This window comes from Argopecten irradians, unplaced genomic scaffold (assembly GCF_041381155.1).
Source record: "Argopecten irradians isolate NY unplaced genomic scaffold, Ai_NY scaffold_0104, whole genome shotgun sequence".
In the NCBI taxonomy this organism is placed as follows: Eukaryota; Metazoa; Mollusca; class Bivalvia; order Pectinida; family Pectinidae; genus Argopecten; species Argopecten irradians.
This window is the reverse complement of record NW_027187571.1, coordinates 1-72,089: the sequence shown is the minus strand read 5'-3', so window position 1 is coordinate 72,089 and position 72,089 is coordinate 1. Positions and strand designations below refer to the sequence as shown.

Genomic DNA, 72,089 nt, shown 5'->3' with positions numbered 1-72,089 from the left:
TCCACACTACTGCTCCAAGAACTCTCCACAAAGTAACAGGACCCGTTGAAATCTTTTAAAAATAACAACCACATTTCTAAGTCTGCTCTAATTTCCTCGGATATTCTTACTTTATAAAAAGGTTTTTGTATGCCTGCCATTGCATCAAACACACGCCGTGTAAAGGCCCTAGCTATTGGTATAGCATTTGCACAAAAAGACATAATCCCAGCAAGAGACTGTAATTCCTGTAATTTTACTTTCTTACCCTTATCCAACACTTTCAAAATTTCTGACCTGAGTAATACAACTTTCTCCCGAGGTACCCTGACTACCATTTTAATAGTGTCAATTTCAAGACCCAAAAACACCAAAACTGTAGTTGGACCTTCGGATTTTTCCTCAGCTATGGGTATACCCATTTCATTGCAAGTTTCTCGAAAAACAGACATGAGCCTAGCACAAGTATCACATTTTTCCTTTCCAGCAAATATAAAAATCATCCAAATAATGATCTAGACTTTGCTCACCAGACTTCTCCTTGACTACCCATTCAATAAATGTTGAAAACTTTTCAAATAGACTACATGAAACTGAGCACCCCATAGGTAAACACTTATCAACAAAGTACATGTCTTGAAACTTAAATCCTAGTAATGGAAAATCCGCCGGATGGATTGGAAGGAGACGGAATGCAGATTTAATATCCATTTTACCCAACAAAGTCCCTTTTCCCAACTCTGCTATCATCTGAACTACTTTATCAAATGACGAATACTTGACAGAAACTGTATCGGGATCAATATTACTATTTATACTATTACCTGAAGGCCATGACAGGTGAGTAATTAACCGCCATTTTCCATCTTTTTTGGGAACTAAGCCTATAGGGGACCCCATCCACTGTGCCATTGGTTTTTTCTGCAAAAGGGCCTGCTACTCTACCTAATTCAACTTCCTGCATTATTTTCTGGTAAGTTTGTGTTGGATATAAGGAGGCTGATTTCAAATTTCTGGATTCTCTAGGGATCCTAGGGCCTAGATATTGAATTCCTAAAACCGTTTTTAAAACCCTCGAGAAGCTGTGTCCCTACTGCTGCCTGTGGGTACTTAGCCACCCAGTGACTAAGAGTGGTGATTTTTATTGGTGTCTTTCCCAATGTCCACACCTGTTTGCAATCCTTGCTTGTTTCCCTGTCTTTGGTGTTTTGTATTGTTTGTTTTTTCGAAAAGAGTATGGGTTGTTGGAATTCCCTTTGAAACAATTCATACTAGCATGCCCCCCACTACAATTGATACATTTATGAGAGTAGCTGCAGTTAGGGCGTGTACAATTTCCTTTATAATTGTAGTCAAAACATTTTAAGGTGTTCGAATTTTGAGTTTGTGTCTGAGATAGGGAGACCCGCTGTGGCTGCATATATAACAGGTATAATTCATTGTCAATTATGCCCCATGCCCCTTGGGGATTGAGAGCTTTCCTTAACCTGTATTGCTCGTCATATTTTATCCAGTCCATGCCACCACATCTCAGAGCCCCCAGGCGAACAACCTGCATACATTTTAACAAGCCATGCAACTGTTCTGGATGTACTGCTGTATAGATGCTGATATATATAATAAATGCATCTGTCCATTTACTGATGTCCGAAATCTTAGGGTATTGGTTTTTTGGTTTGATAAGAAGCTCCCCATCAACAAGAGATATTCTATGAGCCTGATGTGAATCTCCCATTGAGTTGGACAACAATTGTGAGAGTTCAACATACTCTCCATTAGTAATCTTTAGTTTCACTGAAGCGGATACATGCAAGCCTAAAATATTATTCACGCTTGCAATAGGGGTTGGCATTACACCAAAGGACATACCCTGGTCTTGTAATACAGGAGGTGGGGCTGCTACCGGTAGCTCAGGTGGCGTAGATCTAGATTGGTCGGTTCCACTCCCGGCTGCAGGTCCTGTATTTGTCCTATGGTTAGGCATCGCCGACTCAGCTTCTACAGGATTTGTCCTATGGTTAGGCATCGCCGACTCAGCTTCTACAGGCACTGTTGCTCCTCCTGCCCTCTTTCGTCTCTTCGCTCTAGTATACATGATAGCTATAGGAGTGGACGGCTTACTAAGTATGCATTCATGCATAAAGAAAAAAACGAAACGTGTGAGTAGAACACCTTTAAAATATTTTCCATAATTATAAGGTAATAATGTTGTACAAGTACTAAAATACTGTTTTGCTTCGTAATTGTGAAATCAAAAAAAAAATATCTCTCATATTACAAAATTACAAGTAATGTTAAATTTTACCGTAACGTTCCTGTACGTGTACAGAAAACGGTTCACATTGGGACGTCGACTTGACCGAAATATATAGGTCATGACCGCTTAGGTAAACTCGTCCCAACAGGGAATCTCGCCCCGAGTGAGTAAAGTGAATCAATACGATCGCAATCGTCTCCAAAGAGGTGCAAGATTAACGATTAAAATTATATGTTCAATGTCTAAAGTGAGCCGATCACATTATATACAAAATTAATGCTAGCCTATGTTTATATGCGATATCGACAAGAAAGTAGAACTCGACCCAAGTTCGGCCTCGTCAAAAATATTCCGAGTCGAATATCATAAGATAGATTCTATAATGAAACGAATTCAAAATAATGAAAGTATTTCGATGCATTCATTATGTATCACAAAAACAAAAAAAAACAAAAAAACAATTAATGCCTTTACTTTTAAATATACTTTAACTTGGCCAAACTATCGACAATGCCGGCGCCATGCCGGAATATGAAGTCAGTGACAGGGAAATAAATCCATTCCCATCTAACGGAATATGTTTGAGAAAATAATCCGAAATCAGATCAAAAACATACATAAGGTATCAAACAAAAGAAATGCATCGAAAACTTGAAGAAATTGAGTGTTCAAACCCAATTATTTTTTCACATAAACTTAGCCTCTTTCAAAGCTGTCCTTGTACCAAAATGTCTTCAATTAAAAAGGGGGGATAACTCTCCAGCAATTCTGACATAATTTGTGTTTAGGTAACACGCTACCAAATCAGCAGGTGCCCTCCGATAACCGCACTATATGGTTTATTGCCATAAGTGCTATTAAGGTACTAATATGTAAAACTCTGTTAGATTAAGGTACTAATATGTAAATCTCTGTTAGATTAAGGTAAAAATATGTAAAACTCTGTTAGATTAAGGTACTAATATGTAAATATCTGTTGGATTAAGGTACTAATATGTAAAACTCTGTTAGATTAAGGTACTAATATGTGTAAAACTCTGTTAGATTAAGGTACTAATATGTAAAACTCTGTTAGATTAAGGTACTAATATGTAAAACTCTGTTAGATTAAGGTACTAATATGTAAATCTCTGTTAGATTAAGGTAAAAATATGTAAAACTCTGTTAGATTAAGGTACTAATATGTAAATATCTGTTGGATTAAGGTAGTAATATGCAAAACTCTGTTAGATTAAGGTACTAATATGTAAATATCTGTTAGATTAAGGTAAAAATATGTAAAACTCTGTTAGATTAAGGTACTAATATGTAAATATCTGTTGGATTAAGGTACTAATATGTAAATCTCTGTTAGATTAAGGTACTAATATGTAAATCTCTGTTAGATTAAGGTACTAATATGTAAATCTCTGTTAGATTAAGGTACTTATATGTAAAACTCTGTTAGATTAAGGTACTAATATGTAAAACTCTGTTAGATTAAGGTACTAATATGTAAAACTCTGTTAGATTAAGGTACTAATATGTAAAACTCTGTTAGATTAAGGTACTAATATGTAAATATCTGTTGGATTAAGGTACTAATATGTAAAACTCTGTTAGATTAAGGTACTAATATGTAAATTTCTGTTAGATTAAGGTAAAAATATGTAAAACTCTGTTAGATTAAGGTACTAATATGTAAATATCTGTTGGATTAAGGTACTAATATGTAAATCTCTGTTAGATTAAGGTACTAATATGTAAATCTCTGTTAGATTAAGGTACTAATATGTAAATCTCTGTTAGATTAAGGTACTAATATGTAAAACTCTGTTAGATTAAGGTACTAATATGTAAAACTCTGTTAGATTAAGGTACTAATATGTAAATCTCTGTTAGATTAAGGTACTAATATGTAAATCTCTGTTAGATTAAGGTACTAATATGTAAATATCTCTGTTGTGATTAAGGTATAATATGTAAAACTCTGTTAGATTAAGGTACTATATGTAAACTCTGTTAGATTAAGGTACTAATATGTAAAACTCTGTTAGATTAAGGTACTAATATGTAAAACTCTGTTAGATAAGTAAAAATAAGGTATATTAATATCTGTATATAAAACTCTGTTAGATTAAGGTACTAATATGTAAAACTCTGTTAGATTAAGGTACTAATATGTAAAACTCTGTTAGATATTAAGGTACTAATATGTAAAACTCTGTTAGATTAAGGTACTAATATATGTAAATCTCTTTTGATATTCCATAGAAAATTGTACATATCATGCAACATGACTTTGATTCTTTCAATTCGTGCGTTGCAAATGATACAATCAATTTGACACATTTTTGCAAGAATTGTAACTGGTAAATAAAATTGTACAAACCTTTTCTTTTGTATGCAGGTAAAGACGTATAGGGTTCGTTTTTAGGTCGTCAATGAACGCTCCGAAAGAATGTTCACCTGACTTCATACCTTCTTCTACTCTTTTACCTGTGAACGTCGCAAGGAAGTATTCTAAATGATTTAGGGAAAGATTTGATGATGCATTATGTCCACCAGGAAAATATCTTCGTGCGGCCATATCGGTCACATCGGCTAAAGTAGCAGATCTGGTCACATCTATCTCAAGTTTCCCTCCTCCCCTATTTCCTTGCACTAATTTATATATTTTTTTGTGGAAATGTTTCCAGCCGAATTGTATACGTCTAGTATCTTTTTTGCCTCTTTTTGTCGACATCAGTCCCTAAAAAGAAATAAAATAACCCAAGAAGGTAACTATTTCTTTGAAGTGAATAAATTTGTAAGCAAGACCTTATAATTACTTTCGTTTTAAAATATAACGAAACAACAGTTAGTTTCAATCATATTACACATTGCATTTGTGTAATAATATACATTAAGGTAATAATATATATTAAATGATCTGTGTTATTACTCTAATCATTGGGTGGTATTTATATGCTCAAAAGACACCGTGGCATGAAATTATAGAAAAGGCTTCAGTTTTAATTTGATAAATTTCTTCATGAGTTTTGAAAATCTCAAACTTTTTCATAATTTTCTTTGGTATAGAAACTGGAATTTTGTGCTGAGATGTATTATAAATGTACAGTGTATTATATGCAAATCTCTGGCACCTAAGCCAGATATTATTACATATATTATTATATATATATAAACATTTCCTGAAGAACACCTATATATATATATATAAACATCTCCTGAAGCGGCAGCTGGGAAAACGGTAGAGATCGATGGTAGATTTGTTTAAGTTTTGTTTTTTCTATATATATATATATATATATATATATATATTATAGTAATTTAAGGAGGTTCTAATGGAAACATACAGACGATATTGTAAAGTGGTTTCTGAACGCACAACATTCAAAGGAATGAGCTAAAATTGAGCATTGAAAACGATGCAATTTACCAACCGTTTGTCTCTTTCCCCTCTTGCTTTGAAACTCCTTGAACCGTTTTACTATGGGAGAGTCTGTTTCTGAAATTTGATTCAACAAAATCTTATTGGAAGCAATTGTGGTATTTAACAAGTAAAACGAAATTAAGTTTTGAATTGATTCTGTTCGCATGCCATATACAGGTTTTCAACATAAAGCGTAACTAAAAATGCCATCATTCGGATAAATGTAGTAGTGTGTAATTTTACTATTTTTATTTTCTATATGTTATACTTTAGTACGCGTTCGCGTGTGGTCCGTATAGCGATATTCGCGGGTCGTAGATACGCAATGCGACAAGATCGTTGGCGCGCGCGCGGAAAAGGCACGTGTGAGTGAGAGCGATGAGTTATGTGAATGTGACGTAACTTGTATGCCAATCATATTTGTATCCTTATATGGTATTGGTCTATTGTCTACGTCGTGAGTGAATGTTTGGTAGTTTATTTGGGGTACTGGTCACTTGGGGTTTGGACGGCCAAGCGGCATCATGGATATTTAGATGAACTAATTGCAGACGCATAGGAAATTAACTAAATAAATAATTGGTATTTATATGAATAAATTGGTAGGTAGCCCGACAATAGCATTGGTGTCTTCCTTGTGGACAAAACCTATAGTTACTACATAAATTTTATCCAAATCTGTAAATATCTTAATTTTGATCTGTATATGACACCTTTGTATCAAGAGTGATTGAAAATATATTCAATATATAAATTCTGAAAATCAGCAGTCCGTTCCGTGGTGCCTTGATTTTATTGTCATGGCAAATTGAAAACTAGAAATATGTCTGTTAGACATTCAGTGCTCGCTAAATACTTCCTAACCTTAATTTCCGCTATGAAATCATCCTCTGCAACAGGTGTACGTATACGTAGCACTTTATCCTTGGGATTATTGCAAGGAGATGGTTTACGCCCTTTGTGCATTGTAATAAATTCTGTCCTTTACTTCATCAGAACTTTAAATGTGAAATTACTTTGAAGTTCTTTGTTACATAAAAGTGTGTTTATTATAATTTTGATATTGATACGATAAACTTGTTTCGCTGTTCAAAATAGTCGTCCGCTAGAACACCGTCCAGTCTCTGTGCACGTGGTGACTTTCTGGTGTACATAAGATCTAGAGCTCAGACATTCAGACTGATATTTCATAATGTGTTTTTTATTCTGTTTCTCTAACGCAAAGCTGTGTAATTTTATAAATATTAATAAGAAGCAAGTGCGGTCTATTGCCACAGGGCTTATTAAGCGATAGTGCAACGTACACCTAGGACCTAGGATAATGTGAAATAAATTAAATATGTGGCCGGTACTATAAATTATCCGTTTCAACTTGAATTGCATTGTAATGTTCCGGAAGTTTCCAAAGTCGATCAGATGCTTAGAATATCGTGACCGATGCAAGAGTTTGTATGATACGCCGCTTGAAGTTTACACAGAATAAATGCGTTTAGCACTGAGTATAGTCATTAGATTATCGCTGACAAGTATATCTTAATATATGTTTTTGAACTAAATCATGGCGAAATCTATTAAACGCTATTAGACACTGACTTCCGGTATCGCGTGCGCAGTTGGAATCTGCGCATAGCGGATGTACACAGACTCTACACACGACAAGGAAAATAATAGTACGAGTACACTCGCACTAAAAACAATAGCCTACATCAGCACCAACATTTAAACCTGTACAGTAACAGCTGAAACAAACAGCGATTGATAATTTGCCTTTTCATTATTTATACAAACCTTTTGATAAAGTGTCTCGACACCTTTCCCTGAGACGCACTCTATCCCCAATGCTTGTGAGACCAAGGGCGACGAAATCTTCGTCCGTCATTTTTAAAATTTCAGACGGAGTTATCTGTGAATGTCAAATACTTGATTTTAATGAATGACTAAACGATCAATATAAGAAAAATCATCAGTTTCTCTGGCTATTACAATGTCATGTTTTATTCGTGATATTATTTTTGCAATATAAGAACTGTTGGGTTCACTTGTGATCCAAACTGGCGAGGAAATAGCATGAATTAAGGTGAATCTGTATTTAATATCTTATCTATGTCTTAGACAATCTATCTTACAGATCCGATATAACTGGCGAAACACGTGTATACCCCAAATGAGGCCTCGCTATTTAAAGCATGCGCCTTATTTTCATGACTTGTACTACAAATCTACTTTGAGTCACCTAAACTAGGTCATCGTCTGCAGCTACACACCGACCGGTTTTTAAAAACACTCAAATACAGTGTAATACAGGAAAATGCATCACAAAAATCCCATTTCTACTTGAGAACTGCAAAAATATCAAGTAATGATTGTAATAATATGAACAGGTTGGTGACATGTTTATCGTTTGGTGATCTGACTTTCTATCAATAGCGGAAGCACGCATCGGTGATGGGTCCAACACCCACCTACAAAAAAATGTATCTTAATACCCCTGCTCGATTCGTTCTGAAGAGCGGCTAACGACGTACGCCGGTCACACGCGACCAGGCGACATAACCGGCGTATTCCATCATGGCGGACATTTTTTCGCAGCTTTATGCTTAGGTCACAATGATCGGCCGGTTTGTCACACATCATTAACATAAAAAGGAGGTCGTGCGGTAATAGTACGGCGTCTGTTTCGAAAGAGAGTTGTTTTGGGACCGACGAGGCAATGAATATCGACCGAACACATAATGCTAATCGGGCGATTATCATATGGTGTCCGGACGATAACCGGCCTTTTCAAATGAACATCCTACAAATATCGCTCAAATATCCTACAGACTTGTACAGCAAACGATGTCTGCGATGTGATTATTGCTCGATTCCCGGCCGGATAGCGGTCGATGTGTGAACTTTATGTGGCCGATTATGAAAATCTATGGAACATCGGGGTAATTTTAACTTTTGGGTTAAAACTCTTCGGGCACCTCCCCGATGCTACCAAAGATCCCCGGCCACCGGCCGATCATGTCTGGTGTCCGGCCGGGAACCAGACCAAAATGACAAAAAACCATGCCGGAAGTACACCTTAAGCCTAATCGGAAGGAGAATGACTAAACACCATGCCGGGAATACATTCTAATCCTAATCGGAAGGGCGGGCTGTGACCAAAGCATTAGCCTCAGGCGACATGAGTGTACGTATTGCCTTAGACCAGCTAGTATTACACGTGTAGGTATGATCTATATTCTGAAGTTACAGTCTGAATAACACGTGTTTGACGAAAAGTCACCCGCAAAAACGATTCATTAGAACTTTTAAAGTGATGTTTTCGAAAGAGTAAAACTTCAGAATAAACCTTCGCGGCACCGGTGCTCTTTTTCTTCGAATCGAGTGACTTAGCCGCCTCGCCGGGTAGCGGCGAGCGTCCGCTCTTGACGAATCGAGCACATGGATCTGGGAATTAGTTACAAGTTATATAATCGTGGACTCACCAGTCCATCATTATATAATCTGTAACTCATTCTCAGATTCCTGTGGTAATCAAACAGGGGTAATAAAACCACTACTTGGCTCAGCCATTAGGAAGAAAAAAACAATACTTACAGTGTTTTCTCTGCATACTTCAGAGAGGTGGGATAAACCCAAATCATCTAAAATGTCGTCCATCCTGTGTTAATATATCACAAAATATATTTACAAAAAACTCATTCATTCAACATAGAATACTGTTTATTTCTGGTAGTAAAACAAGCTAAAGGTTATAACTTTACAGACCACACACCACATTTGAATACAAAACTTCCGGAAAGGGAAGGGGTATTCATTTTATTTATTTTTATATGGTATATTACTCATTTAATGTAGAATATGAATTTAATGACATTTGATTTAGACCTTATACCTAATATTGGTCTGTGGACACTCTGGTGAGTCTAAAATGTAAAAGATATAAGCTAAATCAGACTTCTGTGTTCACACCAGCAAAAGAAGAATTTTAAAGATTTAAAAATTTAGATTTCCTTACTGCTGTCTGTCTGGTTATCCAAATGGATCTGCGAATTAGTCACAGTTTATATCATAATGGACCCACCAGGGTGCAACAAGACCATTTTAGACGTTTTAGGGTTCTAGATCAAAATACATGTAGCAGAGTCCATAAATTCTACGTTACTAGTCCCTGTGTATACGGGAGTCTATATTTCGCTTTCTGTCAATAATATATAGTATAAATATATATAAAAAATAATCCTTTATACTATAATTTTATATAGTATATAGGGATATTTTTTATATACTTATATTATATATATATTGACAGAACGTCAAACACCTGTGATAACTTGTACATGCCACGTGCATGTACGTAGCTGCACAAGTAATACCTGTACGTACACAGCTTAAAAAACATATCTTAACTACCTAAGTTAAGTAAGACTACTTAAGTGAAGTAAAACTACTTAAGTTAAGTATAAACATTTTTCTATTGGATTGTATTCTTATTATTAACAATATCATAATGACAATCTAACTATATACATTTTGTATATACTAGCTTCCGACAATTTGAGTTGCGAGTTGCATTTTTAGCCATTTCTGTCTTGATTTAGTTTTAAACTTCCTCTTCGTTAAATTATGACTATAATAATTGTAAAAAGGTGTGTTTTTGATTGATTTTAAAGTGACCTTAGCGAATACGTTAAAATCAAGTCTAATCACAGTCTGTTGAATCAAAGATGTATAGAATGTTTGTTTAAATAAAGTTCCCGATGTATTTGATTATAATGCACAAATGTGGCTTAATCACAGGCGTTTGACTCTATATATGAACGCTTACACACACACATATATAGACATGTATACGTGTAATGCTACTGTTCAGAGGTGTCCTGTGATTCTGTGTCTCCTTTCCTATTTCTTTGACTTGTGTATTTTTCCCCTCAATGATGAAAATGGTTAGCATAATGATAACTTCTGGGAAAATGTTAAACATGATTGTAGTGTTCATATATTTATTAATATCAGATCACAGGCGTTTGGTTCTATCGACATTTTTCTCTCTTCATATACATGTTTGTAATACTGTGTCATGTCTTCCACCTGTGAGCAGATACGTTTACGTCTTTCAAGATTATGCCCTTTTTCTCAATTTTTAAAAGCCGTTACATTACGTTTTAAATATCATTTTCCGTATCAAATATATGGTCACACATGAATATCTTAGCAATATACCGCAGTCGTTTGTCTCGTTTCGTGTACTGTTCGCATGTAAAATCAAGTTACATTATATATTTTTGGATTATCGGATCTTCGGACTATTGGGACTTAACGATATAAGTCTTAGGATATGCCAGAACACTCAACAATATACATGTATTATAAAATCATCTCGACCTTTCAGTAAAATACATTTTAGCTAAATACCTGTTACATGCTTAACTTTGAGCATTTCTTAAATCTTAAATTGAAAACGGTCGTCAGCTATATATAGCGGATAAGCATAACGTCTGCATTGCCTGCGTTATGGGGCCTGTCAACGTGAGTAAATGGCATCCGCATCCGCTGAAAACGTTGCAAAAGTGTTGATTTATGACACTGATATTGTTCCATTTCTGTTCAATATTTTACAATTATAAGGATATAAACCAGTTATTGTAATTCACAATTTACAAACATAAACTTTGACAACTCATTGTGAAGATAGATACTATGCGTAGCTATTAGAATACATACGTAAACACTTACTTATTTTGTTCATCAATCCAATATGGCGTTTATTCTACATGGTTTGCGCATGTGTAACAGGAAGGCAACAACACGACAACTCGACAACACGACAAGGCGACAAGTCGACAACACGACAACTCGACAACACGACAAGTCGACAACACGACAACACGACAACTCGACAACACGACAAGTCGACAACGCGACAAGTCGACATTTTACCGCGACAACACGAGATTCTGTACGCGCTAATTAGCGTGTACAAAATGTCGTGTTGTCGTGTTGTCGACTTGTCGCCTTGTCGTGTTGTCGACTTGTCGCGGTTCGGAAACGCGACAAGTCGACATTTTAACTGTTAAATCTCGTGTTGTCGCAGTTTGAGACCGCGACAACTCGACAAGGCGACAACACGACAAGGCGACAACACAACAACACGAGATGGCCGTAATCAGCCACCATAGAACGTCGATTCCGAAGAACCTGTGAACAGATCGTACAACTGAATTACAAGCTAGACGAGTTGCAGTCCCGTTACCTCGGTGCCATATGGTGGCTGATTACGGCCATCTCGTGTTGTCGTGTTGTCGCCTTGTCGTGTTGTCGCCTTGTCGAGTTGTCGCGGTCTCAAACTGCGACAACCCGAGATTTAACAGTTAAAATGTCGACTTGTCGCGTTTTCGAACCGCGACAAGTCGACAACACGACAAGACGACAAGTCGACAACACGACAAGTCGACATTTCAAACACGCTAATTAGCGCGTACAGAATCTCGTGTTGTCGCGGTAAAATGTCGACTTGTCGTGTTGTCGAGTTGTCGACTTGTCGTGTTGTCGACTTGTCGTGTTGTCGAGTTGTCGACTTGTCGCCTTCCTGTTACACATGCGCAAACAATGGATAACACTCGCCATATTGGATTGCTTATGAAAATAATTGTGTGCATGTGGCTGTAGCTAGATGAAGATATTTGTTAACAATTTCTTTACCAAGAGTTGTCAAAGTATTTTTTTCTCTGAACTATGAATTTCAATAATTTGTTTATTATATGATAATCGTGTAATAATGGTCTGATTAGTAAGCAGTAATCGTCATCTGTTAATTTTAAGGTCACTTGAACCGCTAAGGCCTAATAGTTCGAAGGCCCGTTAATCCGAAAATTAGAAAATATTGCAATTATGTAGTTGTTTTACTTCATGTAAATTTATAGTTTGACATGTTTTCAATAAATTGTGATAAATACATTTTTCGGGAATTCTTTAAAATTATTTAACTGCAAACTTCTATGGACGGCAAGTTGTGATTTCTTCAATGAGCATTGCATGATAACAAATAAATCATAATTATAAGTCAAAAAAATCATAAAGAGATAGAAAATATCTTACATTTTATAAGATGTCACATAAATATACATTTTATGAATTATCTTACAAACATACGCCCAATGTAAAGCTTATGTGTACTGCAATTTGATTGCATTAGGGATAACATGGCTGCATGAATGGATGATATATATCACCAATTCTAACCTGCCTACATGTTTGAAATATGTATTTCACGACTTATTTTTGTGTTTCCTGCTTCCTTTTACTTGTTTATTCTCTCCTTTTTCAATGATGAAAATGGTTCGCATAATGGTAATTATGGAAACTAATAACCAGGATTGCAGTGTAAATATACACTCTTTCATATCGGATACGTTTAACGTACATGTATTGCAAGATTATGTTTTTTTCACAATTTCATTTCGTTTTTTTGTCGGTGACCCTACGTTACATTTGTGATAATTGTAGCGTAGTGCAGTGCAATCATCCGTGGGTCACATAGAGATGATGTCAATCTAGAGTTACACATATCTTAGCAAGTTTACTACTGAGTCTTGTAATTAAGTCTGTACATTTATATCGGTTATCGGACTATCAGACTTTCCGACTTATGGGCCTTAGGACTAACGGTCGTTCGGACTAACGGACGTTCAGATTAACAGGCCTTCGAACTATTAAGGATAAGGTGGTCACCCAGGCAGGTGACCTATCGACATCACTTTTATTTGTCGTCTATCACCATTAAATATAACAATTCGATCACCTTCTCAACTGGTCCGAATTCAACTAAGCCTGTTAGGGAACATGTTTTAGGATAAGTTGAAGTGTAAAAATCAAGCGGCTGATCTCAACAGGGTAACAGATCTACATATTTGAAAAATCTTATAATGTTGCCACGCCTAGGAATCAAAGTTCAATATACGCTATTCGGATATTATATATACATATACCTATATCATAGATGATGTATGACGGCTGGGAACATTTTGTTTTATTAATTACCCGATTTTATGTGTTGATTAATTAAGTTATATGTGTCGTAACTAGGCATGCATTTTTTTCTTCAAGAAACTATTGAAAACCATCAGGTTCTTTTAAGGTGTGATAATCATTCAAATGGTCAGAAAACCATGTACGATGCCTTGTAAACATTATTTACAAGTCAGAATTTATGTCTTATGTATGTTAAGATAAATGCATACCTGCAGTAATCACTTTATAATTTCTTTTATAAAAATGTTAAATGAAATTGTAGACCACATCTTGGCTTTATAGCCTGACCGCATATGTACTGTCAAAATCATTTTCAGTTCTTATTCATACTTGTAAATGTAATTTTCGAAAGGTTGATGGTGAATAAAATATCCAAAAGCTCTTGATTCGTGAGTATGAAAATTACGGCACATATATACAGCTTTTAAGACCAACTACCTCTCCGAAACGAAGAATTCAATTAGCGTTTGCTTCTTAATTGTTTTTATTTTCGTGATATGAATTAACAAAATAGTAGCACATCTAAAATTAAAAACAAAATCAATTTTTTTTCTTCTTATATTGGTGATCCAATATAGACACAGGATTAATTGTCTACATGTAGATGGCGACCCAATGATTTGGACCCCACCAGAGTGTCATGCATAGACTATTTTGGACGTTTTATGAGTTTAAATACAAAAATCGGTAAAATCGTAATCTACATGGTGATATATATATTGAGAAGGATGGATAGATCCCGAGACAAACAAAACGTAGTCCACCTATATGAAGTTTTAGCGGTTAAAATCATATTTATAGTAAATCTTCACAAAAACGGTTACTACCGTTGGTAAGAGCAATAATTTCCTTTTCAAAATCCTACACAACTATTCAAAGTGCTGTCACTAAGACGAAATCAGCCGAAAAATTATGCAAATATTATAAGCCGGATTTGATCTTCATTATATAAATGTTTGCACATTATATAAAGAAGGCTGCACATCATATAAAGAAGTGTGTACAGAATTTAAAGAAATTTGTACCGAATATAAAGTTTAATTTTAGCTACATAATATAAAGGAAAAGGCATCGAATATCTCGATATAACGACGGAGCATAATGGTAAATGTATCAAATATAACACAGGAATTACCGAATATATAGACAAAAAAGCACTGCAGATATACATGCATAAGGATGTATATATGTTGTTGTCCCGCCCTGGTAGAATAAATAATAACCCAGACCGTAGCCCGAGGTCATTATTTTAAATTATACCAGGGCGGTATAACACCATATGAACCGAAACTGAGGTCCTTATTTTTTATACTAGATATTATTTTCTTTGGCAAGTATCAAAGCATTCTCTAATGTGCATGTTACTTACAAGAAAAAACATCGACCATAGGACACCACCCTGAAGAACTCAATGTTTGCGTAATGTAACTTGAGTTGCTTTTATTGACTTTGCACTCGGACCATATTAACACAGGTCAATTATACTTGGATGTATCATAATAAGCCAAGCCTCTCTTAACCACAAATTGATCGCTTTGAGAAAGATTATTATATATAATTATGATATTCATTTCGTAAAATGAACACATGTTTTATGTATTAGGAATTTCTAGACCCAGAAAAACTAATTGTGTACTTTTCTTTTGCAAGAGTTCCATTATATTAAATGTCTACTGGAAGTATCTATGCTACAGCATTTGATTACTATTGTATGAATTACTGTAGTCAAAATGCACAATCAAACTTTCGAGGGTTAAATCTTGCTGTATTATAATAAACAAATTTTTAAAATAAGAATATTAACATTATATACGTTGTGATGCATGCAGATGATCAAAATAGATGAACTAATTACTAGAAAGATGGGGCACAACACCTTATCTGTTCTATAACGCTTTGGACTAAATGAAAGTTTTAATGATTTTTTCTTATCGTTTTAAATCAAATTCTTTATTAGATCTTAAATTAAGGTTATTGTTTGATGTACTGCACACATAACATATTACAGTAATTAGTAATAATAGATAATATTTCGTCTTATCATCCGTGTTCTCTTCAATTCTTCACATTGAATAATAAGTTTTAACCGAGTAATAACACAATATTTTGTAAAGGAGATTTTACAATATTAAGTTAATATACATGTACATTTGTCCTCTCTGTTACTGTTCATTGTACAAACATTTTTGTTCTGTGTTCTGACAATATCCTTTGTTTTGTTAATATTCAATTAATTTAATATTATGATTTCCGTTAAGTATAATACATTTCAAAAGAGTTAACAATGGGGAAAAATATAATTTTTTAACAATTTTGAACATCGAATATCTTACAAACACACCAAATATTCACAAGCACTGACTTCAGCTTTCTATATTCAAAGATAGTGGTTATTTCATATGATTTGCGCATGTGTAACAGGAAGGCGACAAGTCGACAACTCGACAACACGACAAGTCGACAACACGACAAGGCGACAACACGACAAGTCGACAACTCGACAACACGACAAGTCGACATTTTACCGCGACAACACGAGATTCTGTACGCGCTAATTAGCGTGTTTGAAATGTCGACTTGTCGTGTTGTCGACTTGTCGTCTTGTCGTGTTGTCGACTTGTCGCGGTTCGAAAACGCGACAAGTCGACATTTTAACTGTTAAATCTCGGGTTGTCGCAGTTTGAGACCGCGACAACTCGACAAGGCGACAACACGACAAGGCGACAACACAACAACACGAGATGGCCGTAATCAGCCACCATAGTGCCAAGAGAGACGGACTGAGAACCTTTCGCTACAGCTACAGACTTAGAATGTCGGTTGTAGAAGGCCTGCGTAACATGTACTACGACTATGCCCACCAAAAAGCTGAAGACATATCCGGATTACGAAGAGACCTGTATGGCGAAATTGTAGACGTTGTTTCCGGATCCGAAGACGATGATGAAGAGTGACCAAGAATCGAAGCAGTCTTGAATCCTATAGCAACGGCTCTTTTCAGAGCCAAACACTTTTCTCGAAAAGTGCCCATTAACCTCGAAAATACGCAAAATAGTTGTGTTTTGTTGTTATTTATTTCTATCTATCGAAAACAAATAGTTGTATATATCTAAATATAAGCCGGGGTAGCTCGGTGATTTAGTCGCTAAGTAATAAGTACATGTATCTTATACGAGAATATGAGTTCGAATATTGCTAAAATGTTTTTCTCTTCAATTTATCAACGTCTTAAGATAATTTCAATAGTACAAAATAATACATATCAATTAAATTTCTGATTATTTCCTTAATCATAGCTACAAATGCGTGTAGACCCATGTTTATTCCTTGTGATCAAATGTATATTGGTAAATGTATAATGAACATGATAACACGAGTTACGTCCCTTGAATCAAGCTGGTATACATGTATAATTACTCGACAACAAAATCACTCGTATAATATGCTTAAATATACCACATACAGAGGTATAACTAAAGACGCGTCTTCACCTTTTTGTGCGTAAATACTCCTTTGTTTATGACAATGAAATAGCTTTTTGTGCGTAAATACTCCTTTGTTTATGACAATGAAATAGCCCCCCCCCCCCCCCCCAACCCACCCCCGTTGTCACGATTCCGTTGATATAAATTAGATTTGATACATACACGTATAAGAGGCGCCCGACCAGTATGAAATACTGCTTTTCGATACATGCGACGGTATGTTGTAAATCGAACCGTCTCGCCCGGCGTACATTTTCATAATTAGCCGCGTGTAATTAACGGAAGTTCACTGCCTATAGTGTTCGGTTACAACCGTTAACTTCCGAAGACTGCCGACGAGATGTTGCGATTGTATCCCATTGTTCTATGACGTCATCAATAACGTTACCATGGAGCGTCACAATATCTTTCTCGGCAATTCTAAGTTATGTGGCTTATATATATATATCACTAGTATACCATGCAGTTATTTCTACTGTCCAGTGTCTGGTCAAGCCTGCAGTCGAGCGCACAGACCGTGACCGCGTAACGGTAAATGGTGTGCCTTTCACTCAATATACTAAATGCGCTGACACGCGTCAGAATGTGTACTGACAATGTGTACACGAGTTTCTCGTTATGGCCTATGACACTTGAAGTCAGGGGTATAAATACCCGACGACAATCTACTGTCATCACTTAATCTTGAGACAATCATGAAGACGAAAGCAAGAAACTCCCGACTCGATCAACGATTCACTCTGCTGAATAGCGAACGTCGATTCCGAAGAGCCTGTGAACAGATCGTACAACTGAATTACAAGCTAGACGAGTTGCAGTCCCGTTACCTCGGTGCCAAGAGAGACGGACTGAGAACCTTTCGCTACAGCTACAGACTTAGAATGTCGGTTGTAGAAGGCCTGCGTAACATGTACTACGACTATGCCCACCAAAAAGCTGAAGACATATCCGGATTACGAAGAGACCTGTATGGCGAAATTGTAGACGTTGTTTCCGGATCCGAAGACGATGATGAAGAGTGACCAAGAATCGAAGCAGTCTTGAATCCTATAGCAACGGCTCTTTTCAGAGCCAAACACTTTTCTCGAAAAGTGCCCATTAACCTCGAAAATACGCAAAATAGTTGTGATCTTTGTTGTTATTTATTTCTATCTATCGAAAACAAATAGTTGTATATATCTAAATATAAGCCGGGGTAGCTCGGTGATTTAGTCGCTAAGTAATAAGTACATGTATCTTATACGAGAATATGAGTTCGAATATTGCTAAAATGTTTTTCTCTTCAATTTATCAACGTCTTAAGATAATTTCAATAGTACAAAATAATACATATCAATTAAATTTCTGATTATTTCCTTAATCATAGCTACAAATGCGTGTAGACCCATGTTTATTCCTTGTGATCAAATGTATATTGGTAAATGTATAATGAACATGATAACACGAGTTACGTCCCTTGAATCAAGCTGGTATACATGTATAATTACTCGACAACAAAATCACTCGTATAATATGCTTAAATATACCACATACAGAGGTATAACTAAAAGATCGCGTCTTCACCTTTTTGTGCGTAAATACTCCTTTGTTTATGACAATGAAATAGCTTTTTGTGCGTAAATACTCCTTTGTTTATGACAATGAAATAGCCCCCCCCCCCCCCCCCCCAACCCACCCCCGTTGTCACGATTCCGTTGATATAAATTAGATTTGATACATACACGTATAAGAGGCGCCCGACCAGTATGAAATACTGCTTTTCGATACATGCGACGGTATGTTGTAAATCGAACCGTCTCGCCCGGCGTACATTTTCATAATTAGCCGCGTGTAATTAACGGAAGTTCACTGCCTATAGTGTTCGGTTACAACCGTTAACTTCCGAAGACTGCCGACGAGATGTTGCGATTGTATCCCATTGTTCTATGACGTCATCAATAACGTTACCATAGAGCGTCACAATATCTTTCTCGGCAATTCTAAGTTATGTGGCTTATATATATATTCACTAGTATACCATGCAGTTATTTCTACTGTCCAGTGTCTGGTCAAGCCTGCAGTCGAGCGCACAGACCGTGACCGCGTAACGGTAAATGGTGTGCCTTTCACTCAATATACTAAATGCGCTGACACGCGTCAGAATGTGTACTGACAATGTGTACACGAGTTTCTCGTTATGGCCTATGACACTTGAAGTCAGGGGTATAAATACCCGACGACAATCTACTGTCATCACTTAATCTTGAGACAATCATGAAGACGAAAGCAAGAGACTCCCGACTCGATCAACGATTCACTCTGCTGAATAGCGAACGTCGATTCCGAAGAGCCTGTGAACAGATCGTACAACTGAATTACAAGCTAGACGAGTTGCAGTCCCGTTACCTCGGTGCCAAGAGAGACGGACTGAGAACCTTTCGCTACAGCTACAGACTTAGAATGTCGGTTGTAGAAGGCCTGCGTAACATGTACTACGACTATGCCCACCAAAAAGCTGAAGACATATCCGGATTACGAAGAGACCTGTATGGCGAAATTGTAGACGTTGTTTCCGGATCCGAAGACGATGATGAAGAGTGACCAAGAATCGAAGCAGTCTTGAATCCTATAGCAACGGCTCTTTTCAGAGCCAAACACTTTTCTCGAAAAGTGCCCATTAACCTCGAAAATACGCAAAATAGTTGTGTTTTGTTGTTATTTATTTCTATCTATCGAAAACAAATAGTTGTATATATCTAAATATAAGCCGGGGTAGCTCGGTGATTTAGTCGCTAAGTAATAAGTACATGTATCTTATACGAGAATATGAGTTCGAATATTGCTAAAATGTTTTTCTCTTCAATTTATCAACGTCTTAAGATAATTTCAATAGTACAAAATAATACATATCAATTAAATTTCTGATTATTTCCTTAATCATAGCTACAAATGCGTGTAGACCCATGTTTATTCCTTGTGATCAAATGTATATTGGTAAATGTATAATGAACATGATAACACGAGTTACGTCCCTTGAATCAAGCTGGTATACATGTATAATTACTCGACAACAAAATCACTCGTATAATATGCTTAAATATACCACATACAGAGGTATAACTAAAGACGCGTCTTCACCTTTTTGTGCGTAAATACTCCTTTGTTTATGACAATGAAATAGCTTTTTGTGCGTAAATACTCCTTTGTTTATGACAATGAAATAGCCCCCCCCCCCCCCACCCCCCCCGTTGTCACGATTCCGTTGATATAAATTAGATTTGATACATACACGTATAAGAGGCGCCCGACCAGTATGAAATACTGCTTTTCGATACATGCGACGGTATGTTGTAAATCGAACCGTCTCGCCCGGCGTACATTTTCATAATTAGCCGCGTGTAATTAACGGAAGTTCACTGCCTATAGTGTTCGGTTACAACCGTTAACTTCCGAAGACTGCCGACGAGATGTTGCGATTGTATCCCATTGTTCTATGACGTCATCAATAACGTTACCATGGAGCGTCACAATATCTTTCTCGGCAATTCTAGTTATGTGGCTTATATATATATCACTAGTATACCATGCAGTTATTTCTACTGTCCAGTGTCTGGTCAAGCCTGCAGTCGAGCGCACAGACCGTGACCGCGTAACGGTAAATGGTGTGCCTTTCACTCAATATACTAAATGCGCTGACACGCGTCAGAATGTGTACTGACAATGTGTACACGAGTTTCTCGTTATGGCCTATGACACTTGAAGTCAGGGGTATAAATACCCGACGACAATCTACTGTCATCACTTAATCTTGAGACAATCATGAAGACGAAAGCAAGAAACTCCCGACTCGATCAACGATTCACTCTGCTGAATAGCGAACGTCGATTCCGAAGAGCCTGTGAACAGATCGTACAACTGAATTACAAGCTAGACGAGTTGCAGTCCCGTTACCTCGGTGCCAAGAGAGACGGACTGAGAACCTTTCGCTACAGCTACAGACTTAGAATGTCGGTTGTAGAAGGCCTGCGTAACATGTACTACGACTATGCCCACCAAAAAGCTGAAGACATATCCGGATTACGAAGAGACCTGTATGGCGAAATTGTAGACGTTGTTTCCGGATCCGAAGACGATGATGAAGAGTGACCAAGAATCGAAGCAGTCTTGAATCCTATAGCAACGGCTCTTTTCAGAGCCAAACACTTTTCTCGAAAAGTGCCCATTAACCTCGAAAATACGCAAAATATGTAGTTGTGTTTTGTTGTTATTTATTTCTATCTATCGAAAACAAATAGTTGTATATATCTAAATATAAGCCGGGGTAGCTCGGTGATTTAGTCGCTAAGTAATAAGTACATGTATCTTATACGAGAATATGAGTTCGAATATTGCTAAAATGTTTTTTCTCTTCAATTTATCAACGTCTTAAGATAATTTCAATAGTACAAAATAATACATATCAATTAAATTTCTGATTATTTCCTTAATCATAGCTACAAATGCGTGTAGACCCATGTTTATTCCTTGTGATCAAATGTATATTGGTAAATGTATAATGAACATGATAACACGAGTTACGTCCCTTGAATCAAGCTGGTATACATGTATAATTACTCGACAACAAAATCACTCGTATAATATGCTTAAATATACCACATACAGAGGTATAACTAAAGACGCGTCTTCACCTTTTTGTGCGTAAATACTCCTTTGTTTATGACAATGAAATAGCTTTTTGTGCGTAAATACTCCTTTGTTTATGACAATGAAATAGCCCCCCCCCCCCCCCACCCACCCCCGTTGTCACGATTCCGTTGATATAAATTAGATTTGATACATACACGTATAAGAGGCGCCCGACCAGTATGAAATACTGCTTTTCGATACATGCGACGGTATGTTGTAAATCGAACCGTCTCGCCCGGCGTACATTTTCATAATTATGCCGCGTGTAATTAACGGAAGTTCACTGCCTATAGTGTTCGGTTACAACCGTTAACTTCCGAAGACTGCCGACGAGATGTTGCGATTGTATCCCATTGTTCTATGACGTCATCAATAACGTTACCATGGAGCGTCACAATATCTTTCTCGGCAATTCTAAGTTATGTGGCTTATATATATATATCACTAGTATACCATGCAGTTATTTCTACTGTCCAGTGTCTGGTCAAGCCTGCAGTCGAGCGCACAGACCGTGACCGCGTAACGGTAAATGGTGTGCCTTTCACTCAATATACTAAATGCGCTGACACGCGTCAGAATGTGTACTGACAATGTGTACACGAGTTTCTCGTTATGGCCTATGACACTTGAAGTCAGGGGTATAAATACCCGACGACAATCTACTGTCATCACTTAATCTTGAGACAATCATGAAGACGAAAGCAAGAAACTCCCGACTCGATCAACGATTCACTCTGCTGAATAGCGAACGTCGATTCCGAAGAGCCTGTGAACAGATCGTACAACTGAATTACAAGCTAGACGAGTTGCAGTCCCGTTACCTCGGTGCCAAGAGAGACCGACTGAGAACCTTTCGCTACAGCTACAGACTTAGAATGTCGGTTGTAGAAGGCCTGCGTAACATGTACTACGACTATGCCCACCAAAAAGCTGAAGACATATCCGGATTACGAAGAGACCTGTATGGCGAAATTGTAGACGTTGTTTCCGGATCCGAAGACGATGATGAAGAGTGACCAAGAATCGAAGCAGTCTTGAATCCTATAGCAACGGCTCTTTTCAGAGCCAAACACTTTTCTCGAAAAGTGCCCATTAACCTCGAAAATACGCAAAATAGTTGTGTTTTGTTGTTATTTATTTCTATCTATCGAAAACAAATAGTTGTATATATCTAAATATAAGCCGGGGTAGCTCGGTGATTTAGTCGCTAAGTAATAAGTACATGTATCTTATACGAGAATATGAGTTCGAATATTGCTAAAATGTTTTTCTCTTCAATTTATCAACGTCTTAAGATAATTTCAATAGTACAAAATAATACATATCAATTAAATTTCTGATTATTTCCTTAATCATAGCTACAAATGCGTGTAGACCCATGTTTATTCCTTGTGATCAAATGTATATTGGTAAATGTATAATGAACATGATAACACGAGTTACGTCCCTTGAATCAAGCTGGTATACATGTATAATTACTCGACAACAAAATCACTCGTATAATATGCTTAAATATACCACATACAGAGGTATAACTAAAGACGCGTCTTCACCTTTTTGTGCGTAAATACTCCTTTGTTTATGACAATGAAATAGCTTTTTGTGCGTAAATACTCCTTTGTTTATGACAATGAAATAGCCCCCCCCCCCCCCACCCCCGTTGTCACGATTCCGTTGATATAAATTAGATTTGATACATACACGTATAAGAGGCGCCCGACCAGTATGAAATACTGCTTTTCGATACATGCGACGGTATGTTGTAAATCGAACCGTCTCGCCCGGCGTACATTTTCATAATTAGCCGCGTGTAATTAACGGAAGTTCACTGCCTATAGTGTTCGGTTACAACCGTTAACTTCCGAAGACTGCCGACGAGATGTTGCGATTGTATCCCATTGTTCTATGACGTCATCAATAACGTTACCATGGAGCGTCACAATATCTTTCTCGGCAATTCTAAGTTATGTGGCTTATATATATATCACTAGTATACCATGCAGTTATTTCTACTGTCCAGTGTCTGGTCAAGCCTGCAGTCGAGCGCACAGACCGTGACCGCGTAACGGTAAATGGTGTGCCTTTCACTCAATATACTAAATGCGCTGACACGCGTCAGAATGTGTACTGACAATGTGTACACGAGTTTCTCGTTATGGCCTATGACACTTGAAGTCAGGGGTATAAATACCCGACGACAATCTACTGTCATCACTTAATCTTGAGACAATCATGAAGACGAAAGCAAGAAACTCCCGACTCGATCAACGATTCACTCTGCTGAATAGCGAACGTCGATTCCGAAGAGCCTGTGAACAGATCGTACAACTGAATTACAAGCTAGACGAGTTGCAGTCCCGTTACCTCGGTGCCAAGAGAGACGGACTGAGAACCTTTCGCTACAGCTACAGACTTAGAATGTCGGTTGTAGAAGGCCTGCGTAACATGTACTACGACTATGCCCACCAAAAAGCTGAAGACATATCCGGATTACGAAGAGACCTGTATGGCGAAATTGTAGACGTTGTTTCCGGATCCGAAGACGATGATGAAGAGTGACCAAGAATCGAAGCAGTCTTGAATCCTATAGCAACGGCTCTTTTCAGAGCCAAACACTTTTCTCGAAAAGTGCCCATTAACCTCGAAAATACGCAAAATAGTTGTGTTTTGTTGTTATTTATTTCTATCTATCGAAAACAAATAGTTGTATATATCTAAATATAAGCCGGGGTAGCTCGGTGATTTAGTCGCTAAGTAATAAGTACATGTATCTTATACGAGAATATGAGTTCGAATATTGCTAAAATGTTTTTCTCTTCAATTTATCAACGTCTTAAGATAATTTCAATAGTACAAAATAATACATATCAATTAAATTTCTGATTATTTCCTTAATCATAGCTACAAATGCGTGTAGACCCATGTTTATTCCTTGTGATCAAATGTATATTGGTAAATGTATAATGAACATGATAACACGAGTTACGTCCCTTGAATCAAGCTGGTATACATGTATAATTACTCGACAACAAAATCACTCGTATAATATGCTTAAATATACCACATACAGAGGTATAACTAAAGACGCGTCTTCACCTTTTTGTGCGTAAATACTCCTTTGTTTATGACAATGAAATAGCTTTTTGTGCGTAAATACTCCTTTGTTTATGACAATGAAATAGCCCCCCCCCCCAACCCACCCCCGTTGTCACGATTCCGTTGATATAAATTAGATTTGATACATACACGTATAAGAGGCGCCCGACCAGTATGAAATACTGCTTTTCGATACATGCGACGGTATGTTGTAAATCGAACCGTCTCGCCCGGCGTACATTTTCATAATTAGCCGCGTGTAATTAACGGAAGTTCACTGCCTATAGTGTTCGGTTACAACCGTTAACTTCCGAAGACTGCCGACGAGATGTTGCGATTGTATCCCATTGTTCTATGACGTCATCAATAACGTTACCATGGAGCGTCACAATATCTTTCTCGGCAATTCTAAGTTATGTGGCTTATATATATATCACTAGTATACCATGCAGTTATTTCTACTGTCCAGTGTCTGGTCAAGCCTGCAGTCGAGCGCACAGACCGTGACCGCGTAACGGTAAATGGTGTGCCTTTCACTCAATATACTAAATGCGCTGACACGCGTCAGAATGTGTACTGACAATGTGTACACGAGTTTCTCGTTATGGCCTATGACACTTGAAGTCAGGGGTATAAATACCCGACGACAATCTACTGTCATCACTTAATCTTGAGACAATCATGAAGACGAAAGCAAGAAACTCCCGACTCGATCAACGATTCACTCTGCTGAATAGCGAACGTCGATTCCGAAGAGCCTGTGAACAGATCGTACAACTGAATTACAAGCTAGACGAGTTGCAGTCCCGTTACCTCGGTGCCAAGAGAGACGGACTGAGAACCTTTCGCTACAGCTACAGACTTAGAATGTCGGTTGTAGAAGGCCTGCGTAACATGTACTACGACTATGCCCACCAAAAAGCTGAAGACATATCCGGATTACGAAGAGACCTGTATGGCGAAATTGTAGACGTTGTTTCCGGATCCGAAGACGATGATGAAGAGTGACCAAGAATCGAAGCAGTCTTGAATCCTATAGCAACGGCTCTTTTCAGAGCCAAACACTTTTCTCGAAAAGTGCCCATTAACCTCGAAAATACGCAAAATAGTTGTGTTTTGTTGTTATTTATTTCTATCTATCGAAAACAAATAGTTGTATATATCTAAATATAAGCCGGGGTAGCTCGGTGATTTAGTCGCTAAGTAATAAGTACATGTATCTTATACGAGAATATGAGTTCGAATATTGCTAAAATGTTTTTCTCTTCAATTTATCAACGTCTTAAGATAATTTCAATAGTACAAAATAATACATATCAATTAAATTTCTGATTATTTCCTTAATCATAGCTACAAATGCGTGTAGACCCATGTTTATTCCTTGTGATCAAATGTATATTGGTAAATGTATAATGAACATGATAACACGAGTTACGTCCCTTGAATCAAGCTGGTATACATGTATAATTACTCGACAACAAAATCACTCGTATAATATGCTTAAATATACCACATACAGAGGTATAACTAAAGACGCGTCTTCACCTTTTTGTGCGTAAATACTCCTTTGTTTATGACAATGAAATAGCTTTTTGTGCGTAAATACTCCTTTGTTTATGACAATGAAATAGCCCCCCCCCCCCAACCCACCCCCCCCGTTGTCACGATTCCGTTGATATAAATTAGATTTGATACATACACGTATAAGAGGCGCCCGACCAGTATGAAATACTGCTTTTCGATACATGCGACGGTATGTTGTAAATCGAACCGTCTCGCCCGGCGTACATTTTCATAATTAGCCGCGTGTAATTAACGGAAGTTCACTGCCTATAGTGTTCGGTTACAACCGTTAACTTCCGAAGACTGCCGACGAGATGTTGCGATTGTATCCCATTGTTCTATGACGTCATCAATAACGTTACCATGGAGCGTCACAATATCTTTCTCGGCAATTCTAAGTTATGTGGCTTATATATATATCACTAGTATACCATGCAGTTATTTCTACTGTCCAGTGTCTGGTCAAGCCTGCAGTCGAGCGCACAGACCGTGACCGCGTAACGGTAAATGGTGTGCCTTTCACTCAATATACTAAATGCGCTGACACGCGTCAGAATGTGTACTGACAATGTGTACACGAGTTTCTCGTTATGGCCTATGACACTTGAAGTCAGGGGTATAAATACCCGACGACAATCTACTGTCATCACTTAATCTTGAGACAATCATGAAGACGAAAGCAAGAAACTCCCGACTCGATCAACGATTCACTCTGCTGAATAGCGAACGTCGATTCCGAAGAGCCTGTGAACAGATCGTACAACTGAATTACAAGCTAGACGAGTTGCAGTCCCGTTACCTCGGTGCCAAGAGAGACGGACTGAGAACCTTTCGCTACAGCTACAGACTTAGAATGTCGGTTGTAGAAGGCCTGCGTAACATGTACTACGACTATGCCCACCAAAAAGCTGAAGACATATCCGGATTACGAAGAGACCTGTATGGCGAAATTGTAGACGTTGTTTCCGGATCCGAAGACGATGATGAAGAGTGACCAAGAATCGAAGCAGTCTTGAATCCTATAGCAACGGCTCTTTTCAGAGCCAAACACTTTTCTCGAAAAGTGCCCATTAACCTCGAAAATACGCAAAATAGTTGTGTTTTGTTGTTATTTATTTCTATCTATCGAAAACAAATAGTTGTATATATCTAAATATAAGCCGGGGTAGCTCGGTGATTTAGTCGCTAAGTAATAAGTACATGTATCTTATACGAGAATATGAGTTCGAATATTGCTAAAATGTTTTTCTCTTCAATTTATCAACGTCTTAAGATAATTTCAATAGTACAAAATAATACATATCAATTAAATTTCTGATTATTTCCTTAATCATAGCTACAAATGCGTGTAGACCCATGTTTATTCCTTGTGATCAAATGTATATTGGTAAATGTATAATGAACATGATAACACGAGTTACGTCCCTTGAATCAAGCTGGTATACATGTATAATTACTCGACAACAAAATCACTCGTATAATATGCTTAAATATACCACATACAGAGGTATAACTAAAGACGCGTCTTCACCTTTTTGTGCGTAAATACTCCTTTGTTTATGACAATGAAATAGCTTTTTGTGCGTAAATACTCCTTTTTTTATGACAATGAAATAGCCCCCCCCCCCCCCAACCCACCCCCGTTGTCACGATTCCGTTGATATAAATTAGATTTGATACATACACGTATAAGAGGCGCCCGACCAGTATGAAATACTGCTTTTCGATACATGCGACGGTATGTTGTAAATCGAACCGTCTCGCCCGGCGTACATTTTCATAATTAGCCGCGTGTAATTAACGGAAGTTCACTGCCTATAGTGTTCGGTTACAACCGTTAACTTCCGAAGACTGCCGACGAGATGTTGCGATTGTATCCCATTGTTCTATGACGTCATCAATAACGTTACCATGGAGCGTCACAATATCTTTCTCGGCAATTCTAAGTTATGTGGCTTATATATATATCACTAGTATACCATGCAGTTATTTCTACTGTCCAGTGTCTGGTCAAGCCTGCAGTCGAGCGCACAGACCGTGACCGCGTAACGGTAAATGGTGTGCCTTTCACTCAATATACTAAATGCGCTGACACGCGTCAGAATGTGTACTGACAATGTGTACACGAGTTCTCGTTATGGCCTATGACACTTGAAGTCAGGGGTATAAATACCCCGACGACAATCTACTGTCATCACTTAATCTTGAGACAATCATGAAGACGAAAGCAAGAAACTCCCGACTCGATCAACGATTCACTCTGCTGAATAGCGAACGTCGATTCCGAAGAGCCTGTGAACAGATCGTACAACTGAATTACAAGCTAGACGAGTTGCAGTCCCGTTACCTCGGTGCCAAGAGAGACGGACTGAGAACCTTTCGCTACAGCTACAGACTTAGAATGTCGGTTGTAGAAGGCCTGCGTAACATGTACTACGACTATGCCCACCAAAAAGCTGAAGACATATCCGGATTACGAAGAGACCTGTATGGCGAAATTGTAGACGTTGTTTCCGGATCCGAAGACGATGATGAAGAGTGACCAAGAATCGAAGCAGTCTTGAATCCTATAGCAACGGCTCTTTTCAGAGCCAAACACTTTTCTCGAAAAGTGCCCATTAACCTCGAAAATACGCAAAATAGTTGTGTTATTCGTTCATGTAACAGTTGTTATTTATTTCTATCTATCGAAAACAAATAGTTGTATATATCTAAATATAAGCCGGGGTAGCTCGGTGATTTAGTCGCTAAGTAATAAGTACATGTATCTTATACGAGAATATGAGTTCGAATATTGCTAAAATGTTTTTCTCTTCAATTTATCAACGTCTTAAGATAATTTCAATAGTACAAAATAATACATATCAATTAAATTTCTGATTATTTCCTTAATCATAGCTACAAATGCGTGTAGACCCATGTTTATTCCTTGTGATCAAATGTATATTGGTAAATGTATAATGAACATGATAACACGAGTTACGTCCCTTGAATCAAGCTGGTATACATGTATAATTACTCGACAACAAAATCACTCGTATAATATGCTTAAATATACCACATACAGAGGTATAACTAAAGACGCGTCTTCACCTTTTTGTGCGTAAATACTCCTTTGTTTATGACAATGAAATAGCTTTTTGTGCGTAAATACTCCTTTGTTTATGACAATGAAATAGCCCCCCCCCCCCCCCCCAACCCCCCCCCGTTGTCACGATTCCGTTGATATAAATTAGATTTGATACATACACGTATAAGAGGCGCCCGACCAGTATGAAATACTGCTTTTCGATACATGCGACGGTATGTTGTAAATCGAACCGTCTCGCCCGGCGTACATTTTCATAATTAGCCGCGTGTAATTAACGGAAGTTCACTGCCTATAGTGTTCGGTTACAACCGTTAACTTCCGAAGACTGCCGACGAGATGTTGCGATTGTATCCCATTGTTCTATGACGTCATCAATAACGTTACCATGGAGCGTCACAATATCTTTCTCGGCAATTCTAAGTTATGTGGCTTATATATATATCACTAAGTATAACCATGCAGTTATTTCTACTGTCCAGTGTCTGGTCAAGCCTGCAGTCGAGCGCACAGACCGTGACCGCGTAACGGTAAATGGTGTGCCTTTCACTCAATATACTAAATGCGCTGACACGCGTCAGAATGTGTACTGACAATGTGTACACGAGTTTCTCGTTATGGCCTATGACACTTGAAGTCAGGGGTATAAATACCCGACGACAATCTACTGTCATCACTTAATCTTGAGACAATCATGAAGACGAAAGCAAGAAACTCCCGACTCGATCAACGATTCACTCTGCTGAATAGCGAACGTCGATTCCGAAGAGCCTGTGAACAGATCGTACAACTGAATTACAAGCTAGACGAGTTGCAGTCCCGTTACCTCGGTGCCAAGAGAGACGGACTGAGAACCTTTCGCTACAGCTACAGACTTAGAATGTCGGTTGTAGAAGGCCTGCGTAACATGTACTACGACTATGCCCACCAAAAAGCTGAAGACATATCCGGATTACGAAGAGACCTGTATGGCGAAATTGTAGACGTTGTTTCCGGATCCGAAGACGATGATGAAGAGTGACCAAGAATCGAAGCAGTCTTGAATCCTATAGCAACGGCTCTTTTCAGAGCCAAACACTTTTCTCGAAAAGTGCCCATTAACCTCGAAAATACGCAAAATAGTTGTGTTTTGTTGTTATTTATTTCTATCTATCGAAAACAAATAGTTGTATATATCTAAATATAAGCCGGGGTAGCTCGGTGATTTAGTCGCTAAGTAATAAGTACATGTATCTTATACGAGAATATGAGTTCGAATATTGCTAAAATGTTTTTCTCTTCAATTTATCAACGTCTTAAGATAATTTCAATAGTACAAAATAATACATATCAATTAAATTTCTGATTATTTCCTTAATCATAGCTACAAATGCGTGTAGACCCATGTTTATTCCTTGTGATCAAATGTATATTGGTAAATGTATAATGAACATGATAACACGAGTTACGTCCCTTGAATCAAGCTGGTATACATGTATAATTACTCGACAACAAAATCACTCGTATAATATGCTTTAATATACCACATACAGAGGTATAACTAAAGACGCGTCTTCACCTTTTTGTGCGTAAATACTCCTTTGTTTATGACAATGAAATAGCTTTTTGTGCGTAAATACTCCTTTGTTTATGACAATGAAATAGCCCCCCCCCCCCCCCCCAACCCACCCCCGTTGTCACGATTCCGTTGATATAAATTAGATTTGATACATACACGTATAAGAGGCGCCCGACCAGTATGAAATACTGCTTTTCGATACATGCGACGGTATGTTGTAAATCGAACCGTCTCGCCCGGCGTACATTTTCATAATTAGCCGCGTGTAATTAACGGAAGTTCACTGCCTATAGTGTTCGGTTACAACCGTTAACTTCCGAAGACTGCCGACGAGATGTTGCGATTGTATCCCATTGTTCTATGACGTCATCAATAACGTTACCATGGAGCGTCACAATATCTTTCTCGGCAATTCTAAGTTATGTGGCTTATATATATATATAACTCAATATACCATGCAGTTATTTCTACTGTCCAGTGTCTGGTCAAGCCTGCAGTCGAGCGCACAGACCGTGACCGCGTAACGGTAAATGGTGTGCCTTTCACTCAATATACTAAATGCGCTGACACGCGTCAGAATGTGTACTGACAATGTGTACACGAGTTTCTCGTTATGGCCTATGACACTTGAAGTCAGGGGTATAAATACCCGACGACAATCTACTGTCATCACTTAATCTTGAGACAATCATGAAGACGAAAGCAAGAAACTCCCGACTCGATCAACGATTCACTCTGCTGAATAGCGAACGTCGATTCCGAAGAGCCTGTGAACAGATCGTACAACTGAATTACAAGCTAGACGAGTTGCAGTCCCGTTACCTCGGTGCCAAGAGAGACGGACTGAGAACCTTTCGCTACAGCTACAGACTTAGAATGTCGGTTGTAGAAGGCCTGCGTAACATGTACTACGACTATGCCCACCAAAAAGCTGAAGACATATCCGGATTACGAAGAGACCTGTATGGCGAAATTGTAGACGTTGTTTCCGGATCCGAAGACGATGATGAAGAGTGACCAAGAATCGAAGCAGTCTTGAATCCTATAGCAACGGCTCTTTTCAGAGCCAAACACTTTTCTCGAAAAGTGCCCATTAACCTCGAAAATACGCAAAATAGTTGTGTTTTGTTGTTATTTTTTTCTATCTATCGAAAACAAATAGTTGTATATATCTAAATATAAGCCGGGGTAGCTCGGTGATTTAGTCGCTAAGTAATAAGTACATGTATCTTATACGAGAATATGAGTTCGAATATTGCTAAAATGTTTTTCTCTTCAATTTATCAACGTCTTAAGATAATTTCAATAGTACAAAATAATACATATCAATTAAATTTCTGATTATTTCCTTAATCATAGCTACAAATGCGTGTAGACCCATGTTTATTCCTTGTGATCAAATGTATATTGGTAAATGTATAATGAACATGATAACACGAGTTACGTCCCTTGAATCAAGCTGGTATACATGTATAATTACTCGACAACAAAATCACTCGTATAATATGCTTAAATATACCACATACAGAGGTATAACTAAAGACGCGTCTTCACCTTTTTGTGCGTAAATACTCCTTTGTTTATGACAATGAAATAGCTTTTTGTGCGTAAATACTCCTTTGTTTATGACAATGACAATGAAATAGCCCCCCTCCCCCCCCCCCCCAACCCACCCCCGTTGTCACGATTCCGTTGATATAAATTAGATTTGATACATACACGTATAAGAGGCGCCCGACCAGTATGAAATACTGCTTTTCGATACATGCGACGGTATGTTGTAAATCGAACCGTCTCGCCCGGCGTACATTTTCATAATTAGCCGCGTGTGTAATTAACGGAAGTTCACTGCCTATAGTGTTCGGTTACAACCGTTAACTTCCGAAGACTGCCGACGAGATGTTGCGATTGTATCCCATTGTTCTATGACGTCATCAATAACGTTACCATGGAGCGTCACAATATCTTTCTCGGCAATTCTAAGTTATGTGGCTTATATATATATCACTAGTATACCATGCAGTTATTTCTACTGTCCAGTGTCTGGTCAAGCCTGCAGTCGAGCGCACAGACCGTGACCGCGTAACGGTAAATGGTGTGGCCTTTCACTCAATATACTAAATGCGCTGACACGCGTCAGAATGTGTACTGACAATGTGTACACGAGTTTCTCGTTATGGCCTATGACACTTGAAGTCAGGGGTATAAATACCCGACGACAATCTACTGTCATCACTTAATCTTGAGACAATCATGAAGACGAAAGCAAGAAACTCCCGACTCGATCAACGATTCACTCTGCTGAATAGCGAACGTCGATTCCGAAGAGCCTGTGAACAGATCGTACAACTGAATTACAAGCTAGACGAGTTGCAGTCCCGTTACCTCGGTGCCAAGAGAGACGGACTGAGAACCTTTCGCTACAGCTACAGACTTAGAATGTCGGTTGTAGAAGGCCTGCGTAACATGTACTACGACTATGCCCACCAAAAAGCTGAAGACATATCCGGATTACGAAGAGACCTGTATGGCGAAATTGTAGACGTTGTTTCCGGATCCGAAGACGATGATGAAGAGTGACCAAGAATCGAAGCAGTCTTGAATCCTATAGCAACGGCTCTTTTCAGAGCCAAACACTTTTCTCGAAAAGTGCCCATTAACCTCGAAAATACGCAAAATAGTTGTGTTTTGTTGTTATTTATTTCTATCTATCGAAAACAAATAGTTGTATATATCTAAATATAAGCCGGGGTAGCTCGGTGATTTAGTCGCTAAGTAATAAGTACATGTATCTTATACGAGAATATGAGTTCGAATATTGCTAAAATGTTTTTCTCTTCAATTTATCAACGTCTTAAGATAATTTCAATAGTACAAAATAATACATATCAATTAAATTTCTGATTATTTCCTTAATCATAGCTACAAATGCGTGTAGACCCATGTTTATTCCTTGTGATCAAATGTATATTGGTAAATGTATAATGAACATGATAACACGAGTTACGTCCCTTGAATCAAGCTGGTATACATGTATAATTACTCGACAACAAAATCACTCGTATAATATGCTTAAATATACCACATACAGAGGTATAACTAAAGACGTGTCTTCACCTTTTTGTGCGTAAATACTCCTTTGTTTATGACAATGAAATAGCTTTTTGTGCGTAAATACTCCTTTGTTTATGACAATGAAATAGCCCCCCCCCCCCCCCCCCAACCCACCCCCGTTGTCACGATTCCGTTGATATAAATTAGATTTGATACATACACGTATAAGAGGCGCCCGACCAGTATGAAATACTGCTTTTCGACACATGCGACGGTATGTTGTAAATCGAACCGTCTCGCCCGGCGTACATTTTCATAATTAGCCGCGTGTAATTAACGGAAGTTCACTGCCTATAGTGTTCGGTTACAACCGTTAACTTCCGAAGACTGCCGACGAGATGTTGCGATTGTATCCCATTGTTCTATGACGTCATCAATAACGTTACCATGGAGCGTCACAATATCTTTCTCGGCAATTCTAAGTTATGTGGCTTATATATATATCACTAGTATACCATGCAGTTATTTCTACTGTCCAGTGTCTGGTCAAGCCTGCAGTCGAGCGCACAGACCGTGACCGCGTAACGGTAAATGGTGTGCCTTTCACTCAATATACTAAATGCGCTGACACGCGTCAGAATGTGTACTGACAATGTGTACACGAGTTTCTCGTTATGGCCTATGACACTTGAAGTCAGGGGTATAAATACCCGACGACAATCTACTGTCATCACTTAATCTTGAGACAATCATGAAGACGAAAGCAAGAAACTCCCGACTCGATCAACGATTCACTCTGCTGAATAGCGAACGTCGATTCCGAAGAGCCTGTGAACAGATCGTACAACTGAATTACAAGCTAGACGAGTTGCAGTCCCGTTACCTCGGTGCCAAGAGAGACGGACTGAGAACCTTTCGCTACAGCTACAGACTTAGAATGTCGGTTGTAGAAGGCCTGCGTAACATGTACTACGACTATGCCCACCAAAAAGCTGAAGACATATCCGGATTACGAAGAGACCTGTATGGCGAAATTGTAGACGTTGTTTCCGGATCCGAAGACGATGATGAAGAGTGACCAAGAATCGAAGCAGTCTTGAATCCTATAGCAACGGCTCTTTTCAGAGCCAAACACTTTTCTCGAAAAGTGCCCATTAACCTCGAAAATACGCAAAATAGTTGTGTTTTGTTGTTATTTATTTCTATCTATCGAAAACAAATAGTTGTATATATCTAAATATAAGCCGGGGTAGCTCGGTGATTTAGTCGCTAAGTAATAAGTACATGTATCTTATACGAGAATATGAGTTCGAATATTGCTAAAATGTTTTTCTCTTCAATTTATCAACGTCTTAAGATAATTTCAATAGTACAAAATAATACATATCAATTAAATTTCTGATTATTTCCTTAATCATAGCTACAAATGCGTGTAGACCCATGTTTATTCCTTGTGATCAAATGTATATTGGTAAATGTATAATGAACATGATAACACGAGTTACGTCCCTTGAATCAAGCTGGTATACATGTATAATTACTCGACAACAAAAATCACTCGTATAATATGCTTAAATATACCACATACAGAGGTATAACTAAAGACGCGTCTTCACCTTTTTGTGCGTAAATACTCCTTTGTTTATGACAATGAAATAGCTTTTTGTGCGTAAATACTCCTTTGTTTATGACAATGAAATAGCCCCCCCCCCCCCCAACCCACCCCCGTTGTCACGATTCCGTTGATATAAATTAGATTTGATACATACACGTATAAGAGGCGCCCGACCAGTATGAAATACTGCTTTTCGATACATGCGACGGTATGTTGTAAATCGAACCGTCTCGCCCGGCGTACATTTTCATAATTAGCCGCGTGTAATTAACGGAAGTTCACTGCCTATAGTGTTCGGTTACAACCGTTAACTTCCGAAGACTGCCGACGAGATGTTGCGATTGTATCCCATTGTTCTATGACGTCATCAATAACGTTACCATGGAGCGTCACAATATCTTTCTCGGCAATTCTAAGTTATGTGGCTTATATATATATCACTAGTATACCATGCAGTTATTTCTACTGTCCAGTGTCTGGTCAAGCCTGCAGTCGAGCGCACAGACCGTGACCGCGTAACGGTAAATGGTGTGCCTTTCACTCAATATACTAAATGCGCTGACACGCGTCAGAATGTGTACTGACAATGTGTACACGAGTTTCTCGTTATGGCCTATGACACTTGAAGTCAGGGGTATAAATACCCGACGACAATCTACTGTCATCACTTAATCTTGAGACAATCATGAAGACGAAAGCAAGAAACTCCCGACTCGATCAACGATTCACTCTGCTGAATAGCGAACGTCGATTCCGAAGAGCCTGTGAACAGATCGTACAACTGAATTACAAGCTAGACGAGTTGCAGTCCCGTTACCTCGGTGCCAAGAGAGACGGACTGAGAACCTTTCGCTACAGCTACAGACTTAGAATGTCGGTTGTAGAAGGCCTGCGTAACATGTACTACGACTATGCCCACCAAAAAGCTGAAGACATATCCGGATTACGAAGAGACCTGTATGGCGAAATTGTAGACGTTGTTTCCGGATCCGAAGACGATGATGAAGAGTGACCAAGAATCGAAGCAGTCTTGAATCCTATAGCAACGGCTCTTTTCAGAGCCAAACACTTTTCTCGAAAAGTGCCCATTAACCTCGAAAATACGCAAAATAGTTGTGTTTTGTTGTTATTTATTTCTATCTATCGAATTTATCAACGTCTTAAGATAATTTCAATAGTACAAAATAATACATACATTGTACATGAATGCAAATTTACATAACGCTGGTCAAGCTGATCATGATGATTCCTGCCGGCATCCTAATTACTGCGCAGTAGTTGACTATACACAACACAGCAAAATTGTGAAATTAATCTTCATTATTCACATTATTGACCCCCCTTCCCCCACCAGTCTGTACAATAACTTTAGCAATTAAAACTGCAGTGCATACAAATGCTTCTGATAATGTTGATCATATCCATTGTCAAACTAACTGATACATTTTTTCCAGATTTGTCTGGCTTGTTTTCTTTAGTTGTAAAATATTCAGTTTACTGTTTAGTGCTATCCCTTGCCACTGTCACATTTTGTCACTTTTCCTTCTGATCTAATCATGGTTTAGGCCTAAACACCAATTATTAACCTCATGCTTGGTGCTATTTTCAGACAGCAGATCAGACGTAAACTGCTAAAGACCAAACAGGTGTCATCGTATCATGATAGCATCCATGTGCACAGGTTTCGGCACCAAGTAGTTTCGGTACTTCAAAATAAAGTCGGTACCTTCTGAAAGTCGTTTCGGCATTTGCACTTTAGGGTACCGAAACGACTTTAGCAAGTACCGAAACGACATGTAAGGTACATTGTACACAGTGCTGCAACGACCTGCATTAATTTATGGTTTAACTACTGGCAATTTAATCATAATTATCAAACAATACAGATATATTACGAGAAACATATATTCAAATGGCATCTGACTCAAAGGCAGCATAATTGTCAATTTATGTGCTGTTAAGTCATGATTTAGAACGCATGCATGGTTCTGTTGTGCAGGCACTCGCGATGATGATAATGAAAAGCCAGACTAGATTTTAAGTATGTTTTTTAGGCCTACACAAACAATAAAACAAATAACGGATAATATGAATATCCATCGATAATGATATTGGTGTCTATAACAAGTAATACGCATCTACTTACCTGATAATGCCGGTTATAACTTGAACACCAAGGCGGCTTCAACGTTTTTACTCAACCGGATACAAACAATACACATTCCTCATAGGGGGCGCACTAGTGAGCGGTATGATTTTGTGTGATCGAGACACTGCAGACAGGTCAATTTCACTGTTGCACATTTTGGACGCATTTTGTAACAAAACTGTGATGATCAGTGCATAAATTATTTACGCATTTTATGATTTTTAGTAAGTTCTACAGAAAATTTCATAAATATCACTCATTTTTAAATGGTACATTTGCCGGTCCAATCGTTCAGAATAGCTCCGAAGGAAGGCGTCTGGGACCCCGAAATATCTCGTCTGTTGTGGAAATTTACCGAGAACCTGCGAAATACCACCATTATTCAAGGCTGTATTGTGGTCGTTGTATGTAACATTTCCAAAAATCAGAAATACCGTTTTGTTCATAATTACAAGGACTGTTTATATGTAGAGTCTCAGATTGTTAAGTTTATCAATTATTTCACTAGGACGAATTAAACAGAAACCAGTGGTCAAAATGCCGATTTTTGCCTGTTTGACCTAAAAAATATCACCTTTAATGAATTTTCGTAGAGAAAAAATACAGTTTGTCAGCGGTGGAGCATCTTTAAATATTCATGAAAAATTAATGCAAAGGCTAATTTATTGACATCTATTATATAACTCTCAGAGGAAGATAACAAATTAATGAAAACAAAATGAAAAATATAGGCTAATGCTATTTAATTTTGGCTAAACTCTCACTTTTTATTGACGAGAGAAACTGAACAGAGACTGAATCACCAACAAGAGCTATGTACTGTTCAAGTACTAGTAATAATCTTTTTGACAACCTAGATTTTGACAAAAAGAAAAAGAAAAGAAAAAGCCTCAAATGCATTTTTATTGCAGCAATAGCTCTGAAGTCTATTGCCAAATTTAACTGATATCTAAATTTGAACCTTATTGGAATCCTTAGATTAATTGATACAGATAAAGGCATAATAACAATAAAACACAAAAATGTCCTATATGTTAATATGTATCAAACCATTTTTTAAGACTTTGCTAATCAGAGGTTACCACTCTCCTACCTTGCCAATTTACCGATATCCTTTCAAAATGCCTGACATTAATTTGGAGATTCAAATACCCCTACATTAAATTGTTATGAAAAATAGGATAATATAAGAATTCCAACAATCAAAAGCAACTATTACAACCAAAAATTTTAAAACACATGCATAGCTTGGAGAAATAAAATGACGCACATACAAATATTCGGCAAAACTGGACACTATCTGAACTTCTAGCAATCACAGATAGCAACATGTGTAGACAAAAGCTGACCCCATAATTAGTTAATATGAAAAGATGGACGTTGTGAATAGGGGCAATTAATCATTCAAGAATGAGTATGGAGTATTATTTAGTTGATATAGTTGTTTGCCTTAAATCAATCAGTAGAACTAATTTCATGTTTATGATTGGAAGGGAACATTAGCAGGCTCTCCTACTTCAAATTAGAATCAACTAGGAACCCCTTCATTCTCAAAATATTTTTAAAAAGAGGCCCAGGGGACTTAACGGTCACTTGTGTTCGGTTACAGAATATAAGAAATGTAACACTATATTGGCCCCTTGCATCCACCCGGCTCTTGAAGTTGTTTGACTTTTGTGAGCATTTTTTTCACATCTATGAAATAATGCAAAAGAATATTCTCAAAATTTCAGTCATTTTAACCCCGTCTGGCCCCATGGGCTCAGCCAGGACCAATTCGGGCATTACCGTTATAATAAAAAAAAAATCTCAGTATATAGTTTCCAAACAAGTTTGAATCATTTTCTATGGAAATTGAGCAAGTTATGCTAAAAAAATATGACCTACTCCCCAGAGGAAAATCTGAGACTGCAGAGCTAAGAAATTCACAATTTGTTAAAGGGCCTAATGACCCTCTATCTATAAAGCGTATTTGACTCACAGGAGCCCGGGGAAAATTGTACGATTTAGAATGCCAGAGATGAGTTTTACGATGAATTTTGATGATGTTGAGAGCGCCGAAGGCGCGAGATTTTGGTGTTTGGTGGGTTCTGGGTTCTCCCTCGGGAAAAAATCTACAATTTAGAATGGCTGAGATGAGTTTTACGATGTATTTTGCTGAATTTGCGAGCGCCGAAGGTGCGAGATTTTGCTGTTTGGGGGTCCGGGGGTCTCCCCCCCCCCCCCCGAGAAAAAATATAACGTTTTGGAATGACTGAGATGAGTTTTACAGTGTATTTTGTTTATTTTAAAGCGTTCTTAACACGGTAATTTTTCGATTTAAAGTTACCTGCATTAAGAAATGATAATTGTGAGTGTCGTCATACCATTATGCAACCCAGCTCGATCTGAACATACCGGATTCCCACCATCGGCACATTGTTGTGTAACTCAAAATAATATAAATATTGACTTTTCATTAATAAAGGTTTGAACATTACGTGCTTGAACGTTTTAGGAAACCCGCCGCGCAGTGGAAAATTTTCTAAAATGAAGAGTACAAAAATGGCAGGAGGAACCTTTTTTTCTCTCAAATGTGCATTTTTAGAAACATTTCACTCGGCGAAAAGGTGTGTGTGTGTGTGTGTGTGTGTGTGTGTGTGTGTGTGTGTGTGTGTGTGTGTGTGTGTGTGTGTGTGTGTGTGTGTGTGTGTGTGTGTGTGTGTGTGTGTGTGTGTGTGTGTGTGTGTGTGTGTGTGGCTTAATGTTCTAAGCCTAGTGGTACAGCTGCTGTAGATTCAAAGATTTGTTTTAATATGGATGAAAACGAAAATAATGAATCGCTTCTAGTTTTTGCCTTTTCATAGATGCATTATAATGTTAGACAGAAACTTTTTAAAACCATTGTTTTTCCCCCTTTTTACCATCAATATCACGGGCATATAACAATTATGGTATCGTGTCCATACTATTGCATAAAGGCGTCAAACTTCTTGAAACATTTAAATATTCATGAGATTTTTAAATAGTCTTCAATACATTAACTCCCGCTTCTACTTTCGATGTAACAAGCCCCTGTGGTCTCGGTCATATACTATATAGCTATGCACAGACTCGCGCACGCGCTCCAAACAGGTTAGTAACGCGTGCTCGTCGTGCGTTGTAATGTGTAATTTCTTCAGTAAAAATTCCAATCAAACAAAAGGAGCTACGCTGTATACATACGATAATAGATTGTTACATGTAGCTTCATTTGGTAAAAAAAGTGGTGGCTGGGATCAGATGTTCATGCACACAGGTATGTGGTTTTGGAGATATTATTCTTTACATATTTATGTACATTTAATTTGTTGGTAGAGTCAAACCGTTAGGCATATTGGTCACTGGTTCGATATCCATAAATGTACAATGTTACACATACTTCAGTCTGGGTTATATGGATATATATACAAATATGCTGTATAACACGTAGTTACGATAATGGTGGCTACATAATCAGTATTAAGGTTCATGCAATGGCTTTAACCAGTGATATTTTGCAAGCCTAAAACGCATTACTGTGCTGCAATTGAACAGAACTAATTTCATTAATTGTTGGTATATATCCTGGCTAACTGTCAGTCTTACTGTTGATAAGTAATTTGTGAAGCTGCTTGTAAATTTCAGTAAAATAAGAGAAAAATGTATATTTCTGGAGAAGACATAGAACTCGTGTGAATTGCATTGATGGCACCAAATAAACATGCTATCGTGTTCAGTAGTGACTATGCCAGGTACTCCAACAGTTTGTTCGGCAAAATCGGACCAGCGAATAGCGCAGGAGCCTAGTGTTGTAAATGCAAATGGCTGCTTTAAATGGCGGATCACAAATATAGCATATAAAAAGACATTTTAATTGATACAAGTGCTCTTATATACACTATAAGGTACTCTGAACATGACAAGAAGAATATTTACGAAAAAAATAGTTGAAATGTGGACTTTGAGGCTCTTTCCATAAATTTGCATTTTTCGCCCCAAACAGATTGTTTGAACTATTTTTTTCGTGAAGAGTCTTCTTGTTATGTTCAGAGTACCTTTTGGTGTCTATAAAAACATTTGTATCAATTGAGATGGCTTCTTATATGCGATATTTTCGATCCGCCATTTATAGCAGCCATTTGCATTTACTACACTAGGCTCCTGCGCTATTTGCTGGTCCGATTTTGCCAAACAAACTGTTGGAGTACCTGGCATATTCACAACTGAACACGATGGCATGATTATTTGGTTCCATCAATGCAATTCACACGAGTTCTATGTCTTCTCCAGAAATATACATTTTTCTCATATTTTACTGTATTTTACACGCAGCTCCACAAATTACATATCAACAGTAAGACTGACAGTTAGCCAGGGTATATACCAACAATTAATGAAATTAGTTCTGTTCAATTGCAGCATAGTAATGAGTTTTAGGCTTGCAAAATACCACTGTTTAAAGCCATCACATGAACCTTAATTCTAAAATGAGCATGAAAATGATGTGGATACGCGGGAGTACCAGAATCTATGGTGGCTACATATGTGGATGGACGGGAGTACCAGAGACTATGGTGGCTACATATGTGGATGGACGGGAGTACCAGAGTCTATGGTGGCTACATATGTGGATGGACGGGAGTACCAGAGTCTATGGTGGCTACATATGTATTGGACGGGAGTACCAGAGTCTATGGTGGCTACATATGTGGATGGACGGGAGTACCAGAGTCTATGGTGGCTACATATGTGGATGGACGGGAGTACCAGAGTCTATGGTGGCTACATATGTGGGATGGACGGGAGTACCAGAGTCTATGGTGGCTACATATGTGGATACACGGGAGTACCAGAGTCTATGGTGGCTACATATGTGGATGGACGGGAGTACCAGAGTCTATGGTGGCTACATATGTGGATGGACGGGAGTACCAGAGTCTATGGTGGCTACATATGTGGATGGACGGGAGTACCAGAGTCTATGGTGGCTACATATGTGGATACACGGAGTACCAGGGTCTATGGGGCCTATGTGGATACATATGTGTGACGGGAGTACCAGAGTCTATGGTGGCTACATATGTATTGGACGGGAGTACCAGAGTCTATGGTGGCTACATAGACGTTTATGTGGTACATATGTGGACAGAAGTACCAGAGTCTATGGTGGCTACATATGTGGATGGACGGGAGTACCAAGTCTATGGTGGCTACATATGTGGCGGAGTACCAAGTCTATGTGGCTACATATGTGGATACGGGAGTACCAGAGTCTATGGTGGCTACATATGTGGATACACGGGAGTACCAGAGTCTATGGTGGCTACATATGTGGATGGACGGGAGTACCAGATGTGGAAGTATGGTGGCTACATATGTGGATGGACGGGAGTACCAGAGTCTATGGTGGCTACATATGTGGATGGACGGAGTACCAAGTCTATGGTGGCTACATAGAGTGGATGGACGGGAGTACCAGGGTGGCTATATATGTGGATGGACGGGAGTACCAGAGTCTATGGTGGCTACATATGTGGATGGACGGGAGTACCAGAGTCTATGGTGGCTACATATGTGGATGGACGGGAGTACCAGAGTCTATGGTGGCTACATATGTGGATGGACGGGAGTACCAGAGTCTATGGTGGCTACATATGTGGATGGACGGGAGTACCAGAGTCTATGGTGGCTACATATGTGGATGGACGGGAGTACCAGAGTCTATGGTGGCTACATATGTGGATGGACGGGAGTACCAGAGTCTATGGTGGCTACATATGTGGATGGACGGGAGTACCAGAGTCTATGGTGGCTACATATGTGGATGGACGGGAGTACCAGAGTCTATGGTGGCTACATATGTGGATGGACGGGAGTACCAGAGTCTATGGTGGCTACATATGTGGATGGACGGGAGTACCAGAGTCTATGGTGGCTACATATGTGGATGGACGGGAGTACCAGAGTCTATGGTGGCTACATATGTGGATGGACGGGAGTACCAGAGTCTATGGTGGCTACATATGTGGATGGACGGGAGTACCAGAGTCTATGGTGGCTATATATGTGGATGGACGGGAGTACCAGAGTCTATGGTGGCTACATATGTGGATGGACGGGAGTACCAGAGTCTATGGTGGCTACATATGTGGATGGACGGGAGTACCAGAGTCTATGGTGGCTACATATGTGGATGGACGGGAGTACCAGAGTCTATGGTGGCTACATATGTGGATGGACGGGAGTACCAGAGTCTATGGTGGCTACATATGTGGATGGACGGGAGTACCAGAGTCTATGGTGGCTACATACATGTATGTGGATGGATGGGAGTACCAGAGTCTATGGTGGCTACATATGTGGATACACGGGAGTACCAGAGTCTATGGTGGCTACATACATGTATGTGGATGGACGGGAGTACCAGAGTCTAGTGTATGTGGATGGACGGGAGTACCAGAGTCTATGGTGGCTACATAATCAGTATTATACCTAAAGTCTATGAGCATGAAAATGATGTGGATACACGGGAGTACCAGAGTCTATGGTGGCTACATATGTGGATGGACGGGAGTACCAGAGTCTATGGTGGCTACATATGTGGATGGACGGGAGTACCAGAGTCTATGGTGGCTACATATGTGGATACACGGGAGTACCAGAGTCTATGGTGGCTACATATGTGGATGGACGGGAGTACCAGAGTCTATGGTGGCTACATATGTGGATGGACGGGAGTACCAGAGTCTATGGTGGCTACATATGTGGATGGACGGGAGTACCAGAGTCTATGGTGGCTACATATGTGGATGGACGGGAGTACCAGAGTCTTTGGTGGCTACATATGTGGATGGACGGGAGTACCAGAGTCTATGGTGGCTACATTTGTGGATGGACGGGAGTACCAGAGTCTTTGGTTGCTACATTTGTGGATGGACGGGAGTACCAGAGTCTTTGGTGGCTACATTTGTGGATGGACGGGAGTACCAGAGTCTATGGTGGCTACATTTGTGGATGGACGGGAGTACCAGAGTCTATGGTGGCTACATTTGTGGATGGACGGGAGTACCAGAGTCTATGATGGCTACATAATGTTGTATGGATTAAATTGCTCCTTACACATTAAACCTTACGTAGACACCAACGACGTATCTCACTTATAAATCCTTGGTAGACACAAATGTTTGAGTTTTTGTGTTTGCTGAATTTTTCAACTTAAATATTTACTAAAGCCGTCCTCGGTGTTTATATCTTGAAATGTTGACCAACCGTTTGCTGTCAGTTAGCGGCATGGTAACTCATATTGCAAGATTCGATCAGAAATTATATAAATCTTCCTATTGGATCAAGTGGAACTTTCCGTTGCAATCAGTATTCGATCATTTCTTTCAAAGAATTCCTCAAAGATGATTTTTACACAACAAAATTGATCGAAGTTCTGTTTAAAAGGTTGTACAATTCGTCTTCCTTAGATATATGTCTATATACAAATACAATTATTTAAACGACTTTATCCATTTTCATTTCACAGAATCATGCATTTTTGTAACAAAGTTATCCCTCAAATACAGGACTATCCCGCATATACGGGAGTGTCCCCAACCTGTCTAATACTCTGTGTTTCTCTATACCATGTACATTATAAAGAGATAGAATTAACTTTGATGTTTGGAGGCACGCGTACATTATAAAGAGGTAGAATTAACTTTGATGTTTGGAGGCACGCGTACATTATAAAGAGATAGAATTAACTTTGATGTTTGAAGGCACGCGTAAGAGAAAAATAAATTGAATTGAATCAAATCACTATAAATTACAAGATTCATGAAACTTTATTTAGTGTCGCATACACATGTATGTACAATCACAGGCGTTTGGCTCTATAGACATTTAACGCCTGTGGTACAATTGTACAATGCTAACTTTACCGCCGTATAGCACTATTTCTTGAATTCTGAATTACTTGTACATTTATTTTATCAATGGCTGTATATTTTTACGATGCGTGACACTAAAATAAAATATTGATTGATTTGACTATTTCCATGGCATACAGTTGTATGCATAATTTATTGAGTAAACCTAGCCCAAGTCATATTAATTAAAACACAAGCAAAAGCATAGAAATCAGAAAGTAACTTATGTGGACTCCACGAGCCCCATGTTTAATGATAATCTAAATAATCGTTTGTTTGAGTGATCGTTATCGACCGTTTAAATATATTTAGATATAGCCTAGTGCCCTCCATCCTCGATACTTCAGGGGTTACTAGCTTTTATTTTCGCGAATACATATTAAAATGACTGTGATTGTAACCCATGGAATATCGAGGATGTGTGTCCTTAAACAATTTAATTAGTTAGATTTGGATGCGTCCTACACGTAATATAAATCACAGGAATCTGAGAATTAGTTACAGATTATATAATCATGGACCCACCAGAGTGCCCTAAGACCATTTTTAGACGTTTTAGAGGTCTAGATCAAAAAACGATGAAAATTATACTGTACATGGTACTACCTCTAAAACGTCTAAAATGGTCTTAGGGCACTCTGGTGGGTCCATGATTATAAGATCTGTAACTAATTCTCAGATCCCTGTGATATAAATGTAAGTAGACTCATACGAGCGTAAAGTGGTGGGGTGATCACTGTTCAGTAGCCGATATGCGCCCCTTACACTATTATGCTGGTCACGTGACAGAAAGGAATATCATTGATTTCAATTCAAATCTCTGCCCATTTCTCAGAGATACTCTTGACCATACGCACGCATTTTGCATCGATCCGAGATATGGAGTCTTTCACCGCACTTTTCATCGCCATGGAATTGATTTTCCAGTGCATAAGCAAGGCTTTTGTTCGCGGAAAGGTATGTAGCCTAAGTTTTTATTGTCTGAACAAGAAAATCATGGGATTAGCCACAAGTTCTTACAACTGATAAAGTTTCCTCCAATAAACATGACAAAGTTATATTTTATAGTAAAGACGAGTGTCCTGAAACTATATTAAGACGTTCATTAGGGAGACGGGGCCATTGTATGGGTCTAAATCTATATCCATTCTAAGTTCAAAGTTGTCTTGTTGCTCTCTGATATTTAGTTTGCACTGACATGGACTCGATAACCATGCTTACTAGTATTATCATTATCAGCGCATAATGATAGAACAACACGTGCGGCGATTCTATCGTTACGGGAATAGTCGCTGGCGTAGCAACGGGTCATGATCATGACCCCACTTTTGGCGGGAACATATGAATGACTCGATTCCAATCATTTGTTCAATCGAATTCGTTTACGATGACGAGAGAGAAGAAATATGGGTATTTTATTAAGATATATGCAACTGTCGCGAGAATAAATAATATTTATTTGCGTGAAAAACTGTAATTATGAGGGTATAATGATAATGGAACCCGTGTAAATTTTGCGTAACATAATTTACACGTGCTCCATTATCATTGTACCCTCATAACATCAACAAAATAAAAATCTGTTCCTTAAATAAACACGCGGACAAAGATTGAAAAAAAATTTGGAGTTGATAAAAATATCTTTCTGGGGTTGGAAATCCCAGAATTTCAGGTTTCTCTAATGAGATGAATTGGTAGCATGTTTGGATGAAGGGTTACATCAAATTATCAAATGATTCGGAAGTCTCCAATGAAGGCTTATTGTAATAATTGCTTTTAATGCTTTAATGCATATGCATAATGACACTTTTAAGTGCATGTGTACTAAACATTGAGGACTTGTGTATTTTCTGATTTTTAGGTCACCTGAGACGAAGTCTCAAGTGACCTATTCTAATCGCCTTTTGTCCGTCGTCGTCCGTCGTCCGTCGTCCGTCGTGCGTCGTCCGTCGTCCGTCGTATGTCCGTAAACAATTTACATTTTTGACTTCTTCTCCAAAACTGCTGAAGCAATTTCAATGAAATTTTGCACAAACCTTCTTAGGCATAAGGCCAATAAAAATTGTGAATTATATGGTCCCCACCCCCCAGGGGGCTGTGGGAGGGGCCAAAAGGGGTAAAATTTCAAAAATCTTCTTCTCTACTCACAGATGTGGTAGAATCAAATACTCTTCATAGATAGAAAGGTCTTAAGGTCCTTTACGAAAATTGTGAATTATATGACCCTGGGGTCTCTAGTTTCCCCCTGGGGGAGGGGGTTAAGTTTACTATAGTTTATATTGGGAAAACACATTTTTGCTTATTATTTGGTCATTTGTAATAGGAAATGAGTCAAATGTTGTCAGAATTATCAGTATGAGATTGGCCATTTAATCCTATTAACAAATTTTCTATGACTGACCCCCAGGGGCTTTAGGGCGGGGTCAAAAGGGGTCAAATAGGCTAAAACTTCAAAAATCTTCTTCTGAAATTCTGGAAATGGTAGAATCAAATACTTTTCATAAATAGAAAGGTCTTAAGGTCCTTTACAAAAATTGTGAATTATATGACCCTGGGGTCTCACGTTTCTCCCTGGGGAGGGGTCAAGTTTACTATAGTTTATATAGGGAAAATACATTTATGAGAATGTTTTGCTCAATTTTCATTGGAAACGAGTCAAACTTGGTTAGAATTATTAGCCTGAGATAGCATTTTAATATCATTTCCACATTGGTCCTGGCCGACCCCCTGGGGGCAGAGGGGTGGGGCTAAAAAAGGGTCAAATAGGCTAAAACTTCAAAAATCTTCTTCTGAAATTCTGGAAATGGTAGAATCAAACACTTTTCATAAATAGAAAGGTCTTAAGGTCCTTTACAAAAATTGTGAATTATATGACCCTGGGGTCTCACGTTTCCCCCTGGGGAGGGGGTCAAGTTTACTAAAGTTTATATAGGGAAAACACATTTATGAGAATGTTTTGCTCAATTTTCATTGGAAACGAGTCAAACTTGGTTAGAATTATTAGCCTGAGATAGCATTTTAATATCATTTCCACATTGGTCCTGGCCGACCCCCTGGGGGCAGAGGGGTGGGGCTAAAAAAGGGTCAAATAGGCTAAAACTTCAAAAATCTTCTTCTGAAATTCTGGAAATGGTAGAATCAAATACACTTTATAGATGAAAAGGTCTTAAAATTTGTTTATAAAAATTGTAAATTATATGACCCTGGGGTCTCCTGTTTCCCCTTGGGGAGGGGGTCAAGTTTACTATAGTTTATATAGGAAAAACACATTAATGAACATTTTTTGCTCAATTTTCATTGGAAATGAGTCAAATTGCTTAGAATTATTAGCCTGAGATAGCATTTTAATATCATATCCACATTGGTCCTGGCCGACCCCCTGGGGGCAGAGGGCGGGGCAAAAAAAGGGTCAAATAGGCTAAAACTTCAAAAATCTTCTAAAATTCTGGATATAGTAGAATCAAATAATTATAGATGGAAAGGTCTTAAGGTGTTTTATAAAAATTGTGAATTATATGACCTTGGGGTCCCACGTTACCCCCTGGGGAGGGGTCAAGTTTACTTTAGTTTATATAGGAAAAATATATTTGTGAACATTATTTGCCCAATCTTTGTAGGAAATAAGTCAAACTTGATAAGAATATTTAGCCTAAGATATAGCATTTTAACATTCATATCTGTCCTCGATGACCCCTTGGGGGACCAGAGGGGCAGGACCAAAAAGGGTCAAAATGATTAAAATTTCAAAAAATACCTCTAAGTTCACAGGTTTGATGGAAGCAAATACTCTTCATAGTCTAAAGAGTCAAATTCATAAATCACTGACCAACTTCAAGGCCCAGCATATAGTGTTTATATGTCTTTAATTTGTTTCATTATTTGTTTCATTATATATTCTTACTCAGGTGACCGCTAAGGCCCATGGGCCTCTTGTTTAGGCTTTTTGTCGCCATAGTATCAATAGTTTCATCCCTTTAACCTAGCCCGCTAAACCTGCCTACATTGTGTATATCATTATAGGCTTTTAAAAAAGATTTGCCTAATATATAAATTAAGCAATTTAAAAAAAAGGCCTAATGATATACTGTAGGCAGGTTTAGCGGACTAACCTTGACCTTCATCGAAGGTCAAAACAGACGAATCATCTTTAAGTAATTTCCCTGTCATAATATAAGTACTGTTGGCTAGTACCTCTATAGACGCCACAATTCCCGAAAACGACGTGCGGTGAAAATGGTATCGGGTCGTTTCGATCACGTTCCGGTACATTACATACGGTCGTTTCGGGACACAATGAAAAGTCGTTTCGATACCTTTATGTAAAAATTAATACACACGGTTGATTTCCTTTAGATTTACAAACTGTTTTTCATTAAAGAGCTCCTCCTGAAATTACTACACGTTACTATGGGTAGTAAACGAATCCCATTCATAAAATGACACTTTTCTTAGATCTGACTACAATAAGGGGGATAACTCGCACAGGATTTTTGTCTCTTCCATATATGGTAATTCAGACGACCAGCTGATAATCTTTACACTATAAAAATAAGGACAACTTTTCAATTCCAAAATTATCGACCTTCTACTACAATAAAATCCACCTTTAATCAACTCAGATGATAATGTTAAATCACTACCGTTTTCTTCTTTTAAACGATATCTCTTTAGTGTAAATTTGACACTAGACTGTACTTGTGTTTTAATTGTAGCAACACAGCTGTAGCTAACCATTTCTTTCTTGAATGTCAGAATTATACTACTGTCCATGCTGATATGGTCCAAGTGTTTAATGACCTAAACATAGAAGTAAATTATATTTGTTACTTTATGGAAATGAAAACTTGACTTTGGAAATAAATTGTTATTTATTTGAATTTGTGCAGTCATTTACAAAGCCCAGTAGAATTGTTTAACCATAATAATTGTATATCTTGTAATTATGTAAATAATATGTTAAATTCAACTTATACAATGTATACATGTATGCCATCACTTGTATTTAATGTTGATTGAAGAAGGCTTAACATAAGTGCAAATAACTTGTGCCTAATCCATTTTTTTACTTATCTTAAGACAATAACCTACAGTGTATATGAATGTAAGCTAACCTTTACCCTTAGTGCACTAGTAGTGCACAACATTTAAAGTACAGGTAAACTAGTAGTGCACTAAACCTAGATAGGTGATTAACACACACAAAACATACAGGTATTGGTCAGCTACCTGTGATTCTCACCTTTGAGTTTCTGGTAGTTACATGTAGTCTAGAGTCTAGATTGTATTTGGTTAATTGCTCAGGACAAAACCAGCGAGTGTGTTGATAATTACTTCTGTTAAGAAGCTACCTACTGTTATCATATACTGCAGACTCTATCTGTAAAATGAATAATTATATCTAGGGAAAGTTAACAAAAAACAAATTTAATTCATTACATATATAAATGAATAATTAAGTCGTATTTTTCATATTTTTCATACTTTTCAATTTTGTTGATTATCAACAAAATGAAAACAAATTTAATTAAAATAAATAAATAAATAATTAAGTCGTATTTTCAAACTTTTCATTTTGTTTATATTTTGATAAAGTTTTATTATCAGTATTATTTCATAATTTAGCTTTAATACATTTATTTAGCAAATGTTTGGTACGTGCAACATGAACATCATTAAATACTTTCTAGGCCACATTGGTTTATCAGAAAGTAATAAAAACCTTAAGTAACAACTTGAGAGTGATCTCCCTTTGCCTATAAAAATCCACAATATAGATACTGGAGATATCTATTAATTTAAGATGGCTCCACCGCGAAAGAGCAGAAAAGAATATATATAAACAATACTTGTGTTTAATCTGATATAAATTGGCATAATTTTCACACAAAAATAAACATAAAATATTATTTCTCGATGGGCCAATCATTACTTCATTCTTGATATAGAGATATATGTCCACAGGAATTTTCTTCGGATGCAGATTTAATTATTTATCATATTTTTAACTTGAATGTAAAAAATTTAGAATGCTCAAACTTTTCAATGGTGGTAATGATGTAAAATAAGTAATTTTTGTAACTGAAGAAAAATACCCAATCGTCTGCTCCTGTTTTTTTATATTAAAAAAATACTATTTGTCAGCGGTGGAGCATCTTTAAATAAAGATATCTTTAATTGAATAAGAGATATAAATTTGTATTTGAATTACAGATATTTCTATTTAAAAATCATGATGTGTCTAATTAAACACAAAATAGAGATATCTTTTATTAAAAAAACAGATATCTCTAATTTCAATTAAAGATATCTCTAATTTTTGTAGCAATACAGATATTCTTATTTTACATACAGATATCTCTATTTGACACGAAATTAAAATATCTGTATTTAAACATCAAATTGGAAAAACTCCCTTGATTCTCCCTTTTGTGAACTTTATGTGATGGCACCCGTCACAATTAGATCTTGTTATTATTATTCTTTTAAATTCTTCTTCTTATTTTTCTGGTGGTTCTTCTTTTTTCGTCGCGACTTTGTCCGACCATTTTCTCGAAAACTATATGTCAGATCACTTACGAGGTTATTTCTAGTGACCTGCAGATGTGTCGACTGGTTTCATTTTTTCTGACCAGAATCCAAGATGGCCACCACAGCCTTTCATTTTTCAGATTTGAACTGCTTATATATATTTAACCACTTGTCCGATTTGCCTGGAATCTGTTTCAATATGTAGTTTAAATCAGATTCTAAATTTTTAATGTGAAAAATACCATAATTATTCAAAAAAAAATATTACTTCCTTGTTCTTGGAGTTCAGCTGGGAACCATTTTAGGTCCACTTTTATTTTTGTTGTATTTTTTCTGATATAAATGATATTGTTTTCCAACGATATAACACTATATCTATTTCTGCAAAATAACATGTATTTATCGGTAAAACAATTTCACTTCATCATTCAGGGGAGGTCACTCTTACTTGTCAAATTAGGCTCTGTGGAGATTGGAGGAACTACTTGTGACAGCACCCGTCACAATTAGATCTTGTTGCTTTGTGTTTCAATATTAATCTTCGCACAGAGCACGTGAAAATGAGTCATTATCAGAAATGTTCCAAATCCAACATAAAGAAAACTGAAAAAATCACCTCCATAAATGGATAATTTTAATTCAGAAACTTAGAGAAAGAGCATTGTAGATATCAAAAACAATATTGGTATATTGATAAGCTCCCAATTATGACAGAAACATATATTGTATTTAGATCACACGTCAAGGTCAAATGTCCATAGTGTTACCATACTTAAATACCATAATATCCTGTTTTAAAATCTATTAATGTAATTAATAACTGTTCATTTCATTTTTAACTAATTAGTCAAAATAATAGCTTATGATATATTATATTACTTTAATATGCATACTCCGTAATCAGTTGACAAATATATCTCACCAGTCAACATACTTGTACTTTTATAGCATACAGGTACTTATTATATAAAATGATTCTAAAACATAATTCTTTGAGACAAAGATTTTATTTTGGTCTTTCAATAATTTGAATTTTTTTTTTTTACAAATTCCAAGATGGCCACCACAGTCACCATCTTGAAAACACATTTTGAACTTCTCAAGTTCTACCAGTGCAATTTAGCTGAACTTGCATGAAAGTGATCCTGACATAGTCCAACCAAGTGTTCGTTATTTTTCGGGTCAATCCAAATCCAAATGCGGCACGAGCCACAGCCGCCAACTTGACAAACGAATTTTTAGAACTTTTTCAAGTTAAACCGGTGCAATTTGGCTGAAACTTGCCTGAAATTGATCCTGATATGAAACACTTGACAAAAGTGTTGTTACATCTCTGGTTGATCCCAAATTGAAGATGGCACCATGACTTTTGCCAATTTGAAGTCAATTGACCGTTAAGGCCCTTGGGCCTCTTGTGTTTGTTATCATCTTGAACTTATTATTTTGCAATATTTTTGTCCTTGTAACACTATGGACATTGATTAAATACTATGATTTCAAAGAGTTTGAAATATATCTAATGTTACAAAAGGAGTAAAATAGCAGTATTTCTTTGTCCTTGTCTGTGGTGTTACTATGTTTGTCCATACTGTTACCAAGACTAAATATGGTGGTACTGTTGCCGATTGTATTTGTGATTCATTATTTTGAAATGTATTTTATCTATGAAGATATATACATCAAATATTATAACAATTAAATGAAAATGTGTGTTAAATTTCTTCTGTGTGACTCTTTTATTTCTGTGGTATTACCAAAATTTGTCAGTGGTGTTACTATTTTATCACTATTTGGTATACGTAACACCAAGGACAGTATACAATATAAACACCACAGAAGTTTTCAATTTTTAAAGATTTTCATTTCTACTCTTCATCATAGTACAAACTGTAACATCTCAATTTGAACTAACTAGTAGTTCCTTTAAAATACAACATATTGTTGCATGTGTATCCGAGACAAGCTAATTGTTTGGAATGACGCACATGTATCAAGTTCCGTGCTTTATATAGGGGGTTGGTCAGTGAAGGTATCTAAGCAGAGCAAAAAGAAAAATGGCTGCCACTTCCTTGGATACGACACTGTCATAACTGGGGAATGTCTCAGGAGCAATTAAAAAAAAAAAAATTCATTGTTTTTCTTAAATTCCAAATGCATACTTTTTAACTTGCATTGCCAGGTTTAAGTATGAATTTGGGTAATTTCTCTGGTGATAAGCCCATTTCCTGTGATTGACCTACTTTGAATTGAAAAAAAAACTTCAACATAATTGTTATTTTCAAAACAAAGTGCATTAAAAGTTTCTTGGTAAAGTCAGTTTTAAGCCTCATACATAAATCTTTTCCTATTAAAATATTTCTAAAATGGCAATTATTGTCAATATATAGAAAAGACAGTAATTTGGAACTTTTCTGAGAATGACTCAAATACAGATGTCTTAAATTCAAATTGAGATACATTTTGTACCTGTATTTCAAATATTCTCTAACTCAATTGAAGATATCTATATTTTGATTTTTATTTAAAATTCTATTTTCAATTGGACAAGGATTTTGAAAGAGATAAATTTGAAATAGGGATATCTTTATTTAAATAGAGATTTCCTTAATTAAATAGAGATAAAATATTGATGCATATAATTGTATAACAAGGGTATCAGTCTATTTAAATCAATCAGCTTTGTATGTGACGGAAAGTGTACCATTATTTTTTATCACTTCGCCAGAGATTTTAATTATTGATCATTTCTTTAGCGGTCATAAATGTTTAACCACAAGCGTTTGGCTCTCTAAAGTATATAGTTTTAACATTTTATATACATATGTATACTGTCATGGCGCATACCATATATACACACCGTCCGTCAACATTTGGAGAAAAATCGAAAATAACATGTCAGTGTCTACTGTGATTGTTAATTCCAGTATATAAGCCACAACTACCATTTCATATATGGAAAGGGAACATATGACTCTTTAATCTGTGTAAAGCCTGAGATACTCTAGCCCTGACGACACCAGCCTAGAGTTTATGACATGGTTTGGTAACGGGCCATTATGCCACAAACATCCTTGGGGGAAGTGGAACAGAACTTGTATAAATTTTGGCTCTGATCTTTGAAATGAATAATTTATCTACTCAAATCCATCCATTTTATAACACATGCACATTCTTTTGTGTCAATACAGTTAAGTTTCTTTTCCGAAACTTTAAATTTCCCACGTTGTCGTTGCCATTTTCTCTAAGTATGTAAATCGCCTTTAATCTCGACGGATTACTGTATTTGGGTAGATAAATTATTCATTTGTTGAATAGACCAAGGTTAGTGGTGCTTCTCGGTGGTCAGTCTGAATCGGGGATGACCTGACCCGATACCAAACAGTGTCGGCTTATTCCACGTTTTGATATAGCATTGCGCTCTGGCCCTAAACCAGACATCTACCTGTTGGTATCTGTCATAATGTCTAAGTCTGGTGTCAGGGCCAGAGTATCTCGAGCTACTGTGTATATGAATGATAGTGATATTCTACCCTCTGGATCACAAAATATAATTCATGATAATGTAAACATTTAAAATATGACCCTAAGGTAGATTATCCCCAACTTCTCTATTCATTTAGTCTTCTTTTACTGATATCAATTAATCTAATCCACATGAACATACCTGATCAATTCATTCGACCAGATTCTTACTTAAATAATTGCAGAATATTGTGTGTTAATTGTTTATTTGTTTACTGAACTTCTGTTGCTCTTGTTCTTGTAGGCTGTGTCCTTCCGTGGCCTGAGCCTGGTGAGCCGAGCAGCAACGTCGCTTGCTGTTGCGGTTAGCCAACGTCTGTCTCTGTCGGAGGCCGTGGTAAGATGTTACATTTTAACGCTAAGTGTAGAATACGATATTCTCTACTGTGAAAAAAGTTCTCTGTTAACAGTAATATTTTAGCTCGTAAGACTTCTAGACAGATAATGGTGTCATCTTAAAGCATACATCATGTATCATGTGGTCAGGCTGGGTACACATACGTACATTAACATATATAGTTTTCTCTGTGCAATTAGAACTCCAATTTCAGACCAATACGATTAAAATACATATCCTTATTACATGTATCACTCCATTCGATAAGGATCTGACAACATCCCATTAGGGGTCACGTTCTGGTAACCATTCAAATTGTCCAGTCAAATTGCTGCTTCCAGAATCTGGGAAGTGAATTTTCTCTATTGCTATGTAACGGAGTGATTATAAGGATCTGTATTTTAATAAGATTTATTTGACACCAATCTGATATTATTGTAAAGTAGACAATCAGTTGGATTCATGTTTAAAACATAACAAAATTTTTCATGTTTGGAGAATTTATTTTGAGTCGTGGTTTTCTTAGAAAATGTCATAATATTTATGTACTGTAAAAATATCACCAATCGAGGTACAATAGAAATGATACCTTTTCATATACAGTGTACTGTAGGGATACATGAAGAATAGGGATATTCTAAACTGGGGATCACAAAATATCTGTATTGTTATACAATGGGATATGCAAATAAATAAAAATAATTTGTTTTGCCTTCCCTATCCTTCATGTCTACATATTCAAATAGTGATATCAGTAACCATGTGCACATAAACATATCTGATCATGCTTAGGCCAGATTCTCACTTGAATATCTACCAAATATTGTGTATTATGCACCTTTATTTGTTTACTGAAATGCAGCTTGTGTTCTTGCAGGTTGTGTACTTCACCGCTTCGTTTGACTGCAGAGGAGAGGATAGCCCTAGCCTTGCAGACGATGAGCCAGCTACACCACCCACTCCAGCCCCTGTGTCCGTCCGTAGGTCTGGCCGTGTGAGGAGGGCACCAGCCTGGCACAAGGATTACGTAATGTGATGTACTGTAATATCCTTGTTAAGTCCATGGACTGATGTTGCTTGAGGATGTGGTAACCCCTCAATAATCGTCCCAACCCTAATCCCTTGCCCAAAAATGTACACTCTTTGACACATGCAGTGATACAACTATGAGGTTGTTTGAGGTAAACATTATCTGTTAGGGTTTGGAGTGATTATCCAGAAACTTGAAACTTGACAGGCATACTCGTGGGAGTGTGCATAAAGGGTTTATGAGATAGGAATTCCAAGATGGCTGCCAGGGTCCACTTTCTGGTATAAATTGGTAAATGGGGATTAAAGGGATGCCGAACAGCATGACCATATTTTCGGATAGATCGGCCGCCAATGTGATATACGGAGGCCTCTGATTGGTTGTAATTTATACATGTACGTTGCTGAAAAAAAGACAAAAACATTGGTACTTAAGGTTTTGAGGGACAATGAACACATGCAGTAATACAACTGTGGTGTTATTTAAGGTACATACATTGTGTATGCAATGGTTCCCAGTACAACTTGTGTTCAATGCTAAAATTTTGACTCAACTGAAGTGTACAGAAAGTAGTCAATAGGTTTTTTTTTTTTTGTCCCTCTCCCTAACAATACTCACATTACCCTGCCCTAGCACAAACACAGCACATATTTATCTTCAACATTCTAACAACTACTTTGTGTACACTCACAGTTGACGTGTTCAAAAACAGTGTAAAGAATTGATTCGATTAGTTTTATGTCTTATTAACAGCCAGGGTCATTTATGTACATGCCAGGGTCAAAGGTGGAAAGAAATCGCTGACCAGAGAGGTCAGAACCTGGCAACTACCCCAAAATTGAAAGGAACCTAATTAATGGTCATCGGCCAATCTCGGCACCAGTAACATGGGAAAGATATAAATAAAAAGTTTTTCAAAATGGTGACTTTTGCGCCCATCCTTGAAATTCAAAATGTGTTTTTAAGAACACTTGGGTTGGGACCATGTCAGGATTATTTCAGGACATATTTTAGCTTAATTGTATTGATAGAACTTGAGAAGAAGTTCAAAGTTTGCTACTAAAATGGTGGTCATTTAAAATACAATGAATGTTTCATTTGCCCTTCCAACCCCCTGCCTCGCCCCGCCCCCTCCCCACCCCACTTAAGGTATTGTGATATCCTTAAATAATTATATGCCCACCCCGCCTCGCCCCCCCGCCCCCACCTGCCCCATTTAAGGAAATGTGATATCCTTAAATAATTATCCGCCCCCCCCCCGCCCCGCCCTGCCCCCCCCAGTTAAGGAAATGTGATATCCTTAGATTAATTACCGGCATTCCCCGCCCCCCCACCCTGCCCCGCCCCATTTAAGGAAATGTGATATCCTTAAATAATTATCCGCGCATTCCCCGCCCCGCCCCGCCCCCCCACCCAGTTAAGGAAATGTGATATCCTTAGATAATTAAGGGCATTCCCCGCCCCATCCTGCCCCGCCCCATTTAAGGAAATTTGATATCCTTAGATAATTACCGGCATTCCCCACCTGACCCTGCCCCCGCGCCATTTAAGGCAATGTGATATCCTTAGATAATTCCCCGTATTCCTCCGCCCCACCCTGCTCCCCCCCATTTAAGGAAATGTGATATCCTTAAATAATTACCCGTCCCGCCCCGCCTCGCTCAGCTCCCAATTCCACCACATGCCATCTAAATCCAGGACGACAGGAAGAGACGGAAGTTGTAGAATTAAATTGTATGTAAAAAAGGAGTGAAAGGAAGTATAAAAGTGCAGCATGTATTTAAATACATGAGAAAGAAAGAAAGAAAGTAAGAAAGAGAGAAAGTGAAAAGAAAAGAAGAAAGGAGAAACAAGAAAGAAAGAAAAAGAAAAGAAAAAGTAAGAAAGATAGAAAGAAAGAAAGAGAAGAAAGAGAAAGAAAGAAGAAAGAAACACAGAAAGAAAACAGAAAGAAAGAAAGAAAGAAAGAAAGAAAGAAAAGAAAGAAAGAGGAAGAAAGAAGAGGAAAGAAAGAAGAGAAAGAAAGAAAGAAGAGAAGAGAGAAAGTCTCTAATGTCAATGTGTGTTGAATTGAAAGCCCCCCCTGTGAGGGGACATCTGTGTTTATAGAAAGAAAGAGAGAGAAAGAAAGAAAGAGAGAAAAAAAAGTAAGAAAGAGAGAAAGAGGAAAGTAAGAAAGAGAGAAGAAAGAAGAAAGAAAGAAGAGAAAGAGAAAGAAAGACAGAAAGAGAGAATGTCTCTTATGTCAATGTGTGATGAATGTAAAGCACCCCTGCGCGAGGGGATATCTTTTGTATAGAAAGAAAGAGAAAGAAAGAAGTAAAGAAAAGAAAGAGGGTAAGAGAAGAAAGAAAGAAGGAAAAAGAAAGCTTTTAAGAAGAAAGAGATATATGAAGAAGAAAAAGAAGAAAGAAGAAAGAAAGATGAAAGAAGAAAGAGAGAAAGAATGAAGAAAGAAAGAAAGAAGTAGACAGAAAGAGAGAAGTCTATAATGTCAATGTGTGATGAATGAAATACCCCCCTGACGTGCGAGGAGTACATCTGTTTTATATTTTAAAAATGGCTGACCCCAAGGCCCCAACCTTTGCCAGTCTTCAAATGTTCTGGGGTATTACAACGGTTTAAAAAATTTTATGAAAAAAAGAAAAAAAACAAAAAAAAACAAAAAAAACAAACAAAAAAACCAAAAAAAATATCAAAAACAAAAAAAAAAATGAAAAAAAAATGTAAATAAAAAATGTAAATAAAAAATTGTAAAATAAAATGTAAATAAAAATGTAAATAAAATGTAAATAAAAATGTAAATAAAAAAAAATCAGCATGTAATAATTGTTTCAAATGATATTTCATCATATTTTCAGGATAGCGATACCATGAAGAAAAGTCGACAGTGACACCCGATAGCACAGACGTTCCATGATAGCGACCATAGTTAGTAATTAGCAGAGCTTAATTAGGCATGTAGGATTCCTTATAAAACTGACCATTACCAAAATTGTATAATTAATTTCTCAGTTCTATTGCAAATGTGCATGTTTTGCAAACTATCATCAGATAGTCGCTGTTCATATTCGCTTTTCATCTGTGGTGTCAAGCGCCTTTTGTCAGCTGCCTTTTTGTGTCCATTATATATATATTATTGTTAGTGTATTATAATCTCAAAAAATGGACACGAGGATTTGATAGTTAGCTGCAAATGTTGATTCGAGGAGTGACGTATTACAATAAACTAATGTAAATCTCTCTGGTGTTAGATCAGCAGATATGTTTTTCCACCAGTAGCTGTGATTGTTTTCCTACTATTTCTCCCAATGGCAAGCTCTTCCGAACAGATTTATTGACAACTCACCAGTGGGATAGAGACTGAACTGATGGCAAACGATCCTTGATAGTGACCATATAATGACTCGAAAACAGAAGGCTCCTCTAGTTCAGGTTATAATTTACTATTTAATTACTCAAAGGAAAGAAAGTAACTTATATTGAATCTGTGAAAACAGAAACTGCAGTGAAATTGTCCGTGTCTCTAATTTTTTTTTGTCCCCCTCACCTATACCACTCGATTCTATCCCAATCCATAATCATCATTCCACTTCCACTCTATGATGGTTGGAAGATAAGTGGTTAAAATCCAAATTTTCCTTTTACAAGAAAAGAATATTTTTCATTTTCAAAAATACATCAAATATTTAAGTTGGCATTTAGGTCTAGAAAGCAATTTGGGAAAGGAAAGATAGGTTAAAGTGAAGTATTTAAGAAGAAAATAAAACAAAAATAACTTCACATTTTTAAGTAGAACATTTAACTATAAAAAATAGACAATGTATTGTGTGGTCTTTTATTTATTAAATCATTATGTTTACAAAACCATACTAATGATATTCACTATTTTGACCCAAATAACAGCTCCAGCATCTGGGCCTTTTGATCCATCAGGATAGTGGACAACCATCAGGATTTGATTGAAAAATGGTTCTTATGACAATCGCAATCAATTTCATAGTTTTTTGTCACTAACAGCGGCGCTCGCTCCAAAAGGATAAAACGTACAATACTAGAGTGTTCTGATATAGGGCGGGATTACTTTTCTAGACGGAAAGACAGAAAATAGGTAATTTGTCCCCGTTAATTATCGGTAACCTTTCCGACTTATAGTTAACGTAGACACTTTAAAGGGTAGTGCTGTGCTGTTGGGGACAACTGCATTGAATTGACTGTGCGATTGCTTGTAGAACCTTTGTCCTCAATCAGAAAATGGAACTGTCATCACAAAAAGCCCGCCTGGATTACCATTGGGGCACCTGTGACCAAAATCCACAAGTCAAGGCTTGAAAGTTGCCTTCCAGTGCCAAATGAAGTGGAAAATTCGATGGAAGGAAAAATAACGAACAAGAATCCTTTGATTACCAAAATGAGGTAGGTCAGATCTTGCTAATGAGGAGAAATGGGTTAGGAAATGTGAAAATGACATTAACGAAGGAATGTCAATAAACAAAGCACAGGTGAAAATGGTGGGAAAAATGAAAACTTGTTGAAATGAACATGTTTGACACAAAGATGTGGTCCAATTATCAAATTACATTATTCAGTTAAAAATAATGTGACAGAAGTCATTGCTGTTAGAATCATTATAATGAATATCTGAATTAAGAATTGAAGATCTTTAAGTTTCAGTTGGCATTCAAAGCCAAGATGAATGACGACTGGACACAGACGAATTCCATGAAGAGCGTACTTTATGTTTCATGTTGAATTGTCTTAGATTGTCTCCCCCTTAATTGATATCAATATTCTCTGTTTTTGGTTAAAATTCGTTTCTGGCATGGGGAAATAATCAAGGTATGAAGTTAATGAAAATTTTGATCAATTTTTTGGTGGGGAATTCTACACAAGTTGGCACCTAAAAGTTTAGCAAGATGAATACATCTTAATAAAAATTTATTCACAGATAAGTGAGATGACCTTAAAAATCAAAACAGTGTTCAGGTTGTCATTGTCCTATTATATGTACTGAGATCAGCAGGTAGGTGTGACAAAAACGCGTTGTGATGTGACGGTTACATAATACACTTTTCCTTAGACTTTATCTATGTTTTTCTTGAGATGCAAACACCTTTGTTTATTTGTAAACAAAAGGGCTGTGGAGGTTCCCTCCATGCAACACTAAATTATTTCTATTATTTTTATTAAGGTTGAATCTGTTTCTGTCTGGAATTGTCTCCCCTTGATTAAATATCAATATCCTCTGTTTCTTTCTGATCAGAGAGATTACCAAATATTATACTCAATATAAAACAAAAACTGATCAATACCATTTCAGTAATTAATATATGATAATTGCTAAAAATCAATTTCATTGTCAATTCACTGTTCATCTCTTTTTTTTTCAGTTTGTCTGCGGCTTGATGTTTGAGGCTGATATTTGAGTTTTCAGAAAGAATTTGGTAAACATATAAAGTTCATAATTACAGGTAGGATATATCTAATTAGTGTAACTTTACTTCTGAGGTAAAAAAAACTAAATTATCATTTTCTGGTAATTACAGTTAGATTAGATGAACATATCCTTTCTGTTACATTCTATATATTTTCGTCAGTCTCCTTGTTTCTAATCATCACTTGTAATGTGGTCAATTTATAAAGATGATTCTATTTCTTATTATGTAGAATGTTGTTACAATTACAAGCTTAATTACTATTTATCTGTGGTCCAGGTCCGTCCTTTTTTGTCCATTAACAATTGTAAATGTGTTTTATGTATTGAATTTTATGTTTACAACAACAGGTTCGTTTCAAATCCCATATTTTAATTTTTTTTATTAATTTTTTTTTTTTTTTTTTTGGCCTAATTTGGGGTTTTTTTTTGTAAGGATTTGACTTTTTAAGCTTTTTTTTTTGAATGGCAATAAAATTTTTTGGTAAATTATCTCAAAAAAATTTCCATCAGATTAGTGACAAACTTAAAAATAGTGACAACCATAAAAAGATAAAAGTGTAAAACATCATCAGGATTTTGCCAGCAATTTTTTTGATGGCCTACATTTCCACGATATAGATTTTTTTTTTTTTTTTTATTTTTTTTGTAAAAGTTTTATCGGTAAAAAATTTACGATCGATATTTTTTTTTTCCTGACCAAATAAAGTATCATGTAAATAATTTTTTTATTTTTCATTTGCCCCCCCCTTTTTCCAACATCCCTACCCCCATTCCTAAACCAATCCCAATTTTTTTTTTTTCAATAAATCCGGACTTGAAAAAGTTTTTAATTTTTTTTTTTTTTTTTTTAAAGGGAATTCCATTACAAAATAATTTTTTTTTTGATTTTTTGAATTTTAAAATTTTTTTAAAAAATTTACAAATTTGAAAAGGTTTTTTTTTTAAAATGGATTGAAAATTTTTTTTTGATTTTTTTTTTATTTAAAAATTTTTTTATAACATTGGAAATTTTTTTTTTTTTTTTTTTTAAAATTTTTTGAGGCCCAATGGGCTGGGGGCAAAATTTTTTTTTTAGTTTGTTTTTTTTTTAAAAAAATTTTAAATGATTTTTATTTTTAAAAAAACCCCCCAATTTTAACAATTAAAATTTTTTTTTTTTTTTTTTTTTTTTTTTTTTTTTTTTTTTTTTTTTTTTTTTTTTTTTTGTAACCGTAAAAACAATAACAATTATAAAAAAATTTTGTTTTTTAAGATTTTTTTTTGTTTTTTTTTTTTTATTTTTTTACCATTTTTTTAATAATTAGTTTTAAAAAATTTTTTAAAAATTTTTTTTATAATAAATTTTTTAAAAAATTTATTTTTAAAAAATTTTAAAAAAAATTAAAAAATTTTTTTTAAAAAAATTTTTTTTAAAACGTTATATTTTAAATTTTTTTTTTATTTTAATTTTCAAAAAATTTTTTTTGACAATTATTTTTTAACGACAAAATTTAAAAAATTTTTTTTTTTTAAAATTTTAAACATTTTTTTTTAATAGATTTTTTTTTGATTTTTTGAAAATTTTTTTTTTTTTTTTACACAATTTTTTTTTTTTTTTTTTTTTTCAAATTTAAAGCGTTTTGCCATTTTTTTTTTATTTTTTATTTTTTAAACCATCTAAAGATTTTTTTTTTTTTTTTTTACATTAATTATTTTCGTCAAACCAGTCCTGGAACTCGTTTTTTATTTTTTAACTTGATTTGTCGGTTGGCCAATTTCAAAAAAATTTTTTTTAAAAGTTTGACTCGGAAGAAAATTGTAAACATTTTTTCATTTCAAAAAAAAATTTTGGTTTTTTTTTTCAAAAAAAATTCGTAAAAATTTTAAAATAATTTTTTTTTTTTAATTTAATTTTTTTTTGCAGAAAATTTTTCGGTTTTTTTTTTTTGCTTTTTTTTTTTTTTTTTATAAAAAATTACAAATTTTTTTTTTAATTTTTTCAAATACAAATGAAGAATTTTTTTAAAACAATTTACACGTTTTTTAATGTTTGTAGTTTTTTTATTTTTAGAATTTTTTTTGCATTTTTTTTTGCATTTTTTTATTTTTTTTTTCATTTTAATTGATTTTTTTTTTCCAAAATTTTAACAAAATTTAAAGGTAATTTTTTTAAATTTTTTTTTTAAATTTTAAAGTTTTTCAATTTAAAAAAATTTGTTTTTTTTTTGTACCTAAAAATTTTTTTTTTTTTTTTTTTTTATTTTTAAAAATTTTTTTTTAATTTTTTATTTTTTTTTTGATTAAATGAAGGACATTTGTTTTTAGATTTGTACAAAAAATTTTAAACGAAAACTTGATTTTTTTTTAAAACTTTATTTTCAATTTTCACTTTAAGGATTTTTTTTATTTTATTTTTTTAATTTAAAAATTTATTTCAAAATTGTTTTATTTTTATTGATTAAAGTTTTTAAAGTCAAATACAATTTTAAAAAAAAAAAAAAAAAATTTGAAAATTTTTTGGTTTTAATTTTTTTTTTTTTTTTTTTTTTTACAAATATATTTTTTTTTTTTTATTTTAATGATTTTGATTTTTTTTTTTAAAAAAAAAAATTGTAAAACAAAATCATTTTTTTGCACAACCGTACACACGTGCATATGTACTACACTAAATAATGTGTGCATTTTTATGATGCACATAACTTTTTTATTTTTTTTTTTTTTTTTTTTTTTTTTTTTTTTTTTTTTTTTTTTTTTACATTTTTTTTTTTTTAAAAATTTTTTACAAAAAGTGGTTTTTTTTTTTATTTCAAATTTCAAATTTTTTTTTATATTTTTTTTTTTTAAATTTTTCAATCGCAAAAAAAAAAAAATTTTATGAATTTTTTTTTTGTTTGGTTTTTGAAGTGGGAAATAATTTTGATGATTTTTTTTGCCAATTTTTTTTTTTTTTTTTCAAGTTTATTTTTAATTTAAATTTTGTTGTGAGCTAAGCTATTTTTTCGGTAAATCTGAAAAATGCTTTTGTTTTTTTAGAGCGCTAGAACGATTTTTTTTGATGACAATTTTACAAAGAAATTTTTTTTAAAAATTGCAAAAATTGATTCCGTAAAGCACCAAAAAACAATCCCAAAATCCTTTTTGTAAAGGTTTTTAAATTTTTTTTTAAATTTTTTTTAAAAAAAAATTTTTTTTTCAACAATTTTTTTCCAATTTTTTTTTTGGCCAAAATTTTTTGGCAAAATCAAAAAAATTTTTTGAAAAAAAAATGCTTTTAAAAGCTAGAAAATTTTTTTGTACACAGCAAAAAAAAAAAGTCAATTTTTTCAAATTTGTAAAAATTTAAATGAAAAATGATTTTTTAAAAAAAAAAATTTTTTTTAAAATGTTTTTTTTTTAAAAAATTTTTGTATTTTTAAAAAAAATTTAAAAAAGTTAAATTGTTTAATTTTCAAAAAAAATTTTTTTTTCAATGAAAAAAAAATCAAAAAAAAAAAATCCATTTTTAAAAATTATGAAATCAAAAAACAAAAGTTTTTTGTTTCCTTAAAAACAGGGTTTTTTTGATTTTTTTTTTTTTTTTTTTTTTTTTGTAAAATTTTTTAAAAAAATATCAAAATTTTTTTTTTTTTACAAACATTTATTTTTAAAAATTTGACATATGGTTTTTTGCAAAAATGCACAAAAGTTGATTGCCCAAATTTTTTGGGTTTTTTTTGCATTTTTTTCAAAAAATTTTTTTTAAAAAAAAAATGTTGTTGTGAGCTTTTTTTTTTTTTTTACAATTTACAAATGCCAAAATGCAAGAAAAGTTCACATAAAATGTGTTTTTTTTTTTTTTAATGCCGTTTAAAAAAAATTTTTTTTTTTTTTTTTTTTTTAAAAGCCTGAAAAAATTTTTTTTTTTGATTTTTTTAAAGGGAACCTCCCATTTTGCCGAAATTTTTTTTTTTTCAAAATTTTAATCAATTTTTTAATAATTTTTTTTTTTTTTTTTTGCGTAAAATTTTTTAGCTAGATGTTTTTTTTTGTAAAAGATGAAATTCAAAATGCCAAAAAAAGCGAATCCAATGCAATTTTTAAAAAATTGGCCGATATTTTACATTTTTTTTAAAAAATTTTTTTTTTTGATAAGCGCTAATTTTTAAATTTTTATAAACGATTGGCAAAAAAAAAAAAATTTTTTTTTTAATTTTAAAAAATGCCAAACAAATTTTTTTTCGTTTTGTTAATTTTTTTGCATTTTTGCACGGCTTTTGTTTCAAGGGTTTTTTTTTTAAACACGTTTTTGTGTTTTGCATTTTTTTTTATAATTTTTATTACATTTTAAAAAAAAATTTATACATCATTTTTTTTTTTTTCAAAAAAATGCACAAAAAAAAAAATAACCTTTTTTTTTTTTTTTTTTTTTTTTTTTGAAAACAAAATTTTTTTTTTTTTGAAAAATTTTTTGCACAATTTTGGCCAAATTTTTTACATGTTTTTTTTTTTTTTTTTATTTTTTTGTTTTTTTTTGACGTTTTTTTTTCATTTTTTTTTCGTAAAAAAAGTCTATCAAAATGCCAATTTTTTTTTTTGCTTTCAAAAAAATGGCAAAAATTTAAATGGGAAAAAATTTGACAAATTTTTAATTTTTTTTTTTAAATTTTTTTTTTTTTTGAAATTTTTTGAAAAACAACCCGTACATTTAATATTTTAATTTTTTTGTTTTTTATTTAAAATTTTTTACAATTTTTTTTTAAATGTTTTTTTTTTTTTATTTTTTGCCGTTACGGTTTTTGAAACATTTTTTTTTTTTTTTTTTTTTTTTTTTAAAATTTTTTTTTAAAATTTTATTTTTTTTTTTTTTTTTTTTTTTAAAAAAAACAATTGCGTTTTTTTTTTAAGTGGGTTTTTTTTTTAAAATTTTTTTTTTTTTTTTTTTTTTTTTTTCAAAATTTTTTTTTTTTTTTAAAAATTTTGGCGATTTTTTTTTTTTGTTTTTTTTTTTTTTTTTTTTTTTTTTTTTTTAATCGCTTCAATCGCAAAAATCAAACAACACTGCCAATTTTTTCAGGGGCATATCTTTCAAAATGGCTGCCCGCCAAATATGCCAAAAATGACAGAATCTTAATAAGTCGATTTTTTTTAATTTTTTGTTTGTATATTATAAAATATAAAATGCTACATTTTCAGGTGCGGATTTTTCAGGTGCAAAAGTAAATTCAAAAAATGCGCAAAGTAAATGCCCGCGATTAAAACGATTTTTTAAAACAACACAACTTTTTACAACACAACTTTGACTTTTTTGACCGTTAATTTCAGACGTTTTTTTTCCCATGATTTTTTTTTTTATTGATTTTTTTTTACACAACCGTACACACGTTATATTGTATAATAATGGTGGTTTTTTAGATGCACATAACTGTGGCCGAGATTTTTGCCCGCCAATTTTGACACGTTTTTCAAAAGTTCCGTGTTAGGGTATTTTTTCGGTAAAATTTGTTGTGAGCTAGAGCGCTAATTTTTTGTACAAATGGCCGAGATAGACAATTTGCAAGCTGCCCGCCACACGTTTTATCCTAGGGCTCAACATTTGCGAAAAATTTCAAAAAAATGGCCGATATTTTGACCGACAAAGATTTTTTGTGAAAAATTGCTTTTGTGAGCTAGAGCGCTAATTTTTTTGTACAACGATAGATGGTAAAAAATGATGACAATTCCACAAAGTCCGCGTTGCATAACTTTAAAAATGGCCAAAATATGGCTCCGTAAAGTTCGTCACGTATGAGACGCGTCTCTGCACATCACTTTGCCGGCTTCCTGTTTAAAGGGGTTTATATATATCATCTGATGTTTTCTATGTTTTGCATATAGTCTGTAGTCTACATAAAAGTCAATTTTTCAGGGGCCAATTTTCAAAATGGGGCATTATCTTTCAAAATGGCTGAGTATTATTTTCCCGCCAAAAATGACAGAATCTTAAAAATAAGTCGGCTTTTTGCCGCTTAATAAGGTTTCACGAACTTCCGGTAACTAAGCGGTTTTATAGTTTATGGTTATGTTTTTTGGTACATTTTATATTGTCCCGTAATATGATAACGGGATGAAATGGCGGGATTTTCAGTGTGTATAGTGTGGTATGGTCCATTGTGTGAGAAGTATTCAAGAATATGTGTAAAGAGTAAGCCATGCCTCGTCGAAAGTTTACGTTGTCTCAGATATGAGTGACAATTATGATAGAAACACAACCTTTGACCTCGAAATTTTGCAGGACGATTTTTATAATTGATACGATTTTTCTGCAAGTGGGAACCTCCCATAATGGCCAGAGATTTTGCCCATCTGCCTAAATTGACACGATTTATCAAGTTCCGTGTTAGGTCTATTTTTTCGGTAAATCCTTGTTGTGAGCTAGAGCGCTAATTTTTTGTACAAAGATAGACAATTGCAAGCTGCACCACGAATCACATTTGCGAAGTTTCAAAAATGGCCGATATTTTGGCCAGACATTTTTTGAAAATTGCGACAAAGCGCTTATTTTGTGTGAAAAATGGGAAAAAATGTGAGCCACTTAGTCGCGCTATATTTTAAATTTGGGCCATCACGATAGATGGTAAAAAATTCAATGATCGTTTGACATGTGTTTTGCGTATAGTTTGTAGGTCAGGGCATAAAAGTCGTACTACACACTGGCAATTCTTTCAGGAAGGCCCATATCTCTTCAAAAGGGACGGTGTATTTCCTTCCCGCCAAATATGGACAGATTCTTACATTAGTCGGTGTTTTGTAGCCACGCTTTGTAATATAAGTTTTCGTACTTCCGGGACAATGCCTTGGTTTAAAGTTTATTAGTTATGAATAATTTTTGTACATTTATTGTCGCGTAATATTGATCTACAAAATGGCGGATTTTCACGGTTCGAAGTTATTAAATAGGGCAAAAGTAAATGCCACCCCGCGAAAGGTTTATTTTTATAACGAGTTTAATTTACAACACATCTTTGGACCGTACTAATCTTCAGTCCGATTGTATCCTTGTGGTTTAGAAGATAGTATTGATACCGATTTTTGCTGCACAACCGGACAAACGTGGCTTGTACTACAGAAAGGGTGGTTTTATAGATGTCTACTTAACTGTATAATTAACCTGATGTGTTTTTTACCCGCCCATTAAAGTTTGACATGTAAGATGTGTTGAACATTTGTTTTTGACGTGTTTTCAACTTGTGACACTTACGGGTAACTAAAGTGGTTTTTATTATATCGCCTTTGTTTTTTCAATCGCAAAAGTCTGGAGAAATGCCTGACAATATGGGCTCGTTTTTATGATAGGAGTGGGGAACCTCCCATAATGGCCGAGAGTTTTGCCCGCATTCTTGGACTGATTTTATCAAGTTCCGTGTTTTAGGGCGTATTTCGTTTTTCGGTAAATCTTGTTGTGGAGTTAGAGCAGATACATTATATTGTTACCAAAGATAGATCAATTGCAAGCTGCACCAACGGAATACAATTCAACCATTGGTGGTTTTAATTTGGACAATTTCAAAATATGGTATCGAAAATTTTTTGTATTTATATACCGAACAAAAAAGAATTTTTTTTGTGAAAGATTGCTTGTATGGGTAACCGCTTAGAAGGCGCTAATTATTTTATTGTTATTAACAAACGAGCGAGATGGTAGATAGATCAAATGATGGACAAATTCCACAAATGTACCGCGTTTCTTGCATAACTTTAAAAAATAAAATGGCCAAAATATGGCTATGGAAAGTGTCGTCACGTATAAGATAGCGTCACTGTAACATCAAATTGTGATCCGATGCTCAGCTCATGTTCCGGCTAAGGGGTGTGTTGCATGGGGCACTTGATGTTTCTCGGATATGTGTGCATATCGGCAAAATATAAAAAGTCTACAACACTGGCCAATTTTTCAGGGGCATATCTGTTTTCAAAAACTGGCTCCCTCCCTGAGTATTTTCCCGCCAAATAATGACAGAATCTTATTAAGTCGGGGGTTTGCCGCTTTATAAATAATGAAAAGGTTTCCGCCTTTTCCGTTCCAAAGCGGCATTTAAGAGTTACGGGTGGTACTAGATATAGTTTGCTAACATTTATTGTCCGTAAGAATGTGATCTACGACAAAATGGCGGATTAGTCAGGTGCGAAGGTATGTCAAAACTGGCAAAGATAATATGCCACGCGAAAGGTTTAAAAAAACAACATTTTTTGTTTTTTTAAAACGTTTAATATGTACACATCCACCAACTTTTGACCGTCTCTATTTCAGATCAGAAAACGATTTAGGATCCTTGTTTTGTTTGTTTGAAATAATTGATATATCGATGTTTTTGCACAACCGTACTGACACAACCCAGCATCAATGTAACTGGTTGTTTTTACATCAATGATGTTTTAAGAAGAGCACAGTAACTGGTAGAATTAACTGTACTGAGTATGTTATTTATATTACCCGCCATAAAGTTGGGTAACGGTAAAAATTCTTTGAACATGTTATTTGCAGTTCCACAAAACTTTGGCTCACTGCCTGGTACAAAAGTGGTTTTTATTATTATATCGCTATATTGATTTTTCAACGCGCAAAAAAGTCTTGGAAAATATCGCCTGACAATAGATGGCGTTTTATAGAAATGAAGTGTGAGAACCTCCCCTCTCATAATGGCCGAGACTTTTTGCCCGCCCAAAGTTCCGCGCCAATTTGACAATGCCGGATTTATCAAGTCTCCGTGGGTTAGGGCTATTTTTTCGGTAAAATCTTGTTGTGAGCTAGAGCGCTAATTAGTTTTGTACAACGTTAGACAAGTTGCAAGCTACATACCACGACTCCTATAGTCACATTTGACCGAAAATTTTCCCAACAAAATGGCCGATTATTTTGAACCCCGACAAAAGATATTTGTGAAAAATGCGTTTTGTGAGCTAGAGCGCTAAATTTTTTGTTGGACAACGTTAGATGGTAAAAAAATGAGATGACAATTCCACAAAGTCCACTAGCGCCAGCGTTGCATAACTTTTTAAAAATGGCCAAAATATGGGCTCCGTAAAGTTCGTCACGTTGTGAGACGCCCGCGTCTCTGTACACATCACTTTGCCGGCTTCCGTGTTTTAAAGGGGTTTTGTTTGATATATCACTCTGATTGTTTTGGGCATAGATTTGGGTAGTCCGGGTGGTATAAAATGTTCGAACAACAGACGTGCTCAATTTTCAAGGGGCATATCTTTTCAAAAGGCTGATATTTTTTCTCTCGTGCCAAAAATTAGACAGAATCGTTAATTAAGTTCCGGTTTGGCCGCTTAAAAAGGTTTCTCGTACGAATTCTCAGTAGTGAGCGAAAGACGGTTTTAAATGTGTATGGTTATGATATTTTTTTTAGTACATTTATTGTCTCGTGAATAT

The 72,089-nt window shown here is 35.9% G+C and overlaps 1 protein-coding gene and 1 pseudogene across 2 annotated transcripts; one reads left to right on the top strand and one right to left on the bottom strand.

Annotated features, from left to right (window-relative positions):
- Positions 1-1,056: 1,056 nt before the first annotated feature.
- LOC138311765 (uncharacterized) lies at positions 1,057-7,556 on the bottom strand (annotated as a pseudogene).
- Positions 7,557-41,066: 33,510 nt separating this feature from the next.
- On the top strand, positions 41,067-57,878 carry LOC138311764 (uncharacterized). 2 transcript variants are annotated; one of them, XR_011206737.1, is made up of 3 exons: positions 41,067-41,223; positions 56,157-56,249; positions 57,127-57,878. XR_011206737.1 is itself a non-coding variant. In XM_069252974.1 (3 exons), exons 1-3 carry the CDS (start codon positions 46,742-46,744, stop codon positions 57,283-57,285), a joined length of 330 nt encoding a protein of 109 aa, XP_069109075.1. In that variant the 5' UTR covers positions 46,667-46,741; the 3' UTR covers positions 57,286-57,878. The 2 variants fall into 2 exon arrangements, 1 of the variants encoding a protein (XP_069109075.1); XM_069252974.1 differs by lacking the exon at positions 41,067-41,223 and adding an exon at positions 46,667-46,819.
- Positions 57,879-72,089: the final 14,211 nt, after the last annotated feature.

Coding starts and splice junctions, on each gene's coding strand:
- LOC138311764 (XM_069252974.1), top strand. CDS start 46,742: ATGGAGTCTTTCACCGCACTTTTCATCGCCATGGAATTGATTTTCCAG. Junction 46,820..56,156: donor AGGCTTTTGTTCGCGGAAAG/GTATGTAGCCTA, acceptor TTGTTCTTGTAG/GCTGTGTCCTTCCGTGGCCT. Junction 56,250..57,126: donor TGTCTCTGTCGGAGGCCGTG/GTAAGATGTTAC, acceptor GTGTTCTTGCAG/GTTGTGTACTTCACCGCTTC.